The sequence below is a fragment of the Lithobates pipiens genome, unplaced genomic scaffold (genome assembly GCF_037356315.1).
Source record: "Lithobates pipiens isolate NorthernLeopardFrog02 unplaced genomic scaffold, aLitPip1_a1.2 Scaffold_22, whole genome shotgun sequence".
NCBI lineage: Eukaryota > Metazoa > Chordata > Amphibia > Anura > Ranidae > Lithobates > Lithobates pipiens.
This window is the reverse complement of record NW_027507784.1, coordinates 327,217,485-327,282,766: the sequence shown is the minus strand read 5'-3', so window position 1 is coordinate 327,282,766 and position 65,282 is coordinate 327,217,485. Positions and strand designations below refer to the sequence as shown.

General features: G+C 44.2%; 1 protein-coding gene across 4 annotated transcripts; it reads right to left on the bottom strand.

Moving 5' to 3' along the window:
• Positions 1 to 9,593: 9,593 nt before the first annotated feature.
• Positions 9,594 to 43,288, bottom strand: SH2B1 (SH2B adaptor protein 1). 4 transcript variants are annotated; one of them, XM_077449610.1, is made up of 10 exons: positions 42,211 to 43,288; positions 29,120 to 29,961; positions 28,376 to 28,477; positions 24,902 to 24,993; positions 24,664 to 24,773; positions 23,091 to 23,279; positions 21,946 to 22,157; positions 21,688 to 21,859; positions 16,740 to 16,839; positions 13,492 to 13,658 (listed from the first exon to the last, which is right to left on the bottom strand). In XM_077449610.1, exons 2-10 carry the CDS (start codon positions 29,933 to 29,935, stop codon positions 13,640 to 13,642), a joined length of 1,812 nt encoding a protein of 603 aa, XP_077305736.1. In that variant the 5' UTR covers positions 29,936 to 29,961; positions 42,211 to 43,288; the 3' UTR covers positions 13,492 to 13,639. The 4 variants fall into 4 exon arrangements, with proteins under 4 accessions (XP_077305733.1, XP_077305734.1, XP_077305735.1 ...); XM_077449607.1 differs by lacking the exon at positions 16,740 to 16,839 and having other exon boundaries at positions 9,594 to 13,658; XM_077449608.1 differs by lacking the exon at positions 16,740 to 16,839 and having other exon boundaries at positions 9,594 to 13,658; positions 29,120 to 29,958.
• Positions 43,289 to 65,282: the final 21,994 nt, after the last annotated feature.

Here is a 65,282-nt window from a genome sequence, read left to right as displayed (position 1 = left end):
TCTGAACGCACATTCAGTGCTGCTGGAGGCTTTGTAACCGATCACAGAGTGCGTCTGTCCACAGACTCTGTAGATTGGCTCACATTCATAAAAATTAATCAGTCTTGGATCACCAGATACAAAGCACCTGTTGCTGATGTAACCGATTGATTTTTCTATGGATGTGGGATCCCTTGAAGGCTGCATATGCTCATATGCTGAGTGACTATCCTATTCCTCCTCAATCTCAATGATGATAGCGTCTAGGAATATTTTCGGTTCAGGGCACCATCATCACTGCCTAAGGCCAAGTTTTTCTGCCCCTGTTTAACAGGGGAGCGTAATTACAATTTTTGATCAAATATTTAACAGCAGGGCCTTTTCCTGCGCTCAACAAAAGTATCTGTGAGGCTTTACAGTGTTGTGCCACCACCACTAAGGCCCAATTTTTATTAGACATGTGCGATTAGTTTGGTATGAATTTCCGGAAATCCGTACAAATTCGAAATACAAATTATTTATGAAATTTTGTTTATGAATTTCGGATCCAAATTCATAACAAAAATTCGTAATTGTTACGAAAAGTTAACGAACCTAAAAGTTAAAACCCCAGGAAGTCAGACAATAACTTGCATATTAGCCATTAAAATTAGACTTTAAACAGGGTACACGTGTTCGCACAAATTTTTGGTCTGTTCGCATTCTGCCGCGAACCAAACCGGGGGGGGGGGGGGGGGGGTGTTCGGCTCATCAAGGACCCCCTGTACATAAGTTGTCACCATAACGGTTGTCACATAAATCAGATATCCCCTGTACAAGGTGTCCCCATCAAAGTAATCACACCATACTGCCCCCTACATCAAGTGTCCCAGTCACGGTGTCCCTAATACATTGCCCCTAACTTCAGATGTCCCCAAAACATCATCCCCTTAAATCTGGTTCCCCCAATAGACATCCCCCGTACATAAGGTATCACCATCACAGTGGCCTCTTACATTGGGTGTTCCCACCACCCTTACATCAGGTTCCACAGCAGCACCCCTTACACTAGGTTCCTTCATCATGGTGCCCCCCCTTTACAGAAGGCATCCCTTTCAGAGTGCCCCTGTACCTATCAGCTCCAGGCAGACCAGAGGGGGAATTGGGAGGCAGAATAGGCTGCAGGTCTGGATGGAAGTAAATTCTCCTTCTGTCCTCCAGTGATGCTTGGAGGCAAAGCAGCATTAGCTATTTAGATGCCAGCAGTCCTAACAGTTACCCCTAACCCCAGAACTCTGCGTTACATGCTACTGGCCTCTGGGTTACTTACTTCTGACCCTGCAGTGTGCGTAACTGCTAACCTGTGACTTACATAGTACTGACATCAGAACTCCGTGTTACCTGCTATTATACCTAGTACTCTGAATTATATATTACAGACCTCTGTGTTACATACTCCTGACCCCTGCACTCTGCATTACATACCACTGACCTCTGAACACTGCATTGCTTAGTACTGATCGCTGAGTTACATACGGTACTACTGACCTTTGTGCTGCTTACTACTAATCCCTGGAATTTTTAATTTTTTTTGTTCTATATTATTGACCTCCGAGTTCAATACTACTCATTTACTCAGAGTGCAAAAAATTTGCCACTGCCCTCACTTATAACTGGCCTTTGCGGCCAAGAGCATTGGAAGTCAACGGATATCATAACAAAAGCCAACGAAAAATCCTTGGAAAAATTCCAAGCTCTATTGCCAACCAGGACTGCGAGCAACCAGATTAACCTAACAGAATGCATTTAAAAACGGGTTTAGTTGCACAAAAATTTGACAATACATGCGTAAGCTACAGGCCCCATATTTCCTCAGAGTGCAGAGGTCGGGAATATGTAACATACGCCACTGTGAGCTTCTCACAATGTGCATTAGAAGCTGCAGAAAGTCAGGTAGAGCCCCGCCTCATTTTCCTGGCTGGAAGATGTCCAGCATTATCTATTTCCTTCCCAGCCCGACTGTCCCTGGTCCACCCCTCATTTATTTAATCATGGAGGCTCAGCATCACATGTGGGCATTAGTTAAGGTGGTCTGCATGCATATACGGACCGCTTACCTGCCAGGGATTGCCCAGACTCCTCCATACTGAAAGCCACCCATCAAAGCAGTTTCATCAGCAGACACGAATGGCTATGGCCGCCGACAGCCTATCATTACACACAACGGCTATGGGCTCAGCAGCGGCTGCTGTCCGCACACAGCGGTCAATCACAGCAGCAGCAAGCCGTAGATTCCAATAGGATTCGTAGCATGGCAAAATATCTGTATAAATAGTGCCCTAATTCTGTCTGTATCCAAACTCTGCATCCACTAATAAAGAAAAACACGACACACGGGAGAGAAAGGCTTAGTTAAGTGTTTTTATTCTTGTTAAACAATACATTTTTCGTGTTTCGGAGGAAAACAGTTTTTCTCTCCCTCCGTTTTTTTGTTTCTTATTTTTTTTTTTCTGTTTTTGTATCTAAAAACCGATCCAACATTTTTTTTTTTTTTCCGTATAATAAATAATTTAAAGATATACTTTAGGCAAATAGATTTTAAAGGTAAATACGGTTTTACAAATGCAAAATAAACAAACAGAAAACCTTTAGATAAAATAAAAACAGCTTCAGAAAAAAAGAAAGTACCTATTATCACTATTACACAGTAGAAAAATAAATTAAAAAAACAAAACAATAAAAAGGATTACTTAAATTGGGAGAATATATATATATATATATATATATATATATATATATATATATATATATATATATAGTTTTAATGGGAGTAATATATACACTAATAGTGTGTGTGTGTGTATATAATATATATATATATATATATATATATATATATACACACACACATACACATACACACAGAGCAGAATTAAAAGCATACCACGCCCATGTCAAAATAAATGTAAATTAAACATCAAATTGAAATGACGGACTGATTATGCACTCTCTCCGAGTACCTGTTGCATGTTTGCAACCGACGAAGCTATTTTGTGAGTAGAACCAATAGGCATTTAGATGATACTCCAGATAGAGGACAAAATTTAAAGTATACAACAATCAATGGTGCCAGATATCTGTGCATTAATGAAAACAGATCACAACTAATGCTTATGCAAGAATCTGAATACCTACAGGTCTGTTTGTTGTGCAGATGTGATAAACATTTGCATAATCAGGGCAAAAAAATGCCATACTTCCTTTATTATGTGTGATTCCTATATCGTCAGGACCATATAGTAGCCAAAAAGTATTTTCCCCACCACGAAGTACAGTACCTTAAAACAGGAGAAAAAGAATAATATGACCACTAGGTGGCACTGACAATATAGGAACCACATGAAAGTACAGAAATTTTCACCCCAATTGCGCAAATTTTTATCACATCTGTAGGAAGGAATATACATTTATACACAGACCCCATAATCTTTAATCAAAGCAGGCTTACTGATGAAAAAGATTAATTTGATAGCAGCAAACGTTGACTCCATCTGATGAAGATCTTGGAGTTAAGCTTTGTGAGACCTGACAGTCGAGACAAGGAGTGGGCAGGAGGGGCAGCTGCCCTGGGCACTGTGCTATCATGTGAGGTGGGGGGGGGGGGCAGGATTTGTGTTGGAAGGGTGAATTTGAGGGGTGGCAGTGTTGTTCTAGGAGAGGAAATTCAGTGGCGAGTACCAAGAGTAGTGATTTTTGGGACTTGTGTAGGGAGGGGGGTAGCAAGAAGATTTGTGCTAGGAGGGGGTTAGATGTGTACTAGTATGGGAAATTTTAGGGAGTAGAGGATTTGTGCTAGAAAGGGTGAATCTTTTTTGGTGGGGGAGGGGGCATTTGAGCTGGATGGATATGGGGAATGGGTAGGGGCAAAGATTTGTGCTGAAAGGGGGGGGGGGGGATAACAGCATGGGGTGGATTTGTACCGAGAGGAGGGGGATTTTATGCTTGGGGGTAGGCATGAAGATTAGTGCTCAGTGTTTTTGTTGCCACATAATGCTCAAACATCTGGGGGAGGGGGGCACAGTTTGGTATGTTCGCCCTGGGCTCTAGGTGACCTTGTCCGGGAACTGCTGACAACTGTCACGATGTTCTCAGTGTAGGGTCTAACTAGCCCCAGTCTGCAGGGTGATAGGAATTCAGAAGTAGCGGTTCAATAGAATTACATGACATTGTAGTGTGGAATCAATAAGGAAAAAGAGATGTTATATCAGATCTCTCTGGTTGTGTTCACAGTTATTGCATGAAAACACACGTCGATGTGCTGCCATCCATTCTTGATGGCATCTCAATGCCCCTTGTCAACACTATACAATGCATTGTGAAAAAAAAAACAAGCAGTGTCTGCTTCAGTGATCTCCATTTTCCGGGGGGGAAGGTTGGCTAGGTATGGTATATATACATAGTTACATTGGTCCAAGCCAGACTAATGTAACCATGTAAAAAATTAAATCATACCTGGAATTCTGCACATTCTGCAGTGAGAATAGGACCATATTTGATGACCAGGTCACCTGTATATATAGAATGCGGAGTTGAAAAAAAAAAAAAAGCCTATTGCTGGAGGATGGACACAAGGAAAATACTGGGTTTAGAAAGAGTTGTAGGTGTTGTACCGAATATTAAATCAAAAGGCACAAGAACTCTGAGAATCCACAGAAGATTGAGTGATTACAGGCATCATCAGTTTTAAAGTAAAAGCATCAAATGTCAATATAAATCTATATTGACATATTCATGTGGGATGGATATATAAGGAATAGCACGGCAGAAATATCTTTCCAGGAGAAAATGCTGCTCTAAACTCTCCCAATTCTGCTCAAATGACGTAGACAAGTTGATCATCAGATCTCTGTTAAAGTGGAATTATACTCACCTCCTCTCCAGTGCTGCGGAGTCCCGGAGCTCCCCACCGGCCGCTGTTATCTTCAGCCGGATCAGCTTTCCGGGTTCCAATCTTCAGCCATTTTCATTGACCTAGGCAAGGTGATGGGACTCATCTTAGCATTGCCGAAATGTGTAGAGAGCCGTGCATGCACACACCAGTGTACAGGGCACGCAGGCAGGTAAAGAACTTTAATGAAGGGGAGACATAGCATGCCTCTTCTGCATTCAAAATCCTACCTGCCAATTTTTTTTCCCAGGTTAAAGCTCCATGTTAAAGAGGATCACCCAGTCTGAACCCTGACCACTATTCAGAGATCACATGACCAATAGTCTTGGCTTTCAGTGAAGCAAGAAGCACTGAAGGGAGCCTATAATAGCATACATGATGATGATTATTATTATTATTAGTACAGGCATTTATATAGCTCCAATTTATACAGCATTTTACATACTGTAAATTCACATCGGTCCCTGCCCTCACAAGGAGCTTACAATCTAAAAGGTCCCTTCCTCACCTTCATACACATACTGGGGACAATTTAGACTGGAGCCAATGTCTTTGGAGTGTGTGTGTGTGAGAGTGTGTGTGTGTGTGTGTGTGTGTGTGGGGGGGAGCACTCAAGTAATCTTAATGCAGATAGTGCCCTGGCTGGGGTTTAAACCGAGGTCCCCATCACTACAGGGCAGAAGCGTCAAACCACTGTGCTGCCATACTGAGGAGTACCTGTGGCTGGTGCAGTGGCTTGTATTAATCCCACAGCACTGGTACCCCCAGTTGCTGGGGTACCAAGAGAAAAGGAGGGGAGATAAATGAACAGAGAAGCTACCAGCACAAGGGACACCTGTAATTTAATGTAAGTACTTCAACTTTGTGTTGATTTAAAAAAAAAAAAAAAGTTTAACCAAAAAGGCAAGACTTGCTCACCTATGTTTGAATGGTGCGACACCCACAAGGTCCCTCACCAGGACCTAAAGAGTCAGCCTGTTTGGAATTTTTTATTTTTTTAGTTTATGCCTTTAAATCTCAAGTTGAAATGTCAGGTTCACACAAAGTGTAACTACACAACGGGGCAAATAAAAATATTTCATCAGTAAGTCTGCCCAGGAATAATACCCGAATATTCAGATTTGTGCAGGAGGTCATATGAGACGGGTTCAACTCAGGAGCATAGATTATGGGAGTTCCCACAAAAACCGTTCAGGTGTGCAAACCGCAATCTTATCTGAGCCCGCTATCCTGTACCTGTTTATCCAAACACTGTATAAACACATCTCTCAAAAGGCCACTGTCACCCCCTATGAAACCGTAACAAAAAAGTGAAAATCTAACATACCACCATTATGTTCATAGGTAGTACCGTCCAACAGGTTTTGCCCGATAATAAAGCTGCTTTGAGCAATTTATCGAATACATTTCAGAAAATGTATATTGCAGAAAATATTGTGGATTTCTAAAGACCATCTCATTTTTCCACTGAAATTTTTTTACAGAGAAGCTGTACACCCTTGGTGCCCACCCTGTGGCTCCTTGGTGCACTTTGTGTTGCCCCAGCAGCTTGTTATGGGTGTGGGTGTGGGATCATTGAGAACTAAAGTGGCTGTAATGGCAGTAATCTCCAGCAGTCTCTTGCAGCATGTCCCTAGCAGTGTTAATTTTGGCCGCAGATTTTGATTTAGTTTTAGTCATAGTCTTAGGACTAAATGGTATTTTTAGTTTTAGTCCCATTTTAGTCTAATTGTTTTAGTCGTATTTAGTCTACTAAATCTCCAGTACATTTTAGTTGACTGAAACTCACTTTAGTCGTCTAAAATCTAATGGTTGTAATTAAATTGTAATGCATTAGTTAAACATTTCTCTACAATTTCCAAACTCATTATATACTACTGGAGTTAAAAAAAAAAATAAAATTGAATGTTATGATTTATGGTATTGAGGTACGAACATGCACTACAGACCAATGTTAATTTTGAAGTCAAATTTCAATTTAGTTTCAGTCTTTTGACTAAAATTCCATTTTAGTTTTAGTCCCATTTTAGTCTTTTGACTAAAATGTCAATTTAGTTTTAGTTGTATTTTAGTCATCTCAGTTGTTTTAGTCCTATTTTAGTTGCCTAAAATAGCATTAATTTAGTTAAGTAGAATGTTTTAGTTGACAAAATTAACACTGGTCCCTAGTCTCCGACTACTTCCTTTAGTATGTCCCCAGTCTCTGATCACCTCTTGTATACATTTGTAGGAGGTACACAGTAGTGTGTGTGTGTGTGTGTGTGTGTGTGTGTGTGTGTGTGTGTGTGTGTGTGTGTGTGTGTGTGTGTGTATACATACATACATACATACATACATACATACATACATACATACATACATACATACATACACACACACACAAAATACTATGTGCCTCCTACAAAAAAAACAAACCAAAGAGGGCGCACCAGCCTAGTGCATCATCCCACGCACCTTTTAATAAAAATTCCATTAAAGAGGCTGTAAACCTCTTAAAAAAAATTCTCAAAAAGGATAAATAAGTAAACTTGCAAGACAAAGGCATAATGAGCTAGTATGCGGTGCATACTAGCTCATTGTGAAACACTAAGCTTAAAACAAAGCTGTTGCAGCGGTCCCTGCACACCGGGGTCACGGCCGACATCTTTCCCGGAGCTTCTTCCGGGTTTGCGGGCTCTGGTGCTGCGATTGGCCAGAGCCACAATGACATCACTCCCGCACATGCGCACGGGAGCCGCCGTTCACGGCACAGGGCTCGGAAAGAATGGCACACGTGGCCCGTTCCTTCAGAGCGCATTAGCCAGTGATTTCACTGGCTGCATGCACTAGAAATATGATTGTTTCAGTACCTATAGGTAAGCCTTATAGGCAAATGTTTGCAGTTTACTTCCTCTTTAAGTAGTAGTGCACCGAAATTTTGGCTGCTGAAAACGATTGGCCGAAAATAGGGCTTTCAGCATTGAGCAGAAATAAAAGTGCTGATAATGGCTGCCAAAAACGCGTCTGATTTTGTCGCGATTTACCTTGCTTATGGTGTGTATTTCATAAGTCACCGGACTCAAAAAATGCATCAAAAATGCAACAGTTGCATTTTTGATGCGTTCTTGCTGCGTTTTCAATGCATTTCAATGGGGAGGTGCAGCAAGAAGGATTTTTAACACCGCTTCAAAAGGTGCTGATAAAGGCCGACAATAAATTTATATGCAATTCAAATTCATTTAAAAGCTGAATGTGATACAGTTATACAAATATATTGTTTTTTTTTAAAACATCAATTTCAGTCAAGTGCATCCTGAATTTTTGGTTTCCGCTCCATTTATTTTAATTTCAGTGCACCACTACAAGTAAGACGTACAAACCATACGATGAAGATAGCATTTCAAAGTATCAGCTTCAAGTTTGCTCGAGAAAGAGGTTTTATCCTTCGAAACACGCAAGGCAGCTAAGATCTTAAGCATGTCCTTCCGTGGTTTGAAGTACGCTGGGCAGATTGAGCAACCTTAAAGCCGATACTTTGTTTGAAACGCTGTGTTTATCATACGGTTTGTATGTTTTACTTGGATTATTAATATAAAGGTATTTGGGATAATGCACTAGGCTGGTGCGTCCTCTCTTGTGTGTTTTATTTGTAGCGTGCCATCGTGACATCCCCAGTCCTAAGAGGGCAGCAAGGCAGTGTGTGCTCCTGACCAGTGCAGTGGATGTATACAAGGAACTGGCATCGGACCATCACACTGATGAGCAGGGAGTCTGTGTGTCTTTACTATGTGCCGCCCCTTGGGGATGTCAGGGGGGTCCAGAGTCGGGGCCCGTTCTAGCTCTAGTACACTGGCCCCCAGGCTCTACACTATCACCAAGGGAGACTCTAGCTAAACAATATATATATATATTTTTGTTTTGATCAAAGCTAGGAAGAGTTCCAATTTTACAGCAATTTTTACTGCTGTGCCACCAAAAGTAGGGGTTCTCATATTGCCTGCTACAGTGACCCCCGTCTTTAAGACAGGAAGCAAGGAACCCAGACATTAAAAATACTGTCAAAGACCATTAAAAAATAAATAAGTCAGCGACACTCCATTAAAATTCAACAATGGTAACCTTATTAATTTGGACAAAAGGGAGAAGTCCACTTTAATGATGAAGCCTTATGGGTGTAGCATGTCAGAGGAAGAGGTCCCAGCTGGAGACCCTTTGTCCTTTTGTCCAGATCAATAAAGTTACCAGTGATAAACAACAATAGAGTGTTGCCGACCTTTTTTATTTCTTGTATCATTTGGGTGTGCGGGGCATAGGGCAAGCCCCTGTCTAGCTTCTGGAACCCAGTTTTTCCACAAAGGGTGACCTTGTTACAGAGCTGGTGAGCAGCACATGCATTATTTTTGTTGAAGGTTGTAACTTATCCTCAGCTCCTTCCAAAGATTTAAAAAAAAAAAAAAAAAGTTTTTTTGTTTTGTGTTTTTTTTTTTCCCCCCATACCCTGACACACAATCTTGCCATGTCAAACTTTTATAAATTGGAGAAAAGCAGACATAATTTAGCAGCTGAAAGACTTGACAAGGGAAATGTGTTTCACCGATCCCCGTGGCCTAAAAAAAATAATAACTAAAAGTCGTAATCTCAGTACCAAAATAATAGAGTACCTATGGAGGGTACTCTGCCAATCAGAGAAGTACCATCTCGGCTGGTGTGGTGCCAACAATTATGTCAATTCATTTACAATAAGATTGCAGCTTTCTTAATAAAATGACAAGTTGTCCCGACTTCATTACGGGTTCTACACACAAAACATACTCCTATCTTATGTAGGTGACAGGTCCACTTGAACCTGAATTTTTCACACAAAAATCAATAGAGTTTTTTTTTTTTTTCCTTTTTTTAAACTCATACCAATTTCTATCACTTAGGAGAACCGGCGATCTGACTTTATCCCACAATAATTTCGAGTTCAAAGCTCAACTCCAGGCAGGTATAAAAGACACAAAGGAATATAGCGCTGCATTCATTAATGCATCCATAAATGTGTGTGTTTTTTTCTATGCAAACAGTGTGAGTACCGGTTTATTTTTGTATCCCCTTGCAGTCCCTGTACAGCAAGGCTCAGGCTGGTAGGGGGGAGAAGCAGCAAAAGGAGCCCATCATGTGAGCTGAAAGGAAGGTAGAGCAGCTTGAGAAATGGGCTTATTAGTCTGCTGCTGTCCAATTACAGGCTGGGGGAGGGACAAGACCTGTAAGCGTTAGCCCCTGTTCACACCAGTGCGACTTGTCATGCAGTTTGATAGTTCCAAATCGCACCTCATTGCCGGCAATAATTTGTTCAAAATTGCGACTTTGAAAAAGGTTCCTGCACTACTTTTTTCCCCCTCCGATTTTATTGCGACTTGTATAAACTTCTAATCGCAAACTGCAATAAGATTGGGAGGTGCAAATCGCACTGATCTGCGGCTTTAAAAATGCGCTGAAGTAGCACGATTTCAAAGCTACACTGTGTGAACCAGGGCTTACTGAACTGCAGAGGAGAGAAAAAAATAAATAAATCAGGCCTCCTCCCCTGCCAGGCAGGACTGTGCTATATGGTAGAGCTGTGTAAACCTCAGGACTGGATGAATAGAAATACTAATTTGGCCCTTATATAAATAATTGTCTGTGTATTTATCGGTTTGCCCGGAGTTCTATATTATAGGTAACTTGTCAAAACAGAAATGTGAAGCGGCTATTGTTGACTCACTCTGAGGCTACCGCCCTCCTTCCTGACCCTGGTTCCAATGCCTAGAAAGTACCTGCCCATAAGAGGCAATAGGGACCACATTAAAGAAAAACTCCAGCCTCAATCTTTACAGGATATGCATATGGTTCCCAATAAAAGGAAATTTCAATTTCAAACTGCAACTAAGAATTCCCATTAAAGGAAAATATCCCTACCTTGCAACAGTATTTAGTTTGCAGACAGGATCTTTGGGCTAAGAGCTCAGGCTTGCCTGCTCTCGTCACTGGCTCTCTACCTTTAGCATGAGACAGTGGTCACATTACAAGCATTGTGGTAATATGGCATCCCCAGACTTGGTTTACTGCACTGAAATTGATCTCTGGTGAGCTACCAAGCACAGTGCCGAACATCTAGAAGGATGCTGGTGGGTTTAGTGTTTTATTACAACACTGTAAATAAGTGTGGGAGCCAAGACAAAGCCTTTCACTTCCATCTCCTTATCTACAAGACAAAAACAAGCAAGGATTCTGAATAGGGTTTGCTGGAATCCTCAGCATGTATAAAGCTGTCCTGGATGGGACTGAGATTAGAGTTTCACTTCAAGAGACTTTTCACATGAAAAGGTTGTTCGTTATTTAACCCCTTCCTGCCAGCTGTATGCTTATATGTGGAGGAATGGAGATAGGCCTCAACATCGGGCTGATACATATATGTATACTTCTTTTGTGGTTTGCGAGCACCCTCACCGACTGCTGTCACCTACAGCTCACGTCCACCTAGCAATGATCAGGAACTGGCAGGACAGGATCCCAAATCACATGATCATGAGGCCCATGTACCACTCAGCAAAGTGGTGACAGGGCTGTTGAGTTATGAGATGGAAAGTGGGGGTATATATGGCCACTGTTATATGGCAATTTTTAAGGCAAATGTTACTTATCAGAATCCTTCCTTGGCGCCATCGCCTCCTGGCCCTTTTAGAGGTTTCAGATGCCAGGACGCGGGGCGGGTTGATGATCATGTGACCACTGTGATTGGCTGTCACATGATCGTAAAGCTCCCGATCCCAAGGAGCAATCAGGAGCTTTCCGGGAGTGCACTCACGGCACATCTGTGTTTGCAGCGTGGCACGCAATTATGCGGTCGCTCTGCACCAAGGCCCACCCGCTGAGAGGCCACAAATTTGCATGCTGTCGGTGCCAAGAGGTTAAGAAGCCAAGAATTATACATTGGCAGACATTGACAGCAACGACAACCAACAGCTGTGTATGCCCTTTCAAAGAGAACCGGTCACAAGCAGGCTTAGGCAAGAAGCCAAATATACAGTCTAAAAGGATTAGAACCGATAAGGTAGACTGGTGAAATATTTAAAGCTGCTGCTTTCTTTAAAAATAAAAAAAAATCTGTGGCTAGAGATTGCCTTAACCTTAAAGAGGCTTTTTCAAGGATTTTCTTAACCTCAGTCAATCAGCTCCTAAGCACCTAAGCATGCATTCAAGTATCCAACAGTCAAGTGCTGTAGTTATTTTTTTACATTTCTGTTAACGATGGGGCCTGTTATTTGATGATGTTATGCATACTCAGAAGCTGGGAGGCAGACTACAAGCTCTGGCAGTTAACTGGAAAACGAGAAAGAGAGGGACTTCAGGTGACCTCTTACCCTTTACCCTCACGCTGAAGAAGAAAAAAGGCAGCTGACCTCTAGGAAAGTTCAAACATTGACAACTTTATTGTTGCCTTGCATGAGGTCCCAGGCAGGTGCCCATTGGGTAAAAATGGTCAGTGTCTGAATGTTCTTGGAGTGCAGATTTCCCTTCCTAGATTTATTGGGCAAAGGAGGAGCCCCCACCAGCGTTTAGCACTCAGGTTTTTAGGCGAGTGGCCCAACCTAGGGCTTGAGAGCAGCACACTCTACAAGTCTGTCTAAGCTTCAAGCGAAATAGTCCGGCTCCAACAACAAGAAGTGCTGCTTCAAATTAGGGCAGATATAAACCTTTTAGAAATAAGCCGGCTTGCATTTTTTCAATTATGACCGGTTCTCTTTGAACTCAGTGGCTACATGGAAGGTGTCAAGAACAGCCCCTTTCAATCTTTTTACCACAGAGGAACCCTTGAGATCATTTTAAGATCTCAGGAGGCTTATGCCAACACCAAGTCAGTTTGAAAAATGCCCATAACATGGCTGGTCAGTAGGAAGAATGCTCCCCTTACAGTGATGGTTAGAATGCCACTGTTAGCTTAAAAAGATCACTGGTGCCATGCTGCTGGCGCTACCAAGCATTGTTGGCCCTGGAACTAGGTAGGCACTATCAGATAGGAGCTCAATCAGCCACAGAACCTCTAGCAACCTTTGAAGGAACACTGGTTAACAATGACCGGTCTAGTACGTAAGCAGGACAAGAAATCAGGAACATTGTGGTTGAGGTGAGCCCTCCTCTGTAAAACGTGTAGTGTACCATATTAGCAGAGCTTGAATGGACCTGTTAGTATGAAGTTTAGTGTGTGTCCGGTGTCACCGAACTGTAGTGTATTTGAAAGATTCCTATATTATTCACATACGGAGGAGGGTCTGCAGTGGGTTTGCGTACTCTGGCATCTCTGGTCTAGCCACGTTAGTGTGTCTATATCAGAAAACAAGAGACTGTGTTTCTGCCTGGGAAGGCAAGCTTGAAAACAGCAGGATGGGAGAAAGATCCAGCAACCAAAATCGGTCTGTTACTTAGCCTGACCCCACTTATACAAAGGAATACTGGTTGTTTACAGCTCGTGCGCGTGAAGCAGCATTGGCATCGCTCATATCCTCCGAGCTGGCGCCCCCCGGCTGCAACTGCTGCAGGCGGACTGCGGCCTCCTCCTGATTTTCGACAGGTGATGCGCCCTCCTCGTGCTGAGTGATCGGAGGCTCTGGAGGAGGCCGGCTGATCACAGAATCTTCTGGAGGGGAGGTGCTGGGCGGGTACCAGGGCGGCTGCATGTTCCCCTCTGCGCTATGATGCCGCGACAAAGGGTGGGGGGGCAGTGGGGGAGGATTACGGCTGCTGGCTGCCTCTGCAAACAGGAAAAGAAAAAAAAATGTAAGACACAGTCATTAGCCAAACTAACACCATCTTGAATATAAATCTAGCTGGTGTTTAAGTATAAAATCATCTCAAATGCTACAACATAAAGAGGAATTTGCAATGATCAAAAGGAGGTGTCCTACAGATGCAGAAAAGGGCATAAAACTTCTATCTCTTAAAAAAGAATCCAACTATTCACCAGAGTAGAAAGAGCTCCTTACAAACATAATAAGCACAGAAAAAAAAATAAAATAAATAAAAGTAGAACTATAGGCAAGAAATAAAATCACATACATGATTTAAGCTGCTCATTACAGTAGGACGACATTGTTTGCTTCTCTAACTTCCCACTGTAAATGCTTGTTGATCCTGCCAGTATTACCATTCATCTGCCATAAATCTAAGGCAGGCAGTAGATTAAGCAGTGGGTTGCAAGAAAGAAAATTGCTCGATTCTCTCATCAACACATGAACACCTTCTGCAGAACTATTGTGGTCTTCCGGCGGGGGGTGGGGGGCGCAGGTAGACATCCCTTCCAGGAGAACACAGCCATAACTGCCAGCGGCTAAAGCCACTGGCAATAATTGCATTCTAGAAATCAGACAAGCTGGTTGTACCCAAGTCAATCGATGGATCGTCTTGGGTACAATTAGCCTGCCCACAGATGGATTGAATTTCGATGGTCCCTAATAAACTGCCTGAGATTCGAACCCTCTTTAGCCGGCTTAACAGTCAGAATCCTGCAATAAAGGGAGGAGAAATAAGAGCCTAAAGATAGAATTAGCCAGATTTTTAGTACATTCCCAACAGACATGCACTACCTCTTCTCTTAAAGCAGAGCTCCAGACAAAAGAGGAAGTTATGCTTTAAGCACTAACCCCCCCCCCCCTAGGTTTGACAGGTACCCACTCCCACTTACACATGGATAGCCTAGGTCAGGGATATGCAATTAGCGGACCTCTAGCTGTTGCAGAACTACAAGTAGTCCCATGAGGCATAGCAAGACTCTGACAGCCACAAGCATGACACCCAGAGGCAGAGGCATGATGGGACTTGTAATTTTGCAACAGCTGGAGGTCCGCTAATTGCAGATTCCTGGCCTAGGTGATCCAAGTGGAAGTTCCCCCCCCCACCCTGCAGTCTTCACATCAAAGGTCCCAAAAGAACGCAGCGCAGTGCGACTCCCATATGCATACCTGGCTGTGAAGCCGCAACCTATCACAGCCGGGTGCGCACACATTGCTGGACCATGGGACAGAGTGCGATTTTTAAAAGACAGCAGCTACACTTTTTTTAGTTGCTGCCTTTTCATACACAAAAAGAACTGGAGCTCCTCTTTAAATCATTTGCTCTTTGATTAAGTGTTCCTGCTGCTACCTCACACTTTTAGATCTAGGGTGAAGATAAGAGGCAGCTTATGTGTTCAGAATGAACATTAACCTGTTGCTGCCTGTGTGAGACATATCTGTGGCAGCAGAAGGGTGAGCTTCAACACCTACATGCTGCACATGGCTCTCGGTCCTGACTAAGGATTGATAGCTGGAGGGACCAACTCCCGATCAGGTGTCCACTGTGACAGCCAATCACCGTGGACACATGATCAACCATCCTGCCTACCCCCTGGACATCTAGAACTTTTTAAAGGGATGATGGCGTGTGCAGGAAGGTGTTAAAGTGGAACTAAAAATCGTGGAGGTCGCTCTTTACTGTAGACAAGACATGCCATATTCTTTTCTACAAGGACTAAAATTTTCCAGCATGCATAGTGTACATTACATACAAAGATCATGTAACAAGAAATCACACCGTGTGACTACCTTCAATATTCTATTAGCCTGCTCTCTGCTTCGTTTAGCTATGTATATGAGAAATGCTGCATCCCCAGCCCCCTGCTTGCTAGTGACTTCCCAAAAACAACGCCCACCTTCCCACCTTTACTAACACCTGCCCACTGCAGGGGGAAATCTTGTTCAAGGTTAAAAATACCATTGAAAAAATAAAACGGATATAACTGTTGATTAGTCATGGTATAGGCTCCAGGATCTCCACTGGGTGATTATGGGCATGGTATAGATCCAAGGATCCCCAATGGATGATTACTGGAAAGGTTTGGGCCTCGAGATCCCCACTGGGTGATTACAGGCATTGTATAGACCCCAGGATCCCCAGTAGGCGATTACATGCACTCTATAGGCCCCAGGATCCCCACTGGGTGATTACAGGTATTGCATAGGCCCCAGGATTCACGCTGGGTAATAACAGGCATTGTCTAGGCCCCAATATCAACGCTAGGTGATTACAGGCATTGTATGGACCCCAGGATCCCTATTGGGCGATAACAAAAATGGTTTTGCCAGAACAAAATGGAAACAAACAAGGGTTTTTAAGGCATCACAAGGTAATGGGTAGAAAATTGTCTGCCGTTACATTATAAAAAATAAAAAAAATAAAAAAAAAGAAGGAGGAAAAAAGTAAAAATACTTGTTGGACATAGAAAGCATTAGACTGAATCACACAGAGAACAAGTTGAGATGGGCTTCTAGTAAAAATTTCAATATGTCTTAGATGATTGTATTAGTCTTCTTATGAAAACTGTATAATAATCCCAATATTTAGCTTTACTTACTCTGAAGACAACATCCAGAGGGCTTACAGTTGTTGTGTAATTATGATAATACATGAGGTCTCCTAGCTCATTAGGGAGCATAACATGATCAAAAAAGCAAAGCTGTTAAAGTGAATATGCAAAGCCATTGGTGACTGGTAATCTAATTGTGGTGTTCTACAAAGACAGAAAAGCCTCATGTAAGTTAGGTAATATGCAGTGTGCAATCTTGCATTTATTAAGAAACTACAAGTCCCAGTACACCTTATCAGGGCAATGCTGGGAGCTGCAACTCTTCTGCAGGTTGGCTACTATGTACACTCCCAGATATTAGAAAAACCCACAATGCCTGGAGTCGGCACAGGTCCACCCACCACCGCCACCCACCCCTAACTCTCACCTCCCTGAGAGGGGATTGTGGGAAGGGACACAAATGGGGCATGAATGGTTGTAGTCAGCACTTACATACAGTCATTCGCTCCAATGGAGATGGGGTTTGATGGTGAGTCTGGGATGCGGTGAGGGACCTCACATACGGTCGTTCTACTGTCAGCCCTGTCTCGGCCTGCAAAGAACAGATGGTGCCCAATCAGAGAAGAGGATGGAGTGGAGAGGAAGGGGAGGGGGAAGAGTAATGCATGTGGAAGGGGGGAAGAGGAGAAAGCACTTAGAGACATCTCCTCCGCCGAACATATGTGACTTCCTCTGGTAGCCATCTTGTATAGAAAATGCAGACCTATCACTATGGACTTCACATCTTATCTGCTCAACAGAACCAACAACAACAACAAATTCCAGGAACCAATTGCGGGTCACATGATAAAAATGTTCAATTAAATCAGACTTAAAAAAGGGAGGATTCCACTTTTCAAAAAAAAAAAAGAGCAAAAAATGTTCCCAACCTACTAAGGTCAGCTTGATCTGTAAAAGTGATGGCACGTGGGCTGCATTTTCAGTGTGAGTGTGTCAAGGTGAAGATAAGTTGATCATAAACTGTCCACAGCTTTTCATAAAAGCTTGTTCAGTTCTTTTGAGATGAGGAGAGACTGATATTTTATGCTGACAATTATCAGAAGCTGATCTTCTTCCAGCCAAAAACGCTGCACAAAATGTTCTAAGGAGTGCTTATTGTAGGTCCTGTGCCTCAGTCCATTTAACAATTATGGATGTTTAAGTCAACCTAATGCCTCCTGCTACACATAAAGGGCATATGTGGCCAGGCCATGGACTTTCAAATATCTAAATATTCTTAGCAAACATTAAATTAGCAGTAGCGGGACTCAGGAACGAGTCCGCAAGGAAAGCGGAGATGAAGAGGAGGGGCTTGGAGCACCGGTGGGGGGCCCCAGAAAAAACAGGATTGGGGCTGCTCTGTGCAAAACTATTGCACAGAGCAGGTAAGGCTAGGCATGGTTTTTTTTTTTTGTTTTTTTTTCTTAATAAAAACAACACAACACACACCTGAGGGTTTACAACCACTTTAAAGATTAAAAGGCTGCCAAGTTAATGCTAGGAGGGAAAAAGTGGTGAGCTTAGTCACTGCAGCCCCAGGATACCTACCATTTTGCTGTTCCTGCAGCACAAAAATTGTGCAATATCGAACTTGCAAAACTCCACACAACAATGCCAGATCTGTCTGTGCATACACGAGATCTGTCACTGCATCACTGAAAAAAGGTGGACTGCAAGAACCAGAATGTGTATAAAGAATAAATGCTGCACTATCACCAATAGTTTAGTGGAGAGAAATAATTAATGTCTGATCTGATGTTCTGTGTGTGTTTTCAGCAATCAAAAAAAAACTCTCAACCAAAACAATAAAACAGCAAAAGTCCATATAATTTTGAATGTAGTAGTCCCCTGCAACAGCCCAGGTAAGTGCTGCAAGAATGTGCAAGTAAGGCATACGGGACCGGATGTTTTAAAACCTCCCTTAACAATTTAACTTGTCTGCTGCGTTTTAAAAAAATATATATGTATATTTTTTCAAATAGTCAAAAATGTATCTACATTAAAAAAACGCCTGTAAACGAAACGCGGCTAAATGCGAGTTACCACGTTTACAAGCATTTGACGTCTCAAATGCCTCTGAACATCTGTACTGAACGCATATTTTTGCTTTCCAAAAAATGCTTCTAAAACCTAACTGCCTGGAACGTATTATAAACAACTCTGTGTACATGTACTGATAACATAACAGAGGAGAGTTCAGGGGCAGCGGGAAAAAAATGCACAACTGCTCCTAAATGTCTGTGTACCAGCAGCAGTGTACATGAGGCCTAACACCTCCACCACGTTGAATCACCCATTAACCCCCACAACTAAAGTCAATATGCTCCAACAATAGATGGACTCCTTTCCATATAAATCAGCAAGTACTCTGATGCAGTGTACACACGAGCGGAATTTCTGACAGAAAAAGTCAGACGGGAGCTTTTCATCGTATATTCCGATCGTGTGTATGCCCTATCAGACTTTTTATGTTGAAAATTCTGATGGACCTAGAAAGAGAACATGTTCTAAATTTTTCCGATGGAACCAATTCCTAGTGAGAAAACCGCTTGTCTGTATGCTGTTCCGATGTACCAAAAACGACGCATGCTCTGAAGCAAGAACGAGACGGAAGCTATTAGCTTCTGGCTATTGAACTTCCTTTTTCTAGTCCTGTCGTACGTGTTGTACGTCACCGTGATCTTGACGGTCGGACTTTGGTGTGACCGTGAATATGCAAGACAGCTCGAGCGGAATGCCATTGGAGTTTATTCCGACAGAAAAAACGCTCATGTGTACATGGCATGACTCTTGAAGAACCTCAGCAGTCCAGATGGGCAGATGGATGATTCAGTGTGTATTTATGTGTTAAAAGACAATGAGAACCCATACAGTGCCTATTGTTATTTTATATAAACATAAAACAACCCACAAAAATAAAAAGCCACTCACATGTATTAAAATCAGACATGAGCCTATAAAGCTTAATAAAGTTCCCATCTGTAACCGTCAGGGCAGGTGGCAATGGATTGGATCCTTCAATGAAGGATCCAACATTGAAGGATCCAATCCATTGCCATCTGCCTTGACGGTTACAGATGGAAGATTTTTTAAAGCTATACAGGCTCATGTCTGGTCTTAATGAGGCTCTTCACCCAGTTAACAAAAATGTAAAAAGTCAGCTGCTACAAATACTGTAGCTGCTGACTTCTAAAAAACACACACTTCCCTGGCCAGGGATACAGTGATGCCCTCACCCAACCCAGCCCTTTGCTGGTCTTCAGGTGCATGCACGGGCATCCTAACTGTGGACAGCCGACTCCTTGCAGCATCCACCCGGCTGACTACTGCTCATGTGTGGACTGAGCTGCACCATGTGATTGGTCCCGCAGTCTCCTGGGACCTGTGACATGTCCCAAGAGGCTGTGTATGATTGGGGGGGGTGAGACCTATGATCGGAAGCTGGAGCAGGTACCTGTCAAAATCAGATAAACCCTCCTCACGAACCCCCCCCCCCCCCCAAAAAAAAAAAACCCATCCTAAATATAGGAGAGGAGGTTATAAAAGAAAAAAAGAGGAAATATCCCTTTTAGGTGAAGTTCCGCTTGAATAAATGTGAGTGTCTATTTTTATGCTTTGTTTTTTTAAATAAAATAACAGTGAGCACTATAGGGGGTTCTCATTGCCTTTTAACATGTAAATACACACTGAATCAGACACACACACACACACACACACCTGAGCTGCTGAGGGTCAGAGTCCTTGCCGATTCAGAAGGAAAGGAGTTCATCTAGTGTTGGAGCATATATTCAACTTTATTGTGGAAGGTCAATACAGAGAGGTGAGAATTTTCAAATAATGGATTCACTGTGGTGGAGGTGTTTTGTACTTGAACGTTCTTGCAGCACCTAACTGGGAGTCTATATATTAATATATATATATAATATTATATATATATATATATCTACATTCACGATTATATTAAGTACATGTACTTTCCTGTTTTATTGTTTATTAACGGTTTTTGGGAGATTTTTTGAGATTATTTTTGACGATTGCTGAAAACACTTAGAACATCAGATCACAGACACTGGTTATTGCAGATAAACTATTGGTGATAATGCAGCATTTATTGTGTTATGCACATTCAGGTTATTTTTTTCACTTCATGCATGGAAGAGATGGGCGTGCAGCAGAGAGGAGAACAAGGAGGGCACTCTGCAATTCACTAGGCTGATGAGAATGTTTATTCTAAAATGAACAGCAAAAAAAAAGGTAAAGAGGGATTGGGCCAGATTTTACATGGGAAGGTCCTCTTTAAGCACTTTCACCCCTTTGTCCAGGCCAATTTTCAGCTCTCAGTGCTGTTGCACTTTGAATGTTAACTGCCGGTCATGCAACACTGTACCCAAACAACATTTTTATAATTTCTTTGAGACAGATAGAGCTTTCTTATGGTGGTATTTAATTGCACTGGGTTTTTTTGCTAAACAGATGAAAAAAAAGAAGACCGAAAATTTAGGGAACTTAAGTTTTTTTTTTTGTTTTGGTTACAATATTTTGTAAAAAACAAAATTTTTCCCCTTCACTGATGTGCGCTGATGAGGCTGCACTGATGAGGAGGTATTGATAGGTGGCACTGACTGGATGCACTGATGGGCACGGTCGCAGCTCCACTAATGATCAATGCCCCGATTATCAGTGTAGACGTCTCCTGTGTGGATTTGCCGGTTATCGGCTCTCCTCTACACATTCACTGTCAGCATAGGAAGAATGCAGATAACTGGCAAATCCTGTTTACATTGTAATCAGCTGATTATGTGGTAAAGTGTGGCCACTGTGATCGGCTGCATCTGAAGGGCACAGCGATCACAGATGCCTGCGGATGCACGCAGCAGGGGGCGAGTGAAAATCGCAATCACGGGAGGACGTTATGTGACCCTCCCTGCAATGTACGACCGTGCTGTAGCCGTTACTTGGCTAAAACGTGGTCATGAAGAGGTTAATGGCATCAATGATTCTTTTGCAAAACTTGAGCATTGATTGGTCAACAATGACTGGGGCTGGGGAGAGTAATGGGGGTTTGTTTTAAAGCTCATTTAGTGCTTCTTAAGAATATGTAAATACTTGAATGTCCAGAGTCCTGCCACAGATTCACTTTAAGCTATTTTACAGCCCCTTAGCAAAGAGGAGCTGCTGTTAATGGCACAGCCTTTCATGTCAAATTAGAGACAGGGTAACAGAGGGATCTGTAATAAAAAAAAAACTTTGGTTAGAAGTAGACTTTGGGGTCTCTTAAAAGAGGGTCAATACATGGATATAAGCAGCAGTGTAAATCTCCAGCTGAAAAAAAAAAAAATCATGGCTGTGTGCCACCACACTGAATTTAGATATATTTGCTGGTAACGTGAAGAACACTTACCATGCAACCTTTGAGAAGACACCACGTAGCTGATGAGGGTGACATCACTTGAGCCCCCTGACTCCAGAGGTATCGGGTGCACGCGAAAGTGCTCTAGCATGTCGAAGATGGTCTGAAACCAGAGGTGCTGCACTCGGCACTGGCCATCCTCGTTCAGGGACAGGCGGAGGTGCTATGGGAGGAGAGAAGGAGTGGAAATGACCCTTTGTGGAGAGAAGAAAAACAGAGCCGGCACAATAGAGATAAATAGTGACTGACCTTGGCTTTGCCCTGGAAGTTGAAAGTCAGCACGTACTCCCCTCTACGAGTCTCACTCTGCCGCACCAAAAAGACACCGTGGCTGTTGGTGCCCCCTGCAAGCACAAGCTGGGCTGCTTTGAGTCGCGATAGTGTACCATGGAACCACTGGTACTCAGACAATGGGTGCTCCCCATCCCCAGGTTCCTGCTCTCCTTGGCATAGGAATGAAGCTAGAAAATGGAAATAAAAAAAATAAAAAATATATATATATATTTCGAATAGGAGTTAGGGACCTTGGATTTCAAACTCCTTGAGGACAGGGACTGATGTAAATGTACAACATATGTGTAAAGTGTTGCGTAAATTTACAGCGCTATACAAGTAAAATCTATGGTGTGAACCTCTGAGCTTGTGAATGAAAAGCTATACAAGTACTTGTATTAAATAAAATACAATACATTCCAGAAATAAAACAACAACAAAAATAGACTTTAGGTATACAGTATCTACCTTCTAAGATACTACCCTGAAACTGAACATACCTGGTCATATGACCCATAGAGAAAGGTTGATAGGTCAGCCTACTGAAATGTTATATTTCAATTAAATAAAGAGTTTGCTGTGCTTAGTATCTATCCTCTTGGGAGCTTTAGGTTTTCCTGTATTTTATATCGAGTGTTCCACTCCTCCTGTTACATTCTACATAATATAAAATTAAATGCAACCGGGAAAGCCTGAACTCATAATGGGCACAGCAGGTCTGCAGATCTGGGAACTCAATGTAGGAATCTCACCAAAAGAGAGTCCCAGAGAGAAGAAGAGACGGTTAACTGAATCCTTTTTCCACCATCTACCTGTATGGACTGACTCCACATCAATAAGGCACAGCCTACACCTTGCCAGGGTGCAATGGTAGCCATTGCTTACTTGATTTTAAAGGCGCAAGCTCCAAGGCAGACACCTATGACAAGCCTTAAAATCAGAGGGTCACATGTGAAGTAGGTAGTTTAGGTAGTAAAAGGGTTTACTCAGATCTGCATTGTGTACGACTTGCTGCAATTTGTGAGGAGGAGTTTCCTTTCCTTTCACAAGGAACCCATTATAAAACCCTCACTTTACTCACTCCTAAATAAGCAACTGAAATCTACGCAAACTCTACGCACCTGCAGTGTCTGGGGTGTCTGAGAAAGGGGGCCCCATAGCGTTTTGCGGTCTCTCCCCTTCGTCGATAGGTGCTCGTGGAGGCAGCTCTGGCGGGAGAAGCTCCATAGAGTCAAAGTGTGAGGCGGTTATGGAAACTGAAGTGGGTGAGATGGATGCAGAGGGCCGGTCAGAAAGGCCACCATAGGCTCCTATCAGGGAGTAAAGGAAACAATCACGCAAGGTCCCCCTCACATCTTTTTTCCCAGTGCCAGGAGCTGAAGTAACACCTGGTTGGGAGAAGCATGTGACATCACTGGGCCCACCAGCATTGTCCCACTTTAAATCTGATTTTATTTAAAAAAATATATATATAATTTGACACTGTACCTTTACATCTCTTATCAACTTTATTGCTATCACAAAGGATGTTCATTCATACCTTGTTATCACAATAAAGTAAATAAAAAAAAATAATAATAATTCAAAATAAAAATGCAAAAAAGGTACAGTGTCAAAAAAATAGCTGGGGCCGTGACAGGACCTCTTTATGGAGAGATCTAGGATTTGCTAGACCCCAGATCTTTCCTCTGCTCTCCAAAGCAGTCAATTAAACCAAGAACGGTTTGAGTGACTGCTTTGCAGTCGAAACCAGAAGTGTCGAAAACCCTTGTCACTTCTTGTTTCATATACAATAGAGATGATCAAGGAACAGAAATTCCTCCCTTCATCTCTATAGTCAGCTGGTGTGACCACCATTGGCAGAAGTTCCAGGCTTCCTGGTGAGACAGGAGAGCCCAGGGTAGGCCCCTTCTGCCGCTTGTAAAAGTGAACGCGCGGCTGTTTAGCCACTTCTGATCACTTATAATGAGAGAGAGGATCACTGGAGTTCATCTTAAAGGAGTCTTGAACACTGCTGCCTAAAAACTCAGTGCTTTAGGCATACAGGCATTTTTTTTTTTTTTTTTTTACTGATCTAAATGCAGGCCATTGTTTTCAATGTGTCTGTACATACAGAAGCATAAACGTGTGCGTATAGATAAGTAAAAAAAAATAAAAAACAGAAGTCCGAGTTGACGGTCAGTATTTAATGCGTAAATATGCATGTAAACTTTTATGTAAGAGGTTAAAATTCCATTCTGAGAGCCAGAATGTATTTTGCTCCTGTACATGCACAAACACGCAAAAACAAAAAAAAAAAAAAAAGCAAGAAATTTTGGCCAGAAATACTGATGTTCAATCATCAGTGCCATATGCAAATACACTAAAGCAAATCTGTCCAGTATAAGAAAAGCACAGATTCGCGAAAAAATAAATAAATAAAGTTTGTCCACTTCGATGCTTTCACCCACCTTGCAGTTCTTGGTGTTGGCACACCTCCCATTACGTATTCTAGAACACAAAACGCTAAAAAAAATATATCAGTTTTGTGTGTACCAAAGCTTTAGTCCTTGCCATGCCTTCTGCAGCTGGTAAATGCTGCTTCTCAGGTCTTACTAACAAAACACAGAGATAATATGATCATGTAAACCAGAAGCTATTACACAGTTTTTGCTTGAGTCAGGTGACATGCATTAGGTACGTGGCTGCCTATACCTTGGCAGAGCTGCTCGTTGCTCTCCGTGGGTAACAGAGGTAGATCACGGCTGGGCATACTTTCCGAATGGTTTATATGAATAGGTTCCGTGGGGTCAGGTCTTTCCCTACTGAGCAAAAACAAACACAGGACATTATTACTCAGGAGCTAAAAGGATAATATAAAACAAAAACGTAATCTACTAAACATTCGAAAAAATAAAAATGATACTTTACTGTTGAGTGATGTAAGACCTACCTAGAAATCATGCAGTCCTGTATGTCAGACAGCCAGGATCTCATCTGCAAGGGGTCTACTGACTCCAGGATGTACTCTAAGGAATTCTCTGTCTGGGGATCCAGAAAAATTACTGTCAATGCCAACGCAGAAGAAACTAGTGCAACATAGATCCACTAAGCAAATATGAGGCAAGGAAATTGATTGGTCGCAATGTTCAACAAGATATAATAGAACTGTGTGTGCATATACACACACACACACTGCACAGTTGGCAATGAAACAAGAATTCAAAGCTTTCATAACAGAATGCTTTGTATTTTGTGAACGGTTCAGAGAATACAAAGTCTTATGTGAATGGATAAGTGGAGAGGAGAGGCTGATAAACCTCTGTGTACGAGAGCCGCAGCAATAGCAATATAACAATGGCAGATCTAGCAAGAGCAACATAATCCAGCATTAATAAAACGTTAAAAAAATAAAAATAAAATTACCAAAAATAAATAAATAAATAAGCGATAGGTGGGCGCGTCAATTTTATATGCATTGGGATGAATTTATCAAAAGAGGAGCAGCTGCGCATGACAACCAATCAGCTTCTATATTCAGCTTGTTCAGTTAACTGAAAGCGAAAGCAAGAAGCCGATTACAGTGCCTTGAAAAAAGTATGAATATCCCTTGGAATCTTCAACATTGTCATGTTACAACCAAAAACGTAAATGTATTTTATTGGGATTTTATGTGATAGAACAACATAAAGTGGCACATAATTGTGAAGTGGAAGGAAAATGATGAATGGTTTTCAATTTTTTTTACAAATAAATATCTGTGTACATTTTTATTCAGCCCCCTTTGATACCCCTAACTAAGATCTAGTAGAACCAATTGCCTTCAGAAGGCACCTAATTAGTAAATAGAGTCCACCTGTGTGTAATTTAATCTCAGAATAAAAACAGTTGTTCTGTGAAGCCCTCAGTGGTTTGTTAGAGAACCTTAGTCAACAAAAAGCATCATGAAGGCCAAGGAACACAACAGACAGGTCAGGGATAAAGTTGTGGAGAAGTTTAAAGCAGGGCTGGGTTTAAAATAAATAAAAATAATAATAATAATAATAATAATAATATCTCAAGCTTTGAACATCTCACTGAGCACCGTTCAATCCTAAAATGGAAAGAGTATGGCACAACTGCAAACCTACCAAGACATGGCCGTCCATCTAAACTGATAGGCCGGGCAAGGAGAGCATTACTCAGAGATGCAGCCAAGAGGCCCATGGTAACTCTGGAGGAGCTGCAGAGATTCACAGCTCAGGTGGGAGTATCTTTCCACAGGACAACTATTATCCGTGCACTCCACAAATCTGGCCTTTATGGAAGAGCAACAAGAAGAAAGCCAGTGTTGAAAGAAAGCCATAAGAAGTCCTGTTTGCAGTTTGCGAGAAGCCATGTGGGGGACACAGCAAACATGGAAGAAGATGCTCTGGTCAGATGAGACCAAAATTGAACTTTGTTGGCCTAAAAGCAAAACACTATACGTGGTGGAAAACAAACACTGCACATCATCCTTAACACACCATCCCCACCGTGAAGCATAGTGGTGGCAGCATCATGTTGTGGGGAGGCTTTTCTTCAGCAGGGACAGGGAAGCTGGTCAGAGTTGATGGGAAGATGGATGGAGTCAAATACAGGGCAATCTTAGAAGAAAACCAGTTAGAGTCTGCAAAAGACTTGAGACTGGGGTGGAGGTTCCCCTTCCAGCAGGACAATGACCCTAAACATACAGCCAGAGCTACAATGGAATGGTTTAGATCAAAGCATATTCATGTGTTAGAATGGCCCAGTCAATGTCCAGACCTAAAACCAATTGAGAATCTGTGGCAAGACTTGAAAACTGCTGTTCACAGACACTTTCCATCCAATCTGACAGAGCTTGAGCTATTTTGGAAAGAATGGGCAAAAATTTCCCTCTCTAGATGTGAAAAGCTGGTAGAGACATCCCCAAAAAGACTTGCAGCTGTAATTGCAGCAAAAGGCGGTTCTACAAAGTATTAACTCGGGGGAGGCGCTGAATATAAAATGTACGTCACACACTTCAGATATTTATTCGTAAATAATGTTGAAAACCATTTATCATTTTCCTTCCACTTCACAATTATGTGCCACTCTGTGTTAGTCTATTACATAAAATCCCAATAAAATATATTTACATTTTTGGTTGTAACATCATAAAAAGGGGAAAATGTCAAGGGGTATGAATACTAATTCAAGGCACTGTAGCTGCCATGTACATCTGCTCCAAATTCTGGCTGATCCAGGTTTATTGTTTATTATATTAACCACTTGAAGACCAGGCATTTATTTACAAAGTTTAAATTAGTATTTTTTGCTAGGAAATTACTTAGAACTCCCAAATATTATATATTTTTTTTTTTTAGCAAAGAATAAAATGGCAATCGATGCAATATTTCATGACACATTGTATTTGCACAGCGGTCTTTCAAACACAATTTTTTTGGGAAAAAATACACTTTAATGAATTTAAAAAAAATAAACAATATTTGCCCCACTTTTTTTGTATAATGTGAAAGAAGTTACAACGAGTAAATTGATAACTTACACGTTATGCTTTAAAATTACGCACGGTCGTGGAATGGCGACGAACTACAGTACTTAAAAATCTCCATAGGCGACACTTAAAAAATGTTTACAGGTTACCTATTTAGAGTTACAGAAAATGTCTTGCACGAGAATTATTGCTCTCGCTCGAATGAGAAAACATCCCTTGTAATAGAAAGAAGGATGACAGGTCCTCTTTATTGAGAGATCTGGGGTCAAAAAGACCCCAAATCTATAATTTAACCATAAAAACAAAAGATCCAAAAAATAAATAAAATTATTTTTGAACTGTTGCTTTAACACAAAAATAAATACAACTATTATGGCCTGAGGTTGCTTCAGTCCTCCAAGTGCATAGAGATGAGTGGCAGCCATCTTGTCATAGTAAACAAAAAATACCGGGGTTATGGCAGCAAGCTGCTGCTATTACTTCGGTATTTAGCATCAAAGTAATGATATATTTTTACTATTGGCTGGTCGTCAAGTGGTTAAGGACTGTATTTCAAAGTAAGCGTCGTCTACTATAGACCCTGTCACTTTGTCCATTCTCTCGCTATCATAATAGGGCATCAGGGTATGGGGAAGGCTTGACCTTCCCTAGGCGACCGTGCTCAAGTCTGAGCAGCCAATCGCTAGGCCTCACCACGGTCATGTATGATGCCATGATGTCATCCTGGTTTAAGGTTCGATACCAGTTGACACTGATGCTTAGACAGACAGGGAAGCTGCAATAAGAAGGTGGCAAGAGAATGTGGCTGGGTAAGTATGTGTCAGTCTCATTTTAATATAAAGCAAAAGTGTTCAAAAATCACAAATCAATCAATTTTTGCTTTTAGAATTAAATAAAAGAAGCCCTGCCTGTTCCACCATGGCTCCTTACCTTCAACACAAATGTGTTTTCCTTGTCTGGCATCTCCAATGACGTTGTGGTCCGTACGTCAGCAATAGACGTACATGGGATGCTGACCCGTGGCTTTGTGGCCTAAAATGTAAAAAGAAGTGAAAAAGTAAAATAATAAATAGAGGAAATTAAGTATATGGGGATATATAGCAGGCACCAGAACAGTCACCATTAGCTTTTCAGGATCTCTACCCTGTGCTGCTGGACTCTTCTAAATAATCAATACTTTTTGAGTAGAGAGCCAGTGGGCATGCTCCTTCTATATGACAGGGCTTGGGACCTCAGCAATCTATAGGGGCGTGCCCAAGCCTCTTCTTCATAAAAGTCAGATGTTGATGAGAAGTTCTGTGACCTCTTAAAGTGGAAGTAAACTCCCCTATCGTTTTCATCCACGGAAGATGCCATCTTTGCCTCTGTTTAATCTTCAGCTGCCACAGTGCTGCACATGTGATCCGTTATGACACCAGCCATTGGGTGGTTTGACAGTTTGGTTGAGAGCACAGCCAATGTGCAGTTAGCATTCCCGGCATGCCATTTTTTTTAAACGGTTTAAATCGATGGGTTTACTTCCACTGTAAGATACTATCTCTCATCAAAAAATAGCCGAGCAAGAGAAAAACATGGAGAGATTTTGCTTACAGCCCCTGACTTTCCTGAACTGCATACTTGTTCTAGTGGTTCAGTCCCTGAGTACCCTCCTTCGTGGATTTTGTTATGGCTCACCTTGGGAGGAATGTAGAACTCCAATAGACACCCATCGATCTCAGGTTTTCGCAGGAGAAGCCGGCACTTCTGCCACCGAGCCCGGCTGCTGCTATTCACCTCTTCTGCCACCACGAAGTTCAAAACCCCTTCCCGCCGCACATCCCGCAGCTCCAGCCTGGGGGCCGGAGGTCTACTTAGCCGCAGCTTTTCAAACCTGTGTGTCCATCGCTCTCCGCTTGCCCTACCGGCTGAGGAATTGCAGTTGCTGTTGGCCCCTGTCTCGTCGGTGGGGGACTCCGCTGAGCTTCTCCACTGCAGAATCCCCCTGACGCTACCCCGTACGCTGCGGCTAACGTTACGCAGCGAGAAGCGCTTCTTCAGGCGCGGTTTGGCCGTGGTCGAAGAGGTGGAGACATCCTCCGAGCTGTGGGACTGACTGCTGGACAGGCCGGAGGTGATCCCAGAGGAGTCCTGGCGAGGCTGAGTCTCCACTGGCGATGCCAGGGAGGAGTCACTGCAGGTCTCCGACAGGTCTCTGGTCGATGTCTGAGCACCTGTAAACGGAGCGATGCTGCAGCGAGTGGGAGAAGGGCCATCCTGGACATGGGTCTTGTTAACCTCCGTTTCAAAATGCTCCACGAAAAACTCGGCAAACCGTCTTGAGAAGCTGCTCTCTGCTCCCGGCGTGGCGTACTGTGGATTCTCGCTCAGGAAGACCCGGAACCGTCGGGCAAAGTCAAGAGCAGCAGCATGGGCGTGAATCTCACAGAACTCCTTCCAGTTCGGAGATGGAGAGGAGGAGGTGGGTCCCTCTAGGGGCAAACTACCATTCATCGTGGGGGTTCCAGCTGGATCAGCTGCTAAACAAAAACAGAGACAGAGAAGAACAAACTGATTAGGAGGAGCATGTTCACCAAAATGAGGGAAAATACTAAAAAATTACAAGCATTTAAACAACTTGACCTCTGGAAGATTTTTTGCAATACAGCACTACGTTACTTTAAAGCGGTTGTACGGCCCTGCACCGTCTCCCAGTCACCGCCGAGGGAGCTGACATTTTGCCTTGGAAATTCTATGCGGATTCGCGGTCCTGGCGCTGGGAGTGGCCGGAGCCGCGATGAGATGACTCCCTCACGTGCATACGGGAGTCTTCTTTGCAGCAAGGAGCTCTGATTTTCCAGCAGCATCCACCGGACCTTCAGAGGGCGCATGAGCGCCGCTGACATCAGTGGCTGCATGAAAGGTGAATATCTCCTAAACCTTACAAGTTTAGGAGATATTATAGGAGATATTTACTGTATTTAGGAGCTATTTACTGTAGGTAAAAATGTGCTAAAGGGGTATACAACCACTTTAACTGACAATTGCGCTGTCATGGAACGCTGTTCATAAATTTAATTTAGATCCCTTTTTACCCCACAAATAGAGCTTTTCTTTGGTGAAATTTGATCCCTCAACCTTGTATTATTTGAAGGCCTTCTCCTTTGCTTTTATATGCATTTTTACATTGGAGTAAAGCTATCCAGGACTTTTGTTCGCTCTTTTAAATGTATTACCCAATTGGATGCATTGGCTAATGCCCTTTTTTAATATGCTCTTAAAGCAAACCCATCTCTCCTGCTTGTTCTTTGCTAATAAGATTTTATCCCAATTCATGCCTTCTAACAAGGTTCGTACAAGTTTGAAATGGGCCTTAGTTGGAAGTATAAGAGGAGATGCCAATGAAGTATACAAGGTAAAAAACACAAAAAATAAAATAAAAATAAAAACACACCTCCACACTGAAATGCATTTAAAGCACCCTTAAAGCGGTAGTAAACCCGCATTTTTTTTTTTTTTTTTTTTTTTAAACCTGCAAAGCAAAAGGCATAATGAGCTAGTATGCACCGCATACTAGCTCATTATGAAATACTTACCTTAGAACGAGGCCCCGACATCTCGCCCGATCCACGCCGAGGAAGCCGACATGCTCCCTCGGCGTCTCTTCCGGGTATCGCGGCTCCGGCGCTGTGAGTGGCCGGAGCCGCGATATCGTCACTCCCGCGCATGCGCGCGGGAGATTTAAATCCGGCCGGACGAGCGCTGCCGGATTTTCGCGGAGAGAACCCCCTTGTGCGCATGCGCCGCTGCAGTCAGCGGCGCATACCGAGGGGAATATCTCCTAAACCGTACAGGTTTAGGAGATATTTTTTTTACCTACAGGTAAGCCTTATTATAGGCTTTCCTGTAGGTAAAAGTTAAAAAAGTGGGTTTACTTCCACTTTAATTTTTGAAGCATTTCTTGAGTCACTTGAACTTTGAAAAACACACCCATAAGCACAGCAAAATTGTGTTGAAGTCACGCAATAATCACATCAAAAAAGCCGTAAAATCACAGCAAAATCTCGTGTTTTTGGCGCCATTGGCGACACCTTTGTCTTTATTTTTTAAAATAGGTATTGGTTTCGCTTTCAAATGTTTTGACTACCAAGATTTTGGTGCATCTCTAAACAAAACTGATCCAGACTTCTTTTAAAAACTGCACTGAAACCGCAGCAGGACGTATGTGAACTGTGCCTTAAGCTGGCCATAGAGGACTTGAACCATGTGGGCAGGCTGAACGTACCAAACTGACCGATCCATCAACTTAAGTACAACCAGCCAGATTCACTTGCGATAATAACGGTCTTCTCCGGGCTGGGACGGCTTCCCTCACTGGCAGAAGACAATAGCGCGGCAGGAGGAATTCCCCTGTCAGCACTGTTTGTGTTGATGAGGGAATGGTGCAAATTTCTTACCTACAACCCATGGTTGCAGGAAAGAAATTCTCATTGTCTCTGGCAAGCCATACACAGTTCGAAGCTTGGCCAATTCGAACCATTATTAGGCAGGCTGAATGTACCAGTTGATCAGTCGATCAACTTGGGTACACAACCAGCCTACTTGCGATTATTTCTAGCAGCTGCTACAGCCGGTAGCAGATATTGGCTCGGCAAGAAGGATTCCCCTGCAAGCAATGTCTGTAATGATGAGGGAATCGTGCAAATTTCTTTCCTGCAACCATGAAATTTACACTGTCTATAGCTGGCCTCAACCACTTAACAACCGTTCTAAAGCCGAATGAGGACTACAGCGTGGCTCGATAACTCTAGGAGGGCGTACTATAAACGTCCTCCTAGAATCGCGCTCCCGCGCACCTTCTGCCAGGTCCACATCATTGTAAATGGCCGCTAACAGCGTCTGTTAACCACGCGATCGTTCCATCACATGACAGAGCGATCACTTGTAAACAAACCGGCGTCATGTCCAGTTCCTCTCTGCCCGCTCCGTACCGATCTTTACAGTGTGAGCAGAGAGATCGGGTGCAGCAGCGGGGCTCGATCTGTAGTGCCCACAGCGCTGCTCTGTGCTCATTGCAGCTTCATCCATCCATCCATGTTGAGCCAGCCATACTCAGCCATTCCCAGTCATTCTCAGCCATCCACATTCATGTCTCAACCATGTTCAGCCATCCCTATCCATGGCTCAGCCATCCCCATTCGTGCTCATCCATGCCACATCAGTTTTCATCCATGCCACTACAGTGCCTCACAAAAGTGTAACAGATAGTCAAATTAGATTTGAAACGTATGCCCCTAGAACACCTGACGGTGCTCCCTGCATGTTGGGCCTCTGTATGTGGCCAAGCTGTAGAAAAGTCTCACATGTGGTATCCCCGTACTCAGGAGGAGTAGGATATTCTATTTTGGCATGTACTGTACATGCTATGTGTTAAAAATATAGTATAAATGGACAACTTTGTGTAAAAAAAGAAAAAAAAAATGTTTTAATTTTCTTTCCACATTTTCCAAAAACTTGTAGAAAAAAAAAAAAAAACGACATGTTCAAAAGACTCATTATGCCTCATAGATTATACGCTGGGGTGTTTTCTTTCCAAAATGGGGTCATTTTAGGGTGTTTCCATTGTCTTGGTGCTCCAGGGCCTTTAAAAGTGCAAGAGGTAGTCAAGAAATTAAGTGTGTAACTTATGCTCCTAGAAGCCTGATGGTGCTCCCTTCATGTTGGGCCTCTGTATGTGGCCAGGCTGTGTAAAAGTCCCACATGCGGTATCGCCATACTCGGGAGGAGTAGTAGAATGTGGTTTGGGGTGTAATTTGTGCTAGGCATATGTTGTGTGTGAGAAATAACCTAATATAACAATTTTGTGGCAAATAAAAAAAAAAAAAAATTTAGATTTTTCCCAAGAATTGAGGGAAAAAATTACAACTTCAAAAAACTCACAATGTCTCTTACTAAATACCTTGGAATGCCTACTTTCCAAAAAGGTGTAATTTGGTGGGTATTTGTACTTTCCTGGCTTGTTAGGGTCTCAAGAAATGAGATAGGCCACCAGTACTTAAGGTGTGATCAATTTTCAGAGACTGGCATCATAGCTTGTGGACTCTATAACTTTCATAAAGACCAAATTATATACACCAATTTGGGTTATTTTTGCCAAAGATATGTAGCGGTATAAATTTTGGCCCAAATTTATAAAAAAAATGACTAATTTGCAAGAAACCAAGAAAAACGCATTTTTCTTACAGGATTTTCCGTCTTTTTTTTTTTTTTTTTTAATAGTGCAAACAATAAAAAACACAGTGGCAATTAAATACCACCAAATGAAAGCTCTATTTGTGTGAAAAAAGGACAAAAGTTTCAATGGGTACAGTGCTGCATGACTGAGTAACTGTCATTCAAAATAAGAGAGCACCGAAAGCTGAAAATTGGTCTGGTTAGGAAGGGGGTTTAAAGTGGTTGTAAACCCTTACAAACCACTTTGACCTACAGGTAAGCCTAGATTAAGGCTTACCTGTAGGTCCAAGAAATAGCTCCCAAACCTACACGGCTTAGGAGATATTTACAAAAAGCCGGGCCCCGCTGTCCACGGCGCATGCGTTGGTGGCAGCTCCCGTGCGCTTGCGCGGGAGTGACGTCATCGCTGCTCCGGCGCTGTGAGTGGCCGGAGCAGCGATAACCGGAAGAAGATGGACGCTCCGTGGAAGAGGGGACAGCGGTGACATCGCTGGCTCCTGTGTCAGGTAAGAAAAAAAAAAGGAAACACGCATTACTAATGAGCCCCGGAAAATAACAGCCCATCAATGTACGATCCTCCCATATGCTGGGCTACAGTCTTCACCATGTTATCTGCCCAAGGCATGATCTTATCATCTGAGAACGAATGTTAAGATTGTTCCACAACTGGGTTAGTAAAAGTAGATTGTGTAACGGTTATTGCACAACACATGCAAATAAACAGTGAGATTACAAGTTATACTTAGAACAAGGAAACATTATTGAAGAAATAAGGAAGAGGCCATGGCTGTTCTCTACTATTTCTGGAATTGCTAATGACCTGGCCGTGTCTGGCTTAAAGCAGAAGTTTCCTCTGCTGACATTCTGCCCTCTGTTCCCTCTTTGACCCCTTCATAAATAAGCTTACATTTAAAAAAAAAAAAAAAAAACACTTTCCGCTTCCATTATTTACCATATTTTAGACCCAGTGATGTCACTTCTGGGTCTCTGCAATGCAGGAAGATCATAGCTGGTGGGAGGGGCCAGCAGGGAGCAGGACATAGCTTTCTGATTACATCACAGCCCCTTGTCTCAGTACCCCTCTCCAGAGCCCTCACAATAGAACTCACAATACATGCATATTGACAACAGACAAGTGCAAGGTGGCTCCCTCTTTCTGGTACAACATCATACGATGTCGTCCCACTCTTGCCACGCTTGGGCACCAATCGGCGGGCACCCGTTTAATTGACCCCACATCTCTCCATAAAGAGGACCTGTCATGCTTTATCACAAGGGATTTTTATATTTCTTGTGACAGTAATAAAAGTGATTAAGATCTATATATTAGGCCACGCCCACATATGTAAATGGTGTCCGTACCACACATGTGAGGTATTGTTGTAAGCGTTATAGTGAGAGCAATAATTTCAGCACTAGACTTCATTTTTTACTCTAAATTGGTGTAGACAATGAAACGGATCGCTGCTCCAGGCAAGTATGATAATCTGCCAGAAAGGAAGGGCTGAGTGTTAGCTCCGGCACGCAACCCTGAATATGTAGACCAAGTCAAAAAAAAAAAAAGCTGCACACCAAAATCTATCCAACAGGTTTATTGAAAGACTGCCACCAGGACTATAACAATGGAACAAAGGGTAAACCGGTAACCTGGAGAAATTGCTAAAGCATTGCCTATGGACATTTTTACATATTGTAGTTTGTCGCCATTCCACAAGTTTTAAAATTTTAATTCAATTTAATATTAAAGTATAACATATTAGGTATTTATTTACTTACCTTAAAAGGAATTGTAAAGGCAGGTGTTTTATCTTAATGCATTTCATGCATTAAGACAAAAAACCTTCTGTGTGTAGCAGTCTCCCCAGCACCCCATAATACTTACCTGAGCCTCATCTCTATCCAGCGATGTCCACGAGTGTCTAAGCCACCCGGGATTCTCCTCCTGATGGGCTGAGACACAGCAGTAGCACCATTGGCTTCTGTGGCTGTCAATAAAAGTCAGTTAGCCAATCAGGGGAGAGAGTGGGTGGGGCCGGGGCTCTGTGTCTGAATGGACACATGGAGATGGGACTTGGCTCGGGTGCCCTCATAACAAGCTGCTGGCTGTGGGGGCACTCGACAGGAGAGAAGGGCCAGGAGCAGTGAAGAGGGACCCGAGAAGAGGAGGCAAGTATAACATGTTAGTTTTTTAAAACGAGACTTTACAGCCACTTTAACATCATCTTTTCATATTTTACTAAAATATAAATAATAATTAAAAATAATAATAATAATAATAATAATTATATATATATATATATATATATATATATATATATATATACACATATATATATACACATACATATATATATATATATATATACATATATATACACATACATACATATATATACATACATACATACATACATACATACACACACAGATTTAAGTAATCCTTTTTTTTGTTTTATTTATTTCTCTACTGTGTAATAGTGATAATAGGTACTTTTTTTTCTGAATCTGTTTTTATTTCATCGAAAGGTTTTCTGTTTGTTTATTTTGCATTTGTAAAACCGTATATATATTCTTTATATTGCATCTGAAAAAACGCTGCACAAATACTGTGCAACATAAAAAAAAATTTGCCATTTTATTCTGCTAAAAAAAAATTATATATATATGATACGATAGAGATTATATATATATATATATATGATACGATATATATATATATATATATATAAGAAATTTTCTAGCAAAAATAATACAGATGCATACTTGTAATAATAAGGGTCAGAATAGGCTTGGTCCTTAAGTGACTAACAAGGGAACAATGGCCCCAAGCTGAAGCTTATTATTGGTGGCAGAAGAGCACTTAAAGTGACACCAAACAATATTCTTATTCTCCAAAAACACAATCCATACACATACTCTACTTAATGGCCCTGTAATCTATTTTTCATGCAACGGTTTCTGTGTTTTTGTTCTTCCTTCTATTGTCCTCTGTGACCTCTTGAACCTCTCCTTTTCCCCTTCACATCTGTTTGGAAAGAGCAGTGCATGTTAGTTCTGGCCATGTACACTGCACATTCCATAGTCTGTCTCTGGAGCAAGCAAGAGAGGGTGGCTACGTTCCTACATACATTGGGACAATGGAGAACAAACGTAGCCACCACACAAAGTCAGATCACAGTAGCAAAAAAATAAAAAATTATAATTTGTGGATTTGGAGGCTGAGAGCAATAGAAGGGACTTTAATAGATATGAATAAATACTTGAATTTAAAAAAAAACATTTAACCAAAATGTCACTTTAAAATGTATTCAAGGCCAAAATGTTTATTTATAAATGATATACTTTATTTTTGGGATAGAGTGGAGAGGGATTCAAACACCTGTCAGGTTTTTATAGCAGTCTGTGGCCCCATTAGGAGATAGCCGCTATTTATCCTAGTGACCACCATCACCAGGAAGTAGAGGGGAAATCTTCCAATGGGGACATGTGCCCCAGTGACAACTGTCTCACAAGGGATTTCCATCACTTTGAAGAGATTTTCTCTTTCACTTCCTGTTATCTGTTGAGGAAATTAAGAGAGATCTCCCCAATGTTTCAAAGCTTCACCCCACTCTATCCCAAATGAAAAAAAAAAAATAACGTTTTGTTTTTAGTTAAACTGTAACAGAAGTGCTAAATGCCACAACTGTACAACCTCCAAAGTCATCAAGTCACAATAAAATCATGGGCAGTGATTGACAATATTGTTCGCTAGATGCTTAAGCCTCGTACACACGGTACGATTGTTGGCAGGGGATTGTCTGTTGACAGACTGTTGTCCTAAAATCTTATCGTTAGCACGCTCCTTTTGACAATTGTTGTCCAACTTTCTGCCAACAAATGTTGGATGGCAGGCTAGTAAATTTTCGATGGACAACAGTTTGACATCAGATTTTCATATTGTCAGTACACAAATCCGTCACACAAAAGTGGAAAGTTAAAAAAAACACGTATGTTAAGAATCAATCCTCACCAAACATGACATTAGCAGAAGGGGCCCAAAGGGTGGCGCTCAAGAGCTGAATTTCCTCGTAGTATGTCACTACGTTCACGTTTGTGGCATGACAAATGTGTACTGTTAGTATGCAAGACAAGTTCCTGGCACACGCGCTTTGGACAAAAATCAGACGCTCAGTTGGCCAACAATCGTACCGTGTGTACGAGGCTTTAGGCCCCTTTCACAGGGAGATCCGCTTAGCGGAATCTGCCAGCTCAGCGGGAGATCGCTCTGTTGATCTCCGCTGAGCCAGCAGATGACCTGTCAGAGGCCCGCTGATCTCCGTGGGGAGATCGGACCAAAACAGACATGTCCCTTTTCATCAAATTTCATCCAATCTGATCTGCCAAGACGGATGGCAGAAGTATCACCATACATCTGTCTTGAGTGGATCGGATGGCAGATGGGTGTCAGCAGACACATCTCCGCTGAAATCCGTCTCTCCATAGGAGTCAATGGGTGGCCCGCTTGGATATGCCTGAAAAACAGACAGGTGGATCCGAGCGGCCTTAGCATGTGAAAGGGGCCTTAAGGTTCCACTCATTTTGTGTTTATTAAAAGTTAGAAGGTACAAAAAGTAGCCTCTCTACGGAGCCGGCATTGCAAGTGTGGGCACCCAGGGGTGACAGCTTGCGGCCTCACAGTCGGGTGCGCACTGCGCGTGACTGAGTCACACTATCCTTCTCCATTAGTCCGGAAAACTTCAGAGACTTGAGATATGTCCCAGAAGATTGCAAGGAGGGGGGGAGGGGAGAACTTCCGCTCGAGCCACCACATGTGGCATATTTTGGAGGGGGGGGGGGGGGGGGGGAGTGCCTAAAGTGGAACTTCCCCTTTTGGGTGGAACTCCACTTTAATGTTTGATGTGTTATTTTGCCCACCTCTACATTTATATAAACTGTATATTACTATACTTATGAATCAAAGTCCCCAGAAATCTAAAGTTCACCATACACTATGAAATCTGACTGTACAATCTGCTTTAGATCCACCATCAACAGCTTGCCAGATGCCCTATAGCAGATTTACAGGGCAGCCGTTCTGTGCAGAATTACGTGCGACATTATACACACACATATATGCAATTCTGCACTTACGGGTAGGGGGTGCGCCACTACTACCGATTAGTCAGAGCAGAAGCGATCAGTGGGTACCAGCCAATGGATGTCCGCTTGCACCCGCTGGTCGGCAAGGAGAGAGGCTGGACAGAGTAAACAATCCTTAGCTCTGTCCTGTCAGTGGGGATGTAATGGATTTTGCTTCCAAAGCAGGGAATACAATCCAGCACATCCCTTAATAAAAGCAGCACACAGTTTACGCATTAACATTGGTCAGGCACGCATTTAACCCTTTGATTGCCTCTGAAGTTAACCCCTTCCCTGCCAGTGTCATTAGTACAGTGACAGTGCTTTTTTTTTTCTCATATATCATTGGTTCCCACAAAGTGTTATAACTTATAGCAACTTAAAGCAGTCCTGCTATAAGTCGCTGATCGCCGAAATTACTAGTATAACTAAATAAAAATTCCAATATCTTCACCCAGGGTGGACTTCATTTAAATCACTAGTAAAATGGCTTGATTTAAATCATAATTTTAAAAGAGCAACTGTCATCTCTGTCCCCAGCGGCTCCTCCTCTGACCCGCTGTTGACTCGCCGACAGTCCCATTCACTTTAATGGGACTGCTGATGATGTGGCAGTGACACAGGTGAGGGACGTGGTGGCAGCAGGTGAGTGGATGTCCGCTAGAAGGCGCTGCCATGATGGCTCTGAAATGACAGGTGCTCCTTAAATGTAAGAACTAAGGCTTGATTCACACTTATGCATTTTTAGTGCTTTTTGCAGATTTGCTCTTCCATAGGAAACCATGGTAAATGGACTGTAGTGCAAATCTGCAAAAAGCACTAAAAATGCATAGGTGTGAATCCAGTCTTATTCTTGCTGGTAATTGGAATCTTTAATATTTGCAAAAAAAAATTATGAATTTAAAGAAATAAGCTGTCAAATTAGTAAAACAGCGATATCAGAACCAATTCAATCATACAGTTTGTAGTGTACATAGATTTGCAAAACAATAGGATAAAGGAATATTCCTGAACTTTGCTTTATCTCATGGTTACTGTGACATTATAGGAATGCATCAATGCAGTGCCTGTTATCTCAGCTTGAAGAGCTTTGATTCATTGAATGAGTTTCCCAAAAATATAAATATTGAAGAATATACAGAATCATGCTACATAACTAAGCTCCATTTCATGCTGCATAAACTAAATTAATAATCTATCCTAAATAGAAAAAGATCTTTTTTTCTCCAAAAGCATTTTATTAAAATAAAATTTGATAAAAATCATTGATTTTTATCCACCCTGTCTGTCTATCCCCTATTTTGTAGATGCTTTAAGTTTAGCGCAAACCAATCAATATACGCTTATGGAATTTTTTTTTTTTAACAAAAATATGTAGCAGAAAACATATTGGCCTAAATTTATGAAGAAATGTTGATTTTTTTAAAAATGTTGTACTTAATATATTAAATAGCAGGAAGTAAAACATATCTATATATATATATATATTATTTTTATTTTAATTTTTTTAATTTGTCAGTCTATTTTTGTTTATAAACACAAAAATAAAAAACAGAGGAGGTGATCAAATACCACCAGGAAAAAAGCTCTATTTGTGGGGGGAAATGTATGGACAGTGTTCACTGACCGCACAATTGTCAGTTAAAGAGGAAGTAAAGGCTTTTAAAAAAATAAATAAAAAAATGCAACCTGCAAGGCAAAGGCATAATGAGCTAGTATGCATAGCATACTAGCTCATTATGAATAACTTACCTGAGAACGAAGGCCCCGAAGTGGTCCTCTGTCTTCATCTTCGCTGCCATGTATCCCGGAGTGACTTCCGGGTCTCGCTGCTCCGGAGCCGCGATGACGTCACTCCCGCGCACGGCAGCCGACACGAGCGGCATATTGCCGTCATCTGCGGCCTGCTCAGTGCGCCTGCGCACCGCTGTCTATGGCCCATGCGCCCTAGACAGCGGTGCCTGTCTTTTTGTAAATATCTCCTAAACCGTATAGGTTTAGGAGATATTTCTTGGACCTACAGGTAAGCCTTAATCTAGGCTTACCTGTAGGTCAAAGTGGTTTGTAAGGGTTTACAACCACTTTAAAGTAATGCAGTGTTGTATTGCAAAAAATGGTCTGGTCATGAAGGGGAGGGGGGTTAAATCTTCCGGAGGTCACATGGTTAAAGAGTAACTCCACTTTTGTTGGGAAAAAAAAATTCCCCTCTGTGTGATCTATGTACATTGCAGGGATTTTAACAAAATTTGTTGCAGACTCTTAAATTCTGTTATGGCGAAGAAATAGCTGTTTGTTTCTCTGTGTCCATGTCCAGAGTGAAGGCACAGTAAGTGACTTTATAATGGTCATTCAGCTGCTGCACTTGCAGGGCTCTAATGAGGAAAGTGGCAGGGTCTTCATCCCTTTAGGAGTATCTCAAGAAAAAAAAAAATAATTTTTTTGTTGCAGGGGATGTCTGAAATCTGATTTTTATCTTAGGCAGACTTCTGGGAAATTCAGAGAGCCAATCACACAAGCAGGAAATTATATCATATCTGGGGGGGTTCTGCATCCATCTGCGAACAGAACACCTCCAGGTAGCCATATTGCTTTGTAGGGTTATCCTGATACCAATCCCAAGCACAAATGCTCCCAATGCCAGATCCGATACCTGAGAGAGATAATTAAAGCGACCCGGAAGTCAGCGGATGGAACAACGGAGGTGCCGCTCCTTGTTGACGTCGCTGGTTGGACATCCTGACGCCCATCTTGGTACACCCTGCCGCAATAAGCCAGCAGCAGACATCTTGTTACACCCAGCCCATATAGTTCAGGCAGGGTGTAACAAGATGGGCCGTCGCAGGCAGCCTTTGCTCATGGCATTTCAGTGCCTGCCCATCAATGCCACCTATCAGTTGCAAATTAAAGAGCTGCAGGTTGAAAACAAAAGGTAATTTTTAAATAACATTCAACTACAATATGACTTGTGTAGCATTTGTTTGTTTTCGCTAGATTCTTTTTTGTTTTTTTATTTGCCATTTTCATCCCACGAAAGTGGAGTTACCCTTTAACTATGTAGTGCAAGGGCCTGCCATATTGGATACAGGTTAATTGGATAGATTAGGTGCATCCTCCTAATATATCATTTTGGTGAATCTAAAGGAGGTTGTATGATTTGTGGCTACTAGTGATGAGCTCAGGAGTGCCCAGAACTCCCCTCAGCTATCCTGTCAGCCAATCATAGGTAGCGGAGGAATTCCATGCCACTGCATGTGATCATACATGTTGTTTACATGTGGCAGGGAGGTGGGGAATGCCTCTGCTGCCTCCGATTGGCTGGCTGGCGTGGATAGCTCAGTCAAGTTAGGACTCATGTCCACACACCCCTAGTGGCCATTTTAGGACACTGCACATATCCAATTAATGAAAAACAAAGATAGTAAGAGAAGTAATACCTTTTGGGATCCCTTTCGTCTCTGCCCATCCTGTCCCGGGTCCTCTATGCACAGGGCCCCCGGGATGTGGCCCTTGGCTGTGTGTGATTCTCCTGGGTTGTGGCCCCAGCCTTTCTGCTTGCCCGCTCACAAGGTAAAGCTGTGCGTCTGTCCAGCCAGTTTTGCGGTTTTGGGGAGAGGGTGGCAACGTCAGATGAGGTGAATGAAGTTTCTATGAGATGAGTCACGGGGGGGGGGGGGGTTCAGAGGTGTGGCCCTGTTCTAGATTCTTCTATAGAACCCCTCTGATGTCAGTGTGCTCCCCCCAGAACAGTAACAGACGGGCCTCTTACTGGAGATCCCAATAACAGTGATGTGTCAGCACCAGGCAGAGCACCGTGTGAAGGGAGGGCTCCGGATAAGCCAGTGAAAACCTAGAAGACAGTGACTGGTTGGCTCCCAGGAGGGGCCCCTGAAACAGTACCACAAGTATGGGAATCTTATGGGAGGGGCTCCTAGTGACAGTAATGGCTGCACTACTATAACGATGATGTGTATAGTCGTGTGACAGGTGGGCTCCTACAAAAGGGGCCCCTGCGACAGTAAAGAGTGGGCTCCTATGGTGGGACCCCGTGACAGTGATGGACAGGCTCCTGGGAAGGGCCCCCGATGACAGGTGGGCTCCTGGGAAGGGCCCCCGGTGACAGGTGGGCTCCTAGAAATGGCCCCCAGTGACATTAAAGGCTGGGCTCCTATAAAGTGGCCCCCAGTGACATTAGTGTGAGGGCTCCCTAATGGGGCCCCAAGTAAATGTGATGTTTGGGCCCCTGTGTGGAACCCCCAGTGATGTCTAGGCTCTATGAGGGTCCCTCAGTGACAGTGATGCCTGGCCCCAGTCAGGCCCCCCCAGTGACAGTGCTGGTCCCAGTAAGGCAGGTCCCCAGCTCTTGCAGTCAGCTCGTAGGACGGACTACTGCCAGGCTCGGGACAATCACACACAGGGCCCGCCCTCCGCTGATCCCCGGTCCTTCTTGTTGACTGACTCGGTTCAGACGCGTCCCTGGGGCTGCGGCCTCTCCACTAGCACGCCTGCGCAGTCAGCCTGACGTCACCGCCAGGACCAGCGAGAAAGCATGTAAATAAAGCAAGAACGTCTCACACATACCATAGAGGAGAGTAACTCGAGCACAGAGCGACCAAGAGCCAGCGATAGGAGGTCCGTACAGCGCGCAACAGCGCCAAGGCCTTCGCAGCGGCACGCGTGTGAACTGCACCTATTATGATGAGAAGCACACTACAGCCATTCACTGTCATGTGTCTCATGTCACTCCTGCTGTATATTGACTGCAGCCGTTCAGTGCAGTCGTGAGAATGCTGCAAAACATCCTCGCCTCATATCTGTGGGATGAAATAAACAGATCACCATTCAGAATGCATCCAATCTGACTATCCATACAAATGACAACCAGGGTCACGTGGCTGCTGTCTATAAACAGCAACAATTCAGGGTCATCACTGAGCTATTGCGGATCAAATACAACTATGAGGTGTCATCATCCAATATGGATGAAGTAGTCATGTAGCACCATCATTGGTCTAAAATCACTTTTAAGTTTTGGTTTTATCATATTCTCCTGGGTTGTGGCCCCAGCTTTTCTGCTTGCCAGATCACAAGGTAAAGCTGTGCGTCTGTCCAGCCAGCTTTGCAGTTTTCGGGAGGGGGGGTGGCAACGTCGGATGAGGTGAATGAAGTTGATATAAGATGAGTTACGGGGGGGCCTGCGACAGTAAAGAGTGGGCTCCTGTGGTGGGACCCCAGTGACAGTGATGGGTGGGCTCCTAGGAAGGGCCCCCGGTGACAGGTGGGCTCCTAGGAAGGGCCCACGTTACAGGTGGGCTCCTAGGAAGGGCCCCCAGCAACAGGTGGGCTCCTAGGAAGGGCCCCCAGTGACAGGAGGGCTCCTAGAAAGGGCCCCCGGTGACAGGAGGGCTCCTAGGAAGGGCCCCCGGTGACAGATGGGCTCCTAGGAAGGGCCCCGGTGACAGGTGGGCTCCTAGGAAGGGCCCCGGTGACAGGTGGGCTCCTAGGAAGGGCCCCCGGTGACAGGAGGGCTCCTAGAAAGGGCCCCCGGTGACAGGAAGGCTCCTAGGAAGGGCCCCCGGTGACAGATGGGCTCCTAGGAAGGGCCCCGGTGACAGGTGGGCTCCTAGGAAGGGCCCCGGTGACAGGTGGGCTCCTAGGAAGGGCCCCCGGTGACAGGTGGGCTCCTAAGAAAGGCCCCCTTTGACAGGTGGGCTCCTAGGAAGGGCCCTGGTGACAGGTGGGCTCCTAGGAAGGGCCCCCGGTGACAGGAGGGCTCCTAAGAATACAACTATTAGGTGTCATCATCCAATATGGATGTAGTAGTCATGTAGCACCATCACTTTTAAGTTTGGTTTTATCATTTTAAAGCAAACCTTAGCATTCCTGTGACTTTGCCTAGAGATGATCTTATCAGTCTTCTGCAGGCAGCAGGAATTTCCTTAGTCTCCTCTCCCCCAGTGATCAGACTAGAACAGTGAGAGACAAGGGTTGATCTGTGGCAGACACCGGGTTGGACCCTCTTTGGCCTTCGGAACTGTCTTAAAGCGGGAGAAACCCGCATGCTTTTTTTTTTTACACCTGTAAGGGAAAAGGCATAATGAGCTAGTGTGCGGTGCATACTTCTGGGAGATAGTTGCACGTGGATCTGGCTTTTTTTTTTGGCACAACTGTATTGTTTCCCTTAATGGCCACAGGTATCACCTCCCCCACTGGGACATTACCTTCACCCTTTGCAGATCTTACCCGACTCCCGTGTCCTTTTACCCAGTGGTTCTGCCAACAAGGAGGGCCCGATCCCGGCCTCGAGGTACAACCAGAGCACTGGGCCCTGGAGCAGCCATAGAAACAAGAGGAGCAGCTTCTCTCACAAGCTGGATGATAGCAGGTGGACTCTCAATGCCACTCCCAGCCGGGACAGCAACATTCTTGTTCCAATTCGCTTGCAGTGTCCGCAGAGGTAGGGCTGGTAAGACTACCTCAAGCAGGGGTTCCCCACAGCGTCCACAGACGATCCAAGGCCTCAGATGCGTGACCAAGTCAAAACACTTCCTGCAGATCCATAGTTGCAAAAAAAAATTATAGGGACACTTTTTTGGCTGTGGGCGGAGTCTTATAATTAGGGGGCAGTGCATGCGTTGGAAGGCATAACATAGCAAAAACGGGAAAAAGCAGCACTGATTGGTTTATGTGAAATAGTGGGCATGGCTTATATGGGAATGGTTCAAGTGGGGTGTGGTTAGAGTCTGAGATGAATGAGAGATGGAGAAAGAAAGGGGAAAAGAGGGAGGGAGGGAGAGAGAAAGAAGGAGGGAAGGAAGGAAAGAGGAATAGAGGGACAGCAGGCCCAGATCCTACACCACAATAGAAATGTGTATTCCAGAGTTTAACAAATGAGCAGATAAAGATACTCCAAACACCTGGTGTTAGCGCTTCAATCATCCCAGCACCTTGGTTGTTGTGGTGTCAGGAAGCGCATTTTTACTGTTATTAGATTTTCATACAGAATGAAATCATTCAACTCACTATAATCCAAAATCAGTAGGACCACTGAGCGTGTCACCTGCCATGTCGCCTGCCACCAGATGCCATCAGGTGCCCCCATCAGAGGCCGTCCTTGCATCAGGTGCCCCTAGCAGAGTCTGTCCTTACATCATGTGCCCCCAGCAGAGTCCGTCCTTACATCAGGTGCCCCCAACAGAGTCCGTCCTATATATCAGGTGCCCCCAACAGAGTCCGTCTTTACATCAGGTGCCCCCAGAAGCAGAGGCCCTACTTACAGATCTGTGTCCCTGGCAGTGGAGCCCCTACTTACATCTGGTGTCCCCAGCAGCAGAGCCCTCCTTTACATCTGGTGTCCCCAGCAGTGAAGCCCTCCTTTACATCTGGTTTCCTGGCAGTGGAGCCCTCCTTTACATCTGGTGTCCCTGGCAGCAGAGCCCTCCTTACAGATCTGTGTCCCCCAGCAACAGAACCCTCCTTATTTCAGTGTCCCTGGTAGCAGTAGCGGAGCCCTCCTTACAGAGCGATCTGTGTCCCCAAGTAACAGAGTACGCCTTACTTCAGTGTCCCTGGCAGCAGCAGCTGAGCCCTGCTTACAGAGCGATCTGTGTCCCCCCAGCAACAGAGCTCTCCTTACTTCAGTGTCCCTGGCAGGAGCAGCGGAGCCCTCCTTACAAAGCGATCTGTGTCCCCCAGCAGCACGGCAGCTACAGTTCTCGGCTTTCTCGTGTGTGTGTTCAGTGAAGAGGGGAGAAGCTGATTGGCTGCCCCTCCCCTCTCCACTGAACACAAGGGGAAATAATCCTCATGACGGTGGCGGCGGGCATCTTTTTGTAGCCCGCCGGCCGCTTTTTCCTAAAACATTCCTGATTTTCCCGGGACAAAGGCAAAATCCCAGGAAATTAATCGGGATGAGCTCTGATTGGGACAGGGGTCCCAAAATTAGGATTGTACTGGGAAAATTGGGACTGTTGGCAAGTATGTAGATCAGTCCGAAGGCCTCATAGCCTCCAGCCGTGTACAGGGCAAGACTACCCTTAGGTTTGTACTGCACTCCAGTGTCAATCAGAGTGCCCTTGGGCTCGCTCAGACCAAAGCCAACACCTGGAGCATACATCTTCCAATCCACCATAGTACGTCAAAACTGCACCATCTTTTCCATTCCACAACCAGGCACATGTGGCAGCACTTTCTTATCCTCCTCTGCAGAGCAGGGGCTCTTCTCCCTGCCTAAGGATTGGTCCAGATACTTTCTGGGAACTTCACGCCCACCTCTATTCATTTTGCGGTGTGCCAAAACTTTAATGGAGTCTGCTTTAACTCTTGCAGCACTGGCGTAAAGTGTGAAAACAGCAGGCTGATACTCTCCCATGAGCGATGAGACATGCTGGTTCTTCCCCACATTATTGGAAAGCACAATAACACAGTCTATATGAATTAAAGATGTTACTTGCCACTTTCCCAGGAACCAGACGAAATCCCTATGTAGCTGGTTTCTATAGGTGACTGCTGTAGGAATAATGCCTTTGCCCAACATTGGGCGCCAGATGTAGCAAAGTCTGGGACCTCTAGAGGCCTAATGTTGACCTCCAAAGTCAGTGACAGCTGACATCCTTCTGTGTAGAGTGAGTTACAAGGCATGGTGGGTGTACTGCCAGATGAAAAGGTGGACACCAGATATTTTTTGAATGCAAAAAGATTTATTGTCTCTTGAACAGAACTGTGGGAGAGAAGGTTAGGGCTAGGACACCCTTAAGTAGATGCTATGATAATTGTCAGACTCCGAGACTTCTATAGGTAGACAGCTATACAGGTGAAGGCCTCCTGCCAGACACCACTTCTGTATAGGTAGGATCGCTGTCTCCTATGGCAACAATCTGGTAGCAGTTACTAACGGTAGTTGTATTCAACTATTGGCAACACAAACAGTTCTCCGCTTACCCCACAGTCACTCACTGTGGGCCCTTACTCAATAAACTCCCAATCTTTCACTGGATATCAGATCCAATAGCCACTGGATCCCCTGCGCTCTTCTACTTTAGTACTCACTATCTTCCTCAAGCCTAACCCCCGCTTCCCTGCTGGATCCCTGGCTTGGCACTCACAGATGCTCTTTAAGCGTCACCCCTGCTGACCTGCTAGGTCCCTGGCTTGGCACCCACTAATGCTCCGCAAGCGTCACCTATGCTGTCTCTGGCTTGGCACTCACTGAAGTTTTCCCACTTCTTCACCGTTCCCAGCTGGCGAGAAGACTGCTCTGTTACTGACTTCAGCTTACTCACAGTGGTCTCCAGTAACAAGGTGGCTGGTCCCTTAGTGGCAACAGCTTCCCCTTTTACCTCTGACCATAGCTGATTCCCTGTCCGTCTGAACCGCTGCTTCAGATTGGACTGCAAACCAGCAGTCCCAACCCTACGCTGCTCTCCTGTTTCTGGACAGGTCTCAGCCCTTGTACACACGGTCCGACATTCCGACAACAAAATCCATTGGATTTTGTCCGAAACTGGTGTCGCATACACACAGTCGGACAAAGTTGTCGGAAAATCAGATCGTATGGAACGTGATGACGTTATTTAGTTACGACGGACTACGTTCAGGCTAGTAGCCAATAGCTTTGGTCTAGGAATTTGATCTGAGCATGCGTGGCACTTTGTCCGATCGTAATTCTCTACAAACGATCTGACAAAATCCGATCAGATCATGTTGTTGGAAAATTTTATATTCAGCTCTCAAACTTTGTTGGTCGGACATTCCGACGGAAACAGTCCGATGGAGCCCACAAACGGTCGGATTATCTGACAACGCGGTCCGATTGGACATTTTCCGTCGGAATGTCCGACCGTGTGTACAAGGGCTCAGACTGCCTAGCAGCCAGATGTCCCTGGGATAGGCATCAGGCTTGGCCTAGTGGCCCGGGGCAGTACAACTCATGTCCACAAAACCCCAATCACCTGACTCCACCCAAATAAATAGGCTCTCCCAGCAGGCCAAGGGACCAAACAACATCCCTGCCCATTGGCTCAGACACCCCATCCATTCATGTCTGAGTTTATAAAGCCCCTGTCTTATCTAATTTCACTAGCATAGTGCTTCCCAGTGACAGAAGAAAAGGGTGCAACAAGTCCAGATTTAAAGAGGAATCAATTGATCTCCTAACGATTGGCCAAGGCAACTATTGCCTGGCAACTAAATTTGATAGCAACCCTGCCTAAACATCAGGGTGCTACACAACATTGGTAGAGTGGTTCTTCTGTATATCGTACACATGATCATGGAGGCGATCCCACAATCCCCTTGTTGTCCTGCCTACATATTGTATGTGGCAGATTTTACATGTAATCAAGTATATTAAATATCTGGTGTTACAATTTATAAAATCGTTGACACTGTAATTTTTACCACTAAACTAGACTTAAATCCCTCTCCCTTAATCAAATGTGGACAACAAGGGAAATCTTTTGTGCCACACTTGTGGTTCCCCTTAAAATCAAGCCAAGTGGTCCCCTGCTTATTACTAGATGTAAAATAGCTAGGGGATAAGGAGTTGCCTAGAGAGGGTGCATGTCAAGAAACATTTGAACACTGGTGGTCGGTGGCTTGGTTAGTCTTTAGTCACATTATTGAAATATTTCACCTCTCACTTACTATTTTTGGGACTTTCTAATATTATTTGAATACTTTTATATTTTTTTAATTTTATATATATATATATATATATATATATATATATATATATATATATATATATATATATATATATATATATGATAGGCTGATGCACATTAGCATTTTTTTTGTTGTGATACATATAGGAAGGGTGTCACTTACAATGTTTACATATTTGTGATTTTATTTTTATTGTATTTTTCGGAATTGTACCAATTTAACACTTTTGATGATTGCATTGCAATTCCAGCACTTTATTATTGCTTATTTGCACAATTTTGTATCCATAATATGTTGTTTTGCACATTGTTGCATTTTTTCACTCTACTTGCTATTCATATAGTAGGTACCATTTATTCATTTTTTTAGGGATGCACCGAATGGGTTTTTTGGTGCCGAAACCGATACCGAAAATGAAAAATACACTAGGCCGAAAACCGATACCGAAACAGCACCGATACCGAAAATGACTGTTTTTAAAAAATATTTTTATACAGGAGGTGGTCAGAGACTGGGGACATGGTACAGGAGGTGGTCAGAGACTGGGGACATGGTACAGGAGGTGGTCAGAGACTGCATGCATGGTTCAGGAGGTGGTCAGAGACTGCATGCATGGTACAGGAGGTGGTCAGAGACTGCATGCATGGTTCAGGAGGTGGTCAGAGACTGCATGCATGGTACAGGAGATGGTCAGAGACTGGGGACACGGTACAGGAGATGGTCAGAGACTGGGGACATGGTACAGGAGATGGTCAGAGACTGGGGACATGGTACAGGAGATGGTCAGAGACTGGGGACACGGTACAGGAGATGGTCAGAGACTGGGGACGTGGTACAGGAGATGGTCAAAGACTGGGGACGTGGTACAGGAGATGGTCAGAGAACGTGGTACAGGAGGCATCCCCCATTGCAGGCCAGTGTCCCCCATTGCAGCCAGTGTGCCTGTGCCCCATTGCAGCCAGTGTGCCAGTGTGCCTGTGCCCCATTGCAGCCAGTGTGCCTGTGCCCCATTGCAGCCAGTGTGCCTGTGCCCCATTGCAGCCAGTGTGCCTGTGCCCCATTGCAGCCAGTGTGCCTGTGCCCCATTGCAGCCAGTGTGCCAGTGTCCCATTGCAGCCAGTGTCCCATTGCAGCCAGTGTGCCAGTGTCCCATTGCAGCCAGTGTGCCAGTGTCCCATTGCAGCCAGTGTGCCCCATTTTGCAGCCAGTGTGCCCCATTTTGCAGCCAAGTGTGTGTCCCCCTTTGCAGCCAAGTGTGTGTCCCCCTTTGCAGCCAAGTGTGTGTCCCCCTTTGCAGCCAAGTGTGTGTCCCCCTTTGCAGCCAAGTGTGTGTCCCCCTTTGCAGCCAAGTGTGTGTCCCCCTTTGCAGCCAAGTGTGTGTCCCATTGCAGTCAAGTGTGTGTCCCATTGCAGCCAGCCTGTAGCCTGTGCAGGGAAGAGAGCCGCCTCCGTCGCCTGTTTGATCACAGCGCCGGGAACATCACAGCTTTCATTTCAATAGCTGTGTGTTCCCGGCCGCGCGCCGTCACACACAGCCCCTCCCCCTTGTCCGGGCACTTTGATAGACAGATCATCCGTCCAATCCTGCGGATGATCTGTCTATCTAAGTGTCCGGACAAGGGGGAGGGGCTGCGTGTGACGGCGCGCGGCCGGGAACACACAGCTATTGAAATGAAAGCTGTGATGTTCCCGGCGCTGTGATCAAACAGGCGGCGGAGGCGGCTCTCCTGCGCTATGCACCCCCCATGATGGGCGTCACCAGGGGCGGGGGCGGAGCCCCGCCCCCACCCAGGCCACGCCCCATTTTCGGCTCCATTATCGGGCGTTTTTCTCTTTCGGCAAAATGCCTAAAAGGGCATTTTCGGCCGATATGTTTCGGCGGCCGAAATTTCGGTGCATCACTAATTTTTTTATATATAATTTTGATCTTTCACAATTCATATAGTATTGATTTTCACATTTTCATTTCAGGTATTGGGATTATTGTGCACACTGTTTTTTTTTTTTTTTAATTTGTAGTATTTACACCAAAATGGATAAAATTATTCACAAGATTACATATATGTTGAAGAATACTGTGAACCTGCGCTAATCTCAACTCTCATCCAACCTTTATTGACTTGCATCAATACCTTAGATTGTAAGCTCCTTGAGGGTAGGGACTCATGTGAATGTACAATGTATATGTAAAGCGCTGCGTAAATTGATGGCGCTATATAAGTACCTGAAATAAATAAATAAAATAAATAATATTGATAAAGCTGCAGTTTGGTCAGTCTAGTTGTTACATATACATCTTTGGTGCTGTTAAAACCTTTTTTTGTACTATTCTAGCCCCACTAGAGAGGATTTGGGCGTACACACTGTCATTACATAAAATTGGTAAATGGCGTTCAACAATATTTTTAATCTTCTGAACTCTGGAACAAAACATTGGAGAGATTCTCAGGGACAAATCAGCGGTCACAAGTTTTCTCATGAGACGAATGGATCTGAGCAGCAAGAATTCTGCCAACCAAAGTTGAAGTGAGACTAGTGCGAATAGTGGCAAGAATACAATCGGGAAGTATCACAGGAGTATGAACCCTCTCCATCTTGGAGGAGGAGGTGGAAAACTGTTGTGACAATGTATCAGCCCTTACATTCTTACTACCGGGTAGGAATGAGACTAGGTAATTGAAGCTTGACAGAAAAAGAGCCCATCACGCCCTTCTGGGAGATAAGCCTCAGACAAGAATATGAGATTCTTATGGTCAGGATGGGCACAGGTGTACCCTCTAGGAGACGCTTCCATTCCTTAAGAGCTAAAATGATAGCTAACAATTTTCTATCCCCAATTTCGTAATTGCATTTAGCAGGAGACAATTTCTTAGAAAAGTAGCCACAAAGATGCATAGCGTCCTCAGAGGTAGGATGTTGAGACAGAAGGGCGCCTACTCCAGTTTCAGACACATCAACCTCAAAGGAGCTGAAACAAAGACGAGACTCAATTTCTGGTCGTATCAGTCATGGGTTTGACCAAAAGAAGAGCAGTTCCGAATATATTTCCGATAATAATTGGCAAAGCTAAGAAAATGTTGTAGCATTACGGGTCGGGGCCATTGTAGAACATCAAAAAGTTTCTCTGGGTCCATTGAAAAACCGGCAGTAGGAATGACATAACACAGAAATTTAACCTGTTTACGATGGAACTCGCACTTTTCCAACTTACAATACAGATTATTATCTCTCAACCTCTGTTGAGAACCAGCTTGATCTCTGTCAAAGATATCGCTAAATTCACGGTGCTCCTCTGGCAAGGAGAATGAAGAAGGTGCACAAGACCTTAACCACTTTCTGAAAGCATGTTTTACTGCATTGGCGCGACCAGGAAAGAACCACAGCATGATGCCAATCAAAAGAGGGGTTGTGTCTCTGCAACCATGCACAACCAATGACCACCAGGAGGGGCATGTGGGGGATGTGCAATTCTTCGTGGGCAATTTGTTGGGGCAATGGCTGGTGTTAACATTTCAATCATCACGGCACCATGGTTGATGTAGTGTCAGGATGGTTGAAGTGCACCTACCACCAGATGTGGATTGTCCCTTGCTACGTCGCCTGCCTTCAGATGCAGCTTGTCACTTGCTACCAGATGCGGTTTGTCATTGCCACATCACCTGCCACCAGATGTAGCTTGTCACTTGCCACGTTGCCTACCACCAGATGTGGATTGTCATTTGTCATGTCACCTGCCTTCAGATACACCTTGTCACTTGCCACATCGCCTGCCTTCAGATGCAACTTGTCATTTGCCACGTCACCTGTCATCAGATGCGGATTTTCACTTGCCGCATAACCTGCCTTGAGATGCAGCTTTTTACTGGCCACATCACCTACCACCAGATGCGGAATGTCACCTGCCACGTCGCTTGCCACCAGATGCAAATTGTCGCTTGCCACGTCACCTGCCACAAGATGCAGATTGTCGCTTGCCACATCGCCTGCCAGTGGCCCACTGGCCCATTTAGCACAGATTCAGGCCTCTGTGCTTGTTTTTGAGTGAGGACAGGAGAGCAGTGATGCAGTGCAGGCGATGAGAGATTATGTAATCTCTCTGCTCCCTGCCGCACCTCCGACATTAAAGAGGCCTGGATGTGAAGGCAGAGAAGCGTTGATGTCCTCACTGTTCACCTGCTTCCTTCACCTGCCCACCCGCTTCTCTCATCCACCAGGCTCTATCATCCGCACCCGTGGCCTGGCTGCAGAGAGGCCATGGCCCGGTTGTGGGCCTAGACCCGGTGGTTGGGGACCTCTGCCCTACAGGACCACAGGGTGCAGTCGTTTCCTGGATGGGTAGGACAAGACTTCAAAAAGTGACCTGCCTGGCCAAAATAAGGGAACAATCTCTCCCTCCTCCTAAAGGCCCTCTCCTCTGCAGAGAGACATGTGAAGCCCAACTGCATGGGTTCTACTTCACTGGCGGCCTCAGTACCAGGAGGCATGTGAGGTGAGGGAGGCAAGGGTGGGATTTCTAAGCTTGAAGCCAAATGTACAGGAGGCTTCTGCAAGAGCTCCTTAACCACTTCAATACAGGGCATTTTCAAATATAAAGTTTTATTGAATTTTCCAAGAAAAGAGAGTACAGAAACAAAAAATACAAAATACAGGATAACTGTGGCCGTCATAGGCAATCAACATACATAGTAGCACTGTAACATTTTAAAGCGGAGGTCCACCCTAAAGTGGACCTTCCGCTCATTGGAATCCTCCCCCCCTCCGGCGCCACAATTGGCACCTTTCAGGGGGGAGGGGGGTGCAGGTACCTGTACAGCACAGGTATCTGCACCCACTTCCGGCGTAGATTCTGCAGAAGGTACGCCCCTTTCCGCAGAATCTACACCCCTTTCCGAAAGTCCCCCGCTGCCTGCTGGGAAACACATGGATCCCAGAGACAGCGGGGACCATCCTCATTGCGCAGCGCGACTCGCGCATGAGCAGTAGGGAACCGGGAAATGAAGCCAAAAGGCTCCACTTCCTGATTCCCATACCCAAGATGGCGGCGGCAGCACCCGAGAGACGATCGAGTGATCGGCTTCGGGTGCCGACATCGCGGGCGTGCTGGGTGGGTAAGTGTCACTATTTTAAAAGTCAGCAGCTGCAGTATTTGTAGCTGCTGGCTTTTAAAAAAAAAAAAAACGGCGGAACTCCCGGCGGACTCCCGCTTTAAATGATGATTGCGCAGTCATGCAACACTCTACCCAAATGAATTTTTTTTTCCCCACAAATAGAGCTTTCTTTTGGTGGTATTTGATCAACTCTGCAGTTTTTATTTTTTGCGCTATAAACAAAAGAAGAGTGACAAGTTTGAAAAAAACTCCTTAAAGTCCCGCCTGTTGCTCTTTTCTTTTTTAAATATTAAATCAGGATGGAGGAGGGGATGTGAACGGTCCCTATTACCTCATTTAAAGTCCCAAATAATTTCTTTTCTTCCTTTTGTTAAATTAAATAATCAGGGATGGAGGCACGCGGTAGCACTAACATTTGATTTAATTTATTTCTTTTTATAATCTTTCATTTTGATTCTTTTTGGTATGAATTTTGATTGTTTGTATGTAGAAACTATTAATTGGGGACTACATTTTTTTATTTTTATTATTTTTTGTTAGTCCACTGACTTCATTGTATGTGCGCATTGGCGGTGTCGGGTGCTGTCTGTGTTGTGGCTGTGCTCGCCCCTGTCATGACCCGGGGTTGCGACGTGCACTGGGGATCTCCCCCCGCCCTGTTCTGACGTGGGGTGGGTGGGGTTTCCTCCACTGCTCGTCGACGTCATGCTTCCGGCGCCGGATAAGTGACGTCCTTTTGGCGTGCTTGTTCTGGCTGCTGGGTTAACCCTCTCTGACCATTTGGGGGCTGGGTTTGGCGCGTGCGGCTGTCTAGCTTGGTCTGTACGGCTGGCAGCTGTGTGACGCCTTCCCAGCCCCCTTGGATTTCGGATGCATGACGTTGGGGGTGGGTCTATGGCGGCGCCATTCCATGGGCTTCCCCCTGTGCAGGGTCTCACCTTTCGGATTTCCCTCCTTCACCCCCTATTTGCAACCACATGATCTATGGCTTCTTTGCCCTTATTCACATAGCACTAGGTAATTATTTTTTATTTTTTTATTTTTTTTATTTTTTATTTTATTTTTTTTTAATTATTTTATTTTCACAACATCTCCTTCCTCTCCCACTCAAATTTCCCACTCCTTCCCTTCCAGTCCACACTTTTATTAATTTTTTCACACAAATTTTAACACACATTAATTTTAATTGCTTATTCTCCATAGGTCCCCCCATGAGGGCCACCCCACTTCCAATACTAAACTCTTGCTACATCCCTTACCCCAACCTGCTAAGGGGGTGGTTTGTGTGTTTTGGTTGTCGCCCCGGGCGTGCTCCCTCAGCCCCGGTCCGTGGCAGTTTTGGGTCAGCCCGACTCTCGGTGTACTGTGCCGCCTCTGCGCAGATATACATGTAAGTCTGTGGGTCGAATGTGCATTTGTGGGGGGTTCTCCATGTCTGTACATTTGTTCATTTTATTTTTTATATATATATTTTTTTTTTTTTAATTAAAAAATGGTTGTTTATTTTATTCATAGGCTACCACTACGGTGTTGCTCCTGACGAGTGGCTATAAGGTCACGAAACGCGTAGAGCTTTCTACTGCCGTTTTGTGTATACAATTGTCAACAAAGCATGAACGTTCCTTTTTGATTTTTGTTCTTTTAATTTTATGGTTTTTCTTTAACCACTTCCCACAGCGCACGACGATGTACGTCGACATAATGGCACGGACAGGCATATTGGCGTACAGGTACGTCCAATATTCAATACCGCCCTGCCATCGGGAGCGCACCGCCGGCGGCGCGCTCCCGCACTGGTCGGGACCCCCGTGAGTCCGGTCGCGGGATCCACGGACTCGATCGCCGCGGGCATCCCCGCGATCGTCTCACGGAGCGGCCGAATGGAGGAAATACAGTGTAAACAGCATTTCTCCATTCTGCCTAGCAACTAGTGACGCTGATCTCTGCTCCATGTGATTGGAGCAGAGATCAGTGTTCACTAAATGAAAGCCCAACCCCCCCACAGTTAGTAACACACCCCTAGGAACACTTAACCCCTACACTGCCACCCACTGGTTAACCCCTTCACTGCCAGTGTCATTTACACAGGAATCACTGCATTTATATAGCAGTGATTACTGTATAAATGACAATGGTCCCAAAAATGTGTCAAAAATGTCCGATGGGTCCCCCACAATGTCGCAGTCACAATAAAAATCGCTGATCACCGCCATTACTAGTAAAAAAAAAATAATAAAAAATTATTAATAAAAATGCTATAAAACTATCCCTATTTTGTAAATGCTATAACTTTTGCGCAAACCAATCAATAATCGCTTATTGCGATTTTTTTTACCAAAAATATGTAGAAGAATACGTATCGGCCTAAACTGAGGGAAAAAATGTTTTTTATATATTTTTGGGGGATATTTATTAAAACAAAAAGTAAAAAATAATGCGTTTTTTTCAAAATTGTCGCTCTATTTTTGTTTATAGCGCAAAAAATAAATACCGCAGGGGTGATCAAATACCACCAAAAGAAAGCTCTATTTGTGGGAAAAAAAGGACGTCAATTTTGTTTGGGAGCCATGTCGCACTACCGCGCAATTGTCAGTTAAAGCGACGCAGTGCCGAATCGCAAAAAGTGGTCTGGTCTTTGACCAGCAAAATGGTCCGGTCTGCAAGTGGTTAAATGACGCTTCAATGTGTCATGTATTTACATATAATTTGTGCTTATTGAATACTCAGCTCTTCCTATGTTTACTATTAAGTCCTTGTTGGAATGTGTATACATTGATGAAATAGAAAATACTAATTTATGACTGTGCAATAACATGTAAATATATGATTACTTGTACTTATTAAAAACTTGTTTTTTACCAAATTTTATGCTTCTGCTCCCGTGTGCCTCATATAAAGTCCCGCCTGTTGCTCTTTTATTTTTTAAATAATATTGTTTACTTTTTGCTATAATAAATATCCTCAATTAAAAAAAAATATATATTTTTTTTTCCCTCAGTTTAGGCCGATATGTATTCTTCTATAATATACGCAATAAGCGTATATTGAGATTGGTTTGCGCAAAAGTTATAGCGCCTACAAAATAGGGGATAGATTTATGGCATTTTTATTATTATAATATTTTTATTAGTAATGGTGGCGATCTGCGATTTTTATTGTGACTGTGACATTGCGGCGGACAGATCGGACACTTTTGACACTATTTTTGGACCATTGACAGTTATACAGCAATCAGTGCTATAAATATGCACTGATTACTGTATAAATGTCACTGGCAGGGAAGGAGTTAACACTAGGGGACGATCAAGGGGTTAAATGTATTACCTAGGGAGTGATTCTAACTGTAGGGGGAGGGGACTGACTAGGGGAGGAGACCAATCAGTGTTTATACTTAGTATGAACACACAATCTCCTCTCCCCTGACAGGATGTGAATCTGTGTGTTTGTCCTGCTCTGTAACGAGCAATCGTGAGTGCCTGGCAGACATCTCGGCCACCGGGGACGTACATAGGCTCCTCAGCGACACCGCGGGCATGGGTGCATGCCCCATGTACCGCCGGGAATCCGAGGATGTCATATGATGCCCTCTCCAGGATGGGAGATCCCATCTGCGGATGTCATATGACAATGAGCAGGGAAGGAAGTGCTTAAAGGAAGGTCTCTCTCAGAGTCTGGCGTCAAGGTGAGTAGAACATTCTGGACAGCCGCACTCCAAATGAAATTTCTTGTGCCTTTATTAGAACATCAGGATCACACTGTACATGTCACACAAAGAAGAGAGCTGCTAAGAGCCCAGCCCTGACAACAATGCCCTACATACTACTGACTTATGTACACTGTTCTACCTACTACTGCCCCTTATACACTTTTCTACATACCACTGACCTATGTACACAGCTGAACATCTTATTAACCCCTGTACAGTGCCCTATCAACTACTGACCTTTGTACACTGCCCTATCAACTACTGACCTCTGTACACTGTCCTACCTACTATTGACCTCCACTGACCTCTGTACACTGCTCTACATACTACTGACCTCTACTGACCTCTGTACACTGCTCTACATGCTACTGACCTCTACTGACCTCTGTACACTGCCCTACCTAGTATTGACCTCTACTGACCTCTGTAGACTGCCCTACCTACTTTTGACCTCTGCTTACCTCTGTACACTGCCCTACCCTCTATTGACCTCTACTGACCTCTGTACACTGCCCTACCCACTACTGACCTCTGTACAGTGTTCTAAATAGCACTGACCTCTGTACATTGCCCTACATTCTCCTGACCTCTGTACACTGACCTATCAACTACTGACCTCTGTACACTGCCCTACCTAGTATTGACCTCTACTGACCTCTGTACACTGCTTTTCCTACTATTGACCTATACTCACCTCTGTACACTGCTTTACCTACTATTGACCTCTACTGACCTCTGTACACTGTCCTACCTACTATTGATCTCTACTGACCTCTGTACACTGGCCTACCTACTATTGACCTGTACTGACCTCTGTATACTTCTCTACATATTACTGACCTCTGTATACTGCCCTACCAACTACTGACCTCTGTATACTGCCCTACCTAATACTGACCCCTGTACACCGCTCTAAATACCACTGACCTCGGCACACTGCCCTACATACTACTATCGACCTCTGCACACTGCCCTACATACTACTGCCCTCTGCACACTGCCCTACATACTACGCCCCTCTGCACACTACCCTTCCTACTACTGACCTATACTGACCTCTGTACACTGCTCTACCAACTACTTACATTGGCCAAAACTCAGAGCAAAAAGCCAGGCTAGCATTGAGGCCAGTCAGGCCTAAAACTAGTCCAGCAAGTCAGCCTGCAGCACTGGATGTTCTTCCTTCATGATGGACTCTGGCGTCAGACCTGTGGGGGTGATCAATTATTTCCTAGTCATGAAAAAATTGTGAATGAGTTTATCATTGCGCCTAACTTCTAGAAGTAAAGTATGTGAATTAAAAAGTAAAATATACATACTCACCTAGGTAGATGCAGCATTAGAGCGATGCTGCATCTGTCTACTGCCGATTCTAAGAATGAGAACTGAGCGATCAAAGACTAGACATGTGCATTCGTTTTCGTCCGAACGCATTTTCGTCCGAATTTCAGCTATTTTCGTTTTCGTTTTGACAAACGATAACGAAAGCACAAAATCCGAAAAACGAAAATCCGACATAAATAAATGCTTTATTTTCGTTCGTTTTCGTTGTTACAACAGTTCGATATAGAATAGGAGATTGGGTCCTGCCCCAGGGGACATGTATCAATGCAAAAAAAAGTTTTAAAAACGGCCGTTTTTTCGGGAGCAGTGATTTTAATAATGATTAAAGTGAAACAATAAAAGTGTAATATTCCTTTAAATTTCGTAGGGGGGGGTTGTCTATAGTATGCCTGTGAAGGGGCGCATGTTTCCCGTGCTTAGAATTGTCCCTGCACAAAGTGTCATTTATGCAGGAAAAAAAGTCCTTTAAAATCACTCGCAGCTATAATGAATTGTCGGCTCCGTAATACAGAGAACACTCATTGAAAGTCATTGATAAAAAAATAAATAAATAAATAAATAAAAAAGCGTGGGGGTCCCCCAAATTCAATTACCAGGCCCTTCAGGTCTGGTATGAATATTAAGGGGAACCCTGCCTCAAATTTAAGAAAAAATTTGACGTGGGGTTCCCCCTAAATATCCATAACCAGACCCTTCAGGTCTGGTATGGATATTAAGGGGAACCCCGCATCAAATTTTAAAAAAAATTGACGTGGGGTTCCCCCTAAAAATCCATACCAGACCCTTTATCCGAGCACGCAACCTGGCAGGCCGCAGGAAAAGAGGGGGGGACGAGAGAGCGGCCCCCCCTCCCTCCTGAACCGTACCAGGCCACATGCCCTCAACATTGGGAGGATGCTTTGGGGGTCTGTGACCCCTCAAAGCACCTTGTCCCCATGTTGATGAGGACAAGGGCCTCATCCCCACAACCCTGGCCGGTGGTTGTGGAGGTCTGCGGGCGGGGGGCTTATCAGAATCTGGAAGCCCCCTTTAACAAGGGGACCCCCAGATCCCGGCCCCCCCCTGTTTGAAATGGTAAGGGGGTACAAAAGTACCCCTACCATTTCACAAAGAAAGTGTAAAAAATGGTTAAATAAAACAAACACACTTTTGAAAAATTCCTTTATTAAAAATAAAAAAATAAAAAAAAGATTCCAGCGGCGGTAATCGACTCTTGCTATCCAGCGACGGACGGTCATCTCTCCAGCGATGTCTCATCTCATCCAGCGCAGCGATCCATCCTTCTTCTGTCTCCTCCACGGAGACACTACAGGCATTCCGGCGGCTGACGTTTCTTATATACGGAGGGCGGGGCCACCCGTCACCTGACCCCGCCCCCCTCTGACGCAAGGGGAAACCCGGGGTTTCCCGTGACGTATGGGTGACCCCGCCCCCCCTCTGATGTAACGGAAACCTGCCTGTGTTACATCAGAGGGGTGCGGGTCACCCCTACGTCACAGGGAACCCCCGGGTTTCCCCTTGCGTCAGAGGGGGGCGGGGTCAGGTCCCCCCCTCTTTTCCTGCGGCCTGCCAGGTTGCGTGCTCGGATAAAGGGTCTGGTATGGATTTTTAGGGGGAACCCCACGTCAATTTTTTTTTTAATTTGACGCGGGGTTCCCCTTAATATCCATACCAGACCTGAAGGGTCTGGTTATGGATATTTAGGGGGAATCCCACGTCAAATTTTTTCTTAAATTTGAGGCAGGGTTCCCCTTAATATCCATACCAGACCTGAAGGGCCTGGTAATTGAATTTGGGGGACTCCCACGCTTTTTTTAAAATTTATTTATTTATTTTTTTATCAATGACTTTCAATGAGTGTTCTCTGTATTACGGAGCCGACAATTCATTATAGCTGCGAGTGATTTTAAAGGACTTTTTTTCCTGCATAAATGACACTTTGAGCGTCTGCAAAAGGTAGCACAATTTTGTGTGGTATAGGAAAATCCACTGCACCTGGTATGAACAAACCCTAAAATGTAGTCTGTGAGGCAGAGGTCAGTGATCTGTAGGTTGTAAATTTTCTTCCTTCAAGCACCCCCCCAAATCTCCCTCCTAACACAACCCCCCCGCCCCCCCCCCCCCCCCCCGAAATCCTCCTCCTAGCACAAATTCTATCTATCTCACCACTACAGGAATATTGACAACAGCAGAATGGAAGAGAGAGTCGGGAGGAGGTGTGGCTTGTTCTCTCTCTCCACCCCCAGCTCCTCTCCCTCCTGTCTGTATACAGGGGTTAACACAGGATTGCTGTAAGATCCGACTATACAGGCTTTGATTACCTCCCCCCACCTACAATTTCTGCTGCCTAGACAGGAGCAGTGTGGGGAGTAGACAGGGGGCGGTGTCAGAAACCATGAATCAGACTGAGACAGAAGTACAGTTAAATCACACTTGTTTAATAATAAAAAAAGGTAAGCAGAGTAAACATAGTCAAAACATAGCTAGAGTTTAGAAACCAGAACAGATATTCAGACAAGCCAAAACATCAGGGAGCCAAAGATGAGCGTAGTCGAACAGCAAGCAGGATCTGGAGCCAGAAGTAATGTCAGCCAAGCAAGTCTTTAACAGGAACACAGGAGATCTTTAACAGTAACACAGGAGAGCGTCTCCAGAGATGTGACCAAGGCAAAGGCAAAGATCATCTGGACTGGACGGCTTAAGTAGGCAGGACTGAAGAGCAGGATATCATCAACAAGTGAGTTACTGTGGAGAAATAGGAGCTGGCAATTAGCCGACAGCTGAGCTTAGAGAAGGAAGAGCTCAGCCCAGCCCTGACAGTACCCCCTCCTCAATGACCCCTCCCTCTCAGAGGACTACCAGGCTTGAGGGGAAAACGTCTATGGAAATCACAGAGGAGGACATGGGCGGGTATATCTGAGGATAATACACATGACCGTTCATCCGGACAGTACCCTTTCCAATGTACCAGGTACTGTATGCGCCCACGGAACCTACGGGTGTCAACAATGGACTGTACTTCATACTCCTCTTGGTTCTCAACCTGTACAGGGTGAGGACGAGGCACTGAGGTGGTAAAGCAGTTGCAGACCAAAGGTTTTAATAAGGAGACATGAAATACATTCGAAATACGCATGTTAAAAGGCAGGTCTAGTGCGTAAGCCCCTGGGTTAATCCTGCAAAGAATACGGAAAGGCCCAATAAACTGACATGCCCCTGTCCTCCTCCATTCCATAGACATTTTCCCCTCAAGCCTGGTGGTCCTCCGAGGGGGAGGGGTCATTGAGAAGGGGGTACTGTCAGGGCTGGGCTCAGCCTTTCCTTTTCAAAGCTGCCGCTCAGCTGCCAGCTCCTTTCTCTCCAAAGTGACTCACCTGTTGATGATATCCTGCTCATCAGTGTAGTACAATTTCATATTAACCAATATATTTTATGTTATTCATATTAATTTGCATATGTTTTATTGATAATATATTTAGTATTCATATGATTATTCATATTATTATTGTTATATAATAGTGGTCTTATCAATATTATTATTCAATAGTAAAGCAATAGTTATTAATCTTTATTAATGTATATTAGGTTATTCCATAAATATAAAGAAGGTCTTCATGTTTAAATGTGTCAGGGCTGGCTTAGCCCTTCCTCCTCTGGGCTGGCCGCTCAGCTGTCGGCTAATTGCCAGCTCTCTTCTCTTTCCACAGTTACCAGCTGTTCCCGATGATGATCGTCTGACCTGCCTATTTAAAGCCTTCCAGCTCACTTTTCCCTTTGCCTTCGCGTTGGTCACATCACAAGGAACCATCTCCTGCTGTTTGTTTCAAGACTGGCTTGCTGACATCCCTCCTGGCTTCTTATCTTGCTTGCAGTTGCTCTCCTTGGATCCCTGACTTCTGGCCTGGCTGATTACCCGATCTGGTTGATGAACTTTGGACTGACTGACTACCCGATCTGGCTACTGGACTCTGGCTATGCTTGACTACGCTTTTTTCTATTTACCTTTTTATTTTTATTAATAAACTAGTGTGATTTGATTGTACTTCTGTCTCAGACTGTTTCATGGTTTCTGACAGTACGCGAAGGCCATGAATTCAGAAGATACAGTCAATCCACTTGTTGGTAATATTTTTTCCAGATTGGATGAGCAAGATCACTGCATGGATCAGTTAGCCTTGGCATTACAAACGCTCCTGAATCGCACGGCTCACCTGGAATCCCCCACGGTGGCTGCTCCGGTACAACCAGAGTCGCAGGCCATCACTGCTGCTGCGCCAGTCTCTGTGCAGGCACCTGCCTCGAGTATTACCTCTATAAGAGGTATGTATGGTTCTGCTCCGCTTCCCCAGTGATTTGGGGGCGATCCAGTTCAATGCATAGGGTTTGTCAATCAGGTTGAGATATACTTCGAAAATGCTGCCCCAGGCGTTTCCCACGGACAGAAGCAAAGTAGGTTTCGTGATATCTTTGTTTTCTGAGAGAGCCTTGGCCTGGGCTAACCCTCTATGGGAGACGTAAAAACCTGTTGTCTTGAGTTACCTTCAGTTTGTGGCCTCCTTTAAAAGTTTTTTTGACGTTCCCGCAAGCTCCGCTACTGCTGCCAAGTGCCTCATGTCCATCAAACAGAGTACTAGAACTGTTGCCGACTACGCCATTGAATTCTGTACTCTGGCAGCAGAGGTTGCTTGGAACAATGAGGCCCTCGTGGCTGCTTTTTCTCATGGTCTCTCGGATTCCATCAAGGATGAGATAGCAGCCCGAGATATACCCACTGAGCTGGAGAGCTTGATCTCGTTTGCCATCCTCATTGACTCCAGACTCAGAGAAAGACTTTCTCTTAAGGAGCGCTTGCGGAAGCCTCCTGTACGTTTGCCTCCGAGCTTTGTAGTCCCACCCATGCCTCCCTCACCTCCCATGCCTCCTGGTACCGAGTTGGTCAGTGAAGATGAACCCATGCATCTGGGCTTCATGCGTCTCTCTGCGGATGAGAGAGCCTTTAGGAGGAGGAAGAGATTGTGCCTTTATTATAGCCAGGCAGGTCACTTTTTGAAGTCTTGTCCTACCCGTCTAGGGAACGCCCGAACCTTGAGGTGCTGTCATGGACAGACCTTAGGTGGCGTTGTTTCCCAGTTATCCAGAAGGATAAGCCCCTGGTATTGGTCACAAGATACAGGCTCTAATAGACTCTGGGGCTGCAGGCCTGTTCATTGATGCTGCATTTGTTTCGCAGCACTCAATTCCACTGCAGCTGCGTGATACTCCACTTGCCATTGAGGCTCTTGACGGGAGACCTTTACAGCCTGCCCATGTGACTCATGAGACGGTTCCGTTGTCCATGGCCGTAGGGGCTCTTCACCATGAGATAATACAATTCCAAGTTATTTCCTCACCCAGATTTCCGCTGGTTATTGGTTATCCTTGGTTACAGAGGCACAACCCCTCTTTTGATTGGCTCCGTGCTGAGGTTCTCTCCTGGTCACCACAATGCAGTGAGACATGCTTCCTGAAGGTATCCAAGGTCCTGTGCACCGCTTCACTCCCCTCCCTGCCGGAGGTGTACCATGATTTTGGCCATGTCTTTGATAAAGGTCAAGCCGGTAGTTTGCCTCCACACCGGCCTTATGATTGCGCAATTGACCTTCAACCTGGTGCCATACCTCCTCGTGGCCGGGTTTACCCTTTGACG

Coding starts and splice junctions, on each gene's coding strand:
- SH2B1 (XM_077449607.1), bottom strand. CDS start 29,935: ATGAATGGTAGTTTGCCCCTAGAGGGACCCACCTCCTCCTCTCCATCT. Junction 24,994..28,375: donor AAAACACATTTGTGTTGAAG/GTAAGGAGCCAT, acceptor CTGGATCCCCAG/ACAGAGAATTCCTTAGAGTA. Junction 13,659..21,687: donor GTCTTCTCAAAGGTTGCATG/GTAAGTGTTCTT, acceptor TCCTGTTTGCAG/AGGCAGCCAGCAGCCGTAAT.